The sequence below is a fragment of the Peromyscus eremicus genome, chromosome 2, assembly GCF_949786415.1.
Source record: "Peromyscus eremicus chromosome 2, PerEre_H2_v1, whole genome shotgun sequence".
NCBI classification, from domain to species: Eukaryota; Metazoa; Chordata; class Mammalia; order Rodentia; family Cricetidae; genus Peromyscus; species Peromyscus eremicus.
In genome coordinates this window covers 131,426,368-131,491,514 of record NC_081417.1, presented here as the reverse complement: position 1 = coordinate 131,491,514, position 65,147 = coordinate 131,426,368, and the positions used below count along the sequence as shown (strand labels likewise).

The 65,147-nt window shown below is 43.6% G+C and overlaps 5 protein-coding genes across 5 annotated transcripts; 2 read left to right on the top strand and 3 right to left on the bottom strand.

The window, feature by feature from the left end:
- Positions 1-740: 740 nt before the first annotated feature.
- On the top strand, positions 741-1,737 carry LOC131905121 (olfactory receptor 2A12-like). Its single transcript, XM_059256075.1, has one exon. It carries the CDS (start codon positions 790-792, stop codon positions 1,735-1,737), a length of 948 nt encoding a protein of 315 aa, XP_059112058.1. The 5' UTR covers positions 741-789.
- An 8,684-nt stretch (positions 1,738-10,421) lies between these two features.
- Positions 10,422-11,369, bottom strand: LOC131905120 (putative olfactory receptor 2B3). Its single transcript, XM_059256073.1, has one exon. The coding sequence runs from the start codon at positions 11,367-11,369 to the stop codon at positions 10,422-10,424; it is 948 nt and encodes a 315-aa protein (XP_059112056.1).
- Positions 11,370-21,846: 10,477 nt separating this feature from the next.
- LOC131905119 (olfactory receptor 2A5-like) lies at positions 21,847-22,794 on the bottom strand. Its single transcript, XM_059256072.1, has one exon. The coding sequence runs from the start codon at positions 22,792-22,794 to the stop codon at positions 21,847-21,849; it is 948 nt and encodes a 315-aa protein (XP_059112055.1).
- Positions 22,795-41,458: 18,664 nt separating this feature from the next.
- Positions 41,459-42,397, bottom strand: LOC131905118 (olfactory receptor 2A7-like). Its single transcript, XM_059256071.1, has one exon. It carries the CDS (start codon positions 42,395-42,397, stop codon positions 41,459-41,461), a length of 939 nt encoding a protein of 312 aa, XP_059112054.1.
- A 19,231-nt stretch (positions 42,398-61,628) lies between these two features.
- Positions 61,629-62,576, top strand: LOC131905117 (olfactory receptor 2A12-like). Its single transcript, XM_059256070.1, has one exon. The coding sequence runs from the start codon at positions 61,629-61,631 to the stop codon at positions 62,574-62,576; it is 948 nt and encodes a 315-aa protein (XP_059112053.1).
- The last annotated feature ends 2,571 nt before the right edge of the window (positions 62,577-65,147 follow it).

Here is a 65,147-nt window from a genome sequence, read left to right as displayed (position 1 = left end):
AACTTCTGTCATTACTCATGGGACTGTATGTGTGAGGGCCTGTGTCTGAATGACATGTGTCCTGTTTTCATCTACTTGTTTACTCTCTCTTGCATATGTCTATGGTGTGTGTGTGTGTGTGTGTGTGTGTGTGTGTGTGTGTGTGTGTGTGGTCTGAGACTAACAGGGGTTCCTTCCTTAAATGCTCTTACCTTATTCCTTGAGGCAGAGTCTCTCAGTTGAACCTAGTGCTCATCATTTCATCTAGTGTAGCTAGCCCTCTTATTCTGGGGATCCCCTATCTTTGCCTTCCCAGAAGTAGAATGAGACTTTGAAACTGCATACAACATGTCATGTATTACATGGTGTTTCTAGGAGTTCTGTGAGATGGTTTAGATATTCATCATAGTGTCCTGAGACATGAATGTCATCAACCTCATTTGATAGATGAAGAGACTGGGGTTCAGTAACTTGAGAAGTGTGCACAGAAACTGAACAGTGTGCTCGAACCCAGACCCCAGCCTTTCTTTTCTTAATTAAAAAATATTATTTTTTATTTTATGTGTATGGGTTTTTGCCTACATACATGTTTGTACACCATGTGTATCTCTTGCCTGTGGAGGTGACAGGAGAGTCAGATGCCCTGGAATTGGAGGCACAGACAGCTCTGAACTATCTGGTCCCTGGAACAGCAGTCAGTGCTCTTAACCTCTGAGCCATGTCACCAGCCTGTATCTTCCCTTCCTCCCTCTATAGCCGACATGTGTCAGATGACACATAGATGAATGTGATTCTCTTATAGGCCCCACCATGTGGATGATTCCAGGGCAGAACCAAACCTGGGTTTCTGAATTTATCCTGCTTGGCTTCTCCAGTGGCCCCACGACCAACAGCATCCTCTTCATTGTGTTCCTTCTCATCTACCTGAGCTCAGTCCTGGGCAATGGGCTCATCATCATGCTGATCTGCCTGGACACACAGCTGCACACTCCCATGTACTTCTTCCTCTGTATACTTGCCCTGTTGGATATGTGCTATGTCACCACCACCATGCCCCAGATGTTGGTGCATCTTCTTGCTCACTCTCAGACCATCTCCTTTGCTGGCTGCTGGCTGCAGATGTATGTGTTTAGTGCCCTGGGTATAACTGAGTGCACCTTATTTGTTGTCATGGCTTATGACAGATATGTGGCCATTTGCTACCCACTGCGTTATACTGTCATCCTCAACTGGGGACTGTGCATACAGTTGGCAGCTGGGACTTGTGTCTGTGGTTTCCTCTCTGCTTTGTTACATACTTTCTTTACCATGAGTCTGCCATATTGTGGGCCCAACAAAGTCAACCACTATTTCTGTGAAGGTCCTTCAGTGCGTAGCCTGGCTTGTATGGACACCCACCTCATTGAGATAGTGGACCTGGTCTTGAGTGTTTTTGTGGTTGTTACTCCCATTTCCCTCATTGTGGCCTCCTACATTCGTATTGCCAAGGCTATTCTCAAGATCAAGTCCACCCAAGCCTGCTGCAAGGCTTTCTCTACCTGTGCCTCCCACCTGACTGTGGTCACATTCTTCTATGGTCCAGCCTCTTACATCTACATGAGACCCAACTCCAGCTACTCCCCTGAGCGAGACAAGCAGATCTCACTCTTTTACAATGCCTTCACAGCTTTGCTCAACCCCATAGTCTACAGTCTTCGGAATAAAGACATCAAGAGGGCATTTCTCAAGGTGATGGGGCATGGTAGGGTGGACTTCTGAACCAGATTTTAGGAGAACCTGGAGTAGATTATTCACTATTTAAGAAAGGAACAATGTCTTTATGTAACTGGTCTGTGCATTTGAACCAACATAGCACTTGGTAGATAGACAAACCACTGTGAAACCAAGTTGTCTGTTTTGGTTAATGGGCTAAACTAAGATACAGCACCAAAAACCTCAATAATCTTTGTGGATTATAACTGCAAACATTCATGTTTTGCTCATGTTGTTTGTTAGCTGTAGGTTAGGGGTGACCTTCTGTTCTCTCACATTCACCCTGAAGCATTAGCTGTTAGGAGGACTACACCTTCTATACCAAAAGAAAGGAACATGCACAAAACTCATGATGACTCACTGCTTCTCAAAAGTGACATATTGTTTACATCCATTCCATTGATTTCCATAAGAAGTGTGGTCAACCCCAATGGTAAACCACTCAGTAATATTTTCTTCCCACCTAGAAGCAATTGGAATCACATGGAATGGTCTGGTACATGTAGTTTCTCTACCATGGGCAGCAAATAACAGAGATAATGGAACTTGTGATTGTACCACAGAAACCAGTATCATCCATGACAACAAGGAGAAACATTGACCATGCTTTGTGTAAGTGACATGGTAATGGAGACGGTTGGGTGTCAAGCAATAGAAACAAAGTAGTATATATAAACAGTACGTGTTGCCAACACTAAAATTAAGCCCACAGTGTGCCTAACCTGTGCCATTTAGAGATGTGACTTTATGCATGAATTCAGTATGGTTCGTCAGTAAATTTGGGGAACTATACATTGTATTATCAAAGACACAAGCCTTGACATTAGTGGACTTGGTTGGGTTCTCCTCTCAACCTTGCTGACTTGGTTAGTACATGAATGACTTTGGTCTTCAATCTCACTTTATTAGTCAATAAAATTAACACCTTGGCTTTGTTTCCAAAGCATATTTGGACTCTGGCATTCTCTGTCTCTGTCTCTCTGTCCTCTCTCCCGTGGGAACACAGTACAAAGGTAACTATCAATGAGCTAGGAAGAAGAAGAGAATGCTCAGTAGATACTGCTTGTGCTGCTGCCTGACCTCTGAGGTCATTGGTTTGAGAGACACCTAGAAAATTTGTAAGCACATTTCTCAGTGTGCCTTTGTGGTGTTTCCACAGATGTTGGGCATGTGGATACGTCAACCAAGGGGGAATATCTTCCCTATGTATAGGTGGCACTCTCTCATAGGCTGGGAGCCCAGATAGAACAAAAAGGTGAAAGTCCAGCAGTAGGCAAGCTTGATTTTTCTTGAGTGAATGTGATCTTTGCTATTGCCATGCCCTGCAGACTCCAGACTTCAGATGCTTTAGTCTTCAAAGTGGACTTACATGGGCACTTCTCCTTATCCTATTTTACTATAGATCTCTGAGCTGATAGATTTATAAAGTAAACCCAAGGTTAACATTGTTTCCACCAGCAACAAGAAATGAGCTGGAATCAGACATCAAATTAGTTGTTCAGAAATGAGGATGCAGTTTCTTAAGTGAACAGACAGGGTTCTTTGATGGAGAAAAATGGAGGACAGAAATGTGATTATGAAGAGTGAACAAGCAAGGTCTTGACATTAAAGAACTGATATTTAGCTGATGCTCGTGGATAGAAGGAGCCAGCTACGGAAAGAACAGGAGAAGTAAGGATAAGCTTCAATTTAGGAAATGACTTCCCCTTATTCAAAGAGCTGAGGGCTACTTGGAGTTGTGGTGTGCATCCCAGCACTATGGAGACAGAGACAGGCTGATCTCTAAGACTGAGGCCAACCTAGTCTGCATACAGAGTTCCAGGCCAGCCAGCCAGGGCTACACACTAAAACACACACCTACTCTCCCCCCCCTCTCTCACACACACACATACACACACACACACACACACACACACACACACACACACACACACACACTGTAGGAAGGTCCCTGTAGTCATGTACAATATGCAGGAGAGGCAGAGATGAATTATAGGATAGGTCAGAGGCCAGGTCCATAAGGATACTGAGATGCTGATTGGAGGAGTGCTGTTCTCTGAAGGATGATAACCTCCAATATAGGGGTGGCCTTAAGAAGGCATGACTGGGAAGAGGTGGGATCAAATGCTGGGACTCCCAGGGGACTCAGGTTGTAAATGTGAATAAAAAAATATCTCCCCTTAAAAAGCTACAATGTATGTGGAGTACCTAAGAAGGACTTAGGTTGAGGATCCTGGGAGGTGTGATCTTTATTGATTATGCTGCTGGAGAAAGAACTAGGGAAGAGGGGAAGTGGGGAGTCGAGCAGAGAAGAGTAGAGTGATTGGTGGAAAATATGGTTCTGGGAAACACATGGGTGGAGAGTTTCTGACTAGACTACTTAGAATATACTTGAGTTTACAACTTCAATGTTGTCATGGACACCTGCACTCTGCTCACCCAGCTACCTGCTTGACCCCCTCAAATCCTCTAGTGCAGCTAGCTGCTGGGTGGACTCATTCATGGTTCCTGAGGTCTGCAAGGTCATACAGAAAAGTTGTTCTTTCTGCAAATTCCACCCACTGTAAAGGCCTCTGCTCCTGGTGGCAGCCCGCTTCATGTCATTGCTAACCGTGTGCTCCCTTACCCACACTTTTGGAGTGGGTATAAGTTTGCCTACTAGATCCAGAGTGGCCTTGCCTGGCTAATTACCAAATTTCTTTGTCAACCAGAGCCTGAGCCACACAGCTATGAGGGACTTTTAATTAATTGGATCATTGCGATAGGAAGATCCACCTTAAACCAGACCTACCTTAAGTCTAGGCACATCTTCTCTTGGCAGCCTGTATAAAGGACACGGAAGAAAGAAGTTTTTGATCTTTGTCTGCTTGCCCTCGCTCTTCACTGGTATTACAGCCTACTTCTTTAGGATTCTGACGTACATTGAAGACCAGCTGAGACATCCAGCCTTGTGAACTGAAAAAACTACTGGATTTTTAGGCTTTCCACTGGGATACAGCCATTGGTGGACTAGATGGACCCCAGCTTATACTGCATGCTGCCCCAGCCCTCTAGGCTACTCCCATCCTGGCTGTATGGTAACTGTGTCTTCAAGAGGCCATTCTATCATTCTATCAGACCAGCTGCTTCAGGGTGGTGGGGAACATGGTAAGACCCGTAGATCCCATGAGTATGAGTCCACTGTTGCACTTCTCTGGCTGTTAAGTGTGTTTTTTGATTTGAATCAATGCTGTGTAGAATACCATGATGGTGGGACAAGGCATTCTGTAAGTCCACAGATGGTGGTTTTGGCAGAAGCATTATGTGTTGGAAAGGCAAATCCATAACCAGAATAGATATTTCAGTAAGGACAAAGCATTTTCCTATCCATGAAAGAAGTGTTCCAGTGTAGACAACCTGCCACCAGATAACTGCATGGTCATCCTAGAGAATGGTACCATATTGTAACAAACCCCCACTTGTTAGCACAACTGACTCCATGATGGAAGTACCATACAGTCTATAAAACTCAGCACTTAGCCCCACCAGCCAAAAATGAAAGCAAAGACCTAATCCATCAAATTCCATAGTTCTGGGAAAGTCTCTATGTGTACTAATCTTGTTTTTTGGCTTCTATACTTCCATTTCTGGATAATCATAATCCTTTTTGATAACTGAAGTATGTCAAATCAAAATATGTTTTTTGTACTTAAAAGCTCACCCTGAGAAAGGCTTGGCGCTACACTGGGATTCTGGCTACTAAAAACTTTCTGTTGGCTTACCCATTTCAGAGGTGTTCTCTGGTGGATGCCCCACAATAATATCTGGGGCTCAGGTTGACCTGTGCTGTTGGCACTCAGCAGCAACTGTAGCCAGGTCAGCTTTGGTGAGCAGAAGTGCACGTTGTTGTACCCTCCCCTTTGTCTTTCCTTCTACTTCCAGGTCCTCAGATATCAGTTATAGTAAATAATTAATTTATTCAAGGCTGGCCTTGAATCCTTGAGTCCTCCTGTCTCTATCTCCCAAGTTCTGAGATTATAAGCATGCACCACCAATGCCCAAATGTTAAAGTATCTAAATACTTACGTTTATCTATCTATCTATCTATCTATCTATCTATCTATCTATCTATCTATCTTTCTATCTATCTATCTCAATGGACTGGACAGTCTCTTCCTCCTGATTGTCACAGAAAGATAGTTTCTCTAACATTTGAAAACAAAACCTTCATTTCACTGAAGGGAAACTTGAAGCTTATTAAACTAGTTCTCAGAGAGGCTAGGGGTCTCTAGACAAAGCCCTGCAGCTGGTAAGCAAGGGAGATGGGATTTGAACTCTGTGTACACCATTTCTTGCCATTACCATCCAAAATGTTCACCACCAGAGCATCCATTGCCCCATGTATTCACTCTCAGGCTGACCTTAGTCTTGTTCTAAACTCTACTTCTCGAAGCTTCTATTTGAAATCCCTTTCCCTAAAATTAAGGTCAATTCCAAATGTCTTCACTTCACTTTGCTGGGGGAAAAAACCTGTACAAACCCTAACCTCACCAGCTAGGCTGACTGAAATCATTAATTTTGGAGACCACACAGCTGAGCATTACATTGTTAGCTTCCCACTAATGTTGCAGTAGGTGACATCTCCGCTGTGTGGGTTAAGATAACAGCGGCCTAGGCTAATTTGCAGGGTCATGGAAGCTATTGCTGTTGGCCTGCTGATATGCAATGGGTAGCTGAAATGAGATAAACATGTTGGGCATATTTGTCTTCACATTGTGTCTATCTCCTTTGTTGTGAGACCCTACTCAGCTCTGTGTGTGCACATGTTGAATATTTGGGAACTATTCTGTTCTGAACCAAACTAGAGGATTGCCTTTGTCTAGATGTATCTTGTTCCCCCACCCACCCACCCACCCACCCACCTCTCCACCCCCACTTAAAGGCTAAGAACTCTTACTAGCTGCCATGTACTCAAAGCCCAGACCAGGAAAGCAGTTTTAAAAGGTGAAACTCAAGCTCCTGGAAGGTGTCCAGCTAGTTCTTGACAAAGTCCATTCCTGCTTCCTTCACTCAGCATTCCTGTGTATCTGTAACTCAGAGTGAACAAGCTCATTTGTGAGCAAATAACCCACTTGTCTCTTTTTAGTACTATGGACCGGACTGAGCTCCTCATGCATGCTGGGCAAGTGCTTTGCCACGGAGCTGTGTCTCAGGACCCCATCTCCACTCTTCTGCCAGCAAATGAAGTTTTTGTTTTTGAACTCTTAGTGCTCATCTCTCAGGCATTGGTGTTTTTCTTTGCTTTGTTTTGAAACAGGGTCCAGGAAAAAAAATGCTCCCTGATCTCTCTCTTTTTTTTTTTTTTATTTTGCAATACAATTCAGTTCTACATATCAGCCACAGATTCCCTTGTTCTTCCCCCTCCCGCCCCCTTCACCTTCCCCCCAGTCCGCCCCCCATTCCAATCTCCTCCAGGGCAAAGCCTTCCCCACAGACTGAGATCAACCTGGTGGACTCAATCCAGGTAGGTCCAGTCCCCTCCTCCCAGGCCGAGCCAAGGGACCCTGCATAGGCCCCAGGTTTCAAACAGCCGACTCATGCAATGAGCACAGGACCCAGTGCCACTGCCTGGATGCCTCCCAAACAGATCAGGCCAATCAACTGTCTCACCCACTCAGAGGGCCTGATCCAGTTGGTGACCCCTCAGCCATTGGTTCATATTTCATGTGTTTCGGTTCGTTTGGCTATTTGTCTCTGTGCTTTATCCAACCTTGGTCTCAACAATTCTCGCTCATATAAACCCTCCTCATTCTCGCTAATTGGACTCCCAGAGATCCACCCGGCTCCCTGATCTCTTTACCAAAGCTCTTTTTGGTGGGTACTTTTGTAAGTAGGACATTTCCCTCCCTGAAATCTGAATTTCCTCTCTCCCACTCTCTTCCAGCAACCCCCTGGTTCCGCCCCATCCTTATTCTGAGTATCTCTGTCCTCTGGACTAATTAAACCCCTTCACTCTCCCGATGCATCATCCTTATCTGGGCAACACAATCAACTCCTCTAACATTTCTACTACTTTTCTCCATCCTTGCAATTTGTGTGTGTGTGTGTGTGTGTGTGGGTCTTTCTATATGGTTCCTGCCAACTCTCTCTCCCATTGTCCCCAGTATCTCTCTTCAAGCCCACTTCCTTCCTGCTTTCCAAAGCACATCCAGCAAGTGCTCTCCTGTCCCTGTCACTGTCCTTCCTGAATTCAAACCGTCTTCACCGAAGTCTGGTTGGACGGAATCAGTATTACTTTTACTGAAGTCTTCACTATTTTGTGTAATACTGTTGATTGATGGAGATTCGATGATTCTGACTTGATAGTGTCTCACTGAGGCATTTCTTGGAACAACCTGTTATGCTCTGATACTTTGGTATCTCAAAAGCCGCAGCTGAATTTGGGGCAGGAAAAGCCTGGGGTGCTTGTATGGACTATGAGATGCCAAAGATTAACAAATGCTGAGAACGCCTTCCTCCTCTCCACTGTTGGTGGGAAGACTTGAAGGGGAAAATGTAGATCTTGTAAAGATGGGTAAAGTCTGCTGGTGGTGGTGGCACACACCTTTAATCCCAACACTGGGGAAGCAGAGGCAGGTGGATCTCTGTGAGTTAGAGGTCAACCTGGTCTATAGAGTGAGTTCCAGGACAGCCAGGACTACACAGAAAAACCCTGTCTCAAAAAACAAAACAAAACAAAACAAAACAAAACAAAACAAAACAAAACAAAAGATAGGTAAAGCCTCCTGAAAACCTTCTTCAAATCCAGCCTGTCTCCCTGAGTGTGACAGATTCTGGGAAGTCAGCAGAGTTTCCCAAGACTCACAAACTTGTCTATGCCTCCTTTAAGGTGCCAGGGACTTTATGGGGCCATAAGCTGGGCTTTTGTACTGCTAGAAAATATATCCAGCCACCTTCCTGCCCCAGTCTCCTCAGTGCTGGGATTACAGGCACGCACAGCAACTTTTAAAATCAAATACTTAAATAACACCACTGCTGCTCAGTCCAGACTCGAGCAAAGGTTTGTTAAAAGCTCTATCACGTGGGATATTAATGACAAAACCTCTGAGCAGCGCTAGCTGGCTGCCATTGGTGTCTTCAGGCAACATCTTGAAGGACTGTCATGTTTTCTTCAGAGTTTTATTGATGAGTTTCTCACTAAATCCACAGCAGACTGGAACACAAACAAACGCTAAGCTTGTCATCGGCTATTCCTTTCCTAAGGGCAGAGTGGCTGCTCTCCCTGGGCTGAGATAGTCTCAGACGTTGCTTGACACCTGGGATGTTAGGAATAGATATGGAATAGAATAGAACAGTGATGTTTCTACAGAGATGCAACATGCCAAGCATCATGCAGAGAACTTCAACTATTTTAACCTCTCACAACAGCCCCCTAAGGTGGCTGTTTGCTATAATTATTACCACCATCCCAATTTTACAGACAAGGCATGAGTCTACAAGGTACAAGCTTGTAAGCCTGATTATTTAAGTCATATGATGTGTCAACTGTGAACTGAGAGGGTGTCTGCTGAAGGATCTGGTGTATCATATATCCTGAGGCTCAGGAGAGTGATGCATTGATGATGAACAATCCCTATATCCTATTCCTTTTTTAAAATTTTATTTATTTTTATTTTATGTGCATTGGTGTTTTGCCATGGTTGTTGGGTCCCCTGGAATTGGGATTACAGACCATTGTAAGCTGCTATGTGCTTGCTGAGACTTGAACCCAGGTCCTCTGGAAGAGCAGTGAGTGTTCTTGACCACTGAGCCATATCTCCAGCTCTGCTATATCCTATTCCTAATGTGATGTTTAATATTGTCAACTTGATGGGATCTGGAATCCCCTAGGAGGCAACTTCTGAGTGTGCTGTGAGGGCTTATCTGGATTAGGTTAGCCTCTGGCTATGCCTGTGAGGGCTTATCATCCACATTAGGTTAATCTCTAGGCAAGCCTGTGAGGGCTTATCTAGGTTAGGTTAGCTGAGGTGGGAAGACCCACCCTAACCGTAGGTAACACCATTCTGTAGACCAAGGTCTTGTGCTGAATAAAAAGAAGATACGAGGCTGAGCATGAGCATTCGTTTTCCTCTGCTTCCTGACTGTGCCTGCGATGTGAGCAGCTGCCTCAGGCTCCTGTCGACATCATCTCCCCACCATGGCAGAGCGTATTCTAGAACTGCAAGCCAATATAAACTTTTCCTTCCTTTAGCTGTTCCTGTTAGGGTGTTCTACCACCACGAATGGAGAAGTGAGGTCACTTTCTCTCTTCTGAAGACTGTTCTTGCTCCTGGTTGAGGTGACATGAAGTTATTGATTCGGGGTCAATACTTTGTATTGGCATCCTGAGTTGATTTATGCCCCATTATCAGGCACTGTCACTCAACAGCGATGCTAATGATTCTTCACTTGTGTCACAGCCTCTGCTGGCCCTGGAACAGAAATGAAGCAGATACTTGGCCCTCTGTCTCCAGGTGGATCCCTTGATGCTTGAGAATAGCCCATCTTCTAGAGCATGAGCAGGTCATACAGGAATCTACATTTGCACATCATCTCTCTTAACCATCAGTGAAAGATTCTTGCCCATCCCCTGTGTGATGAGGAGCAATAGGGTTTAAGGGCCACAGACTGTTTTTTGGGGTCCAGTTGTGGCTTTCTGTGTTTTGGTGGCCTCACTCAGTGGCTCCTCCCCAGCCTGTTACTTTGAAGAAAGCCCTCTTCACATCTTTGTTTCTAAGGCTGTAGATTATGGGGTTGAGAAAGGCAGAGATGACATTGTAGAACAGGGCCAGTTTCTTGTCCCTCTCTGGTGAGGCGTTGGCCCCAGGGTTCATGTACATAAACATGGCAGGGCCACAGAACATGGTGACCACAGTGATGTGGGAGGCACAGGTGGAAAAGGCCTTCAGCCGACCTTGGGCTGAGCGGATTCTCAGAATGGTAGCAAAGATGCAGACATACGAGGCCAGGATGAAGGAAAGAGGTACCAGGAGAAGGATGAAACCCAGGATAAAATCGACTTGGTCGTTGAGGGATGTGTCTGCACAGGCAAGCTTCAGAACAGCAGGGACCTCACAGAAGAAGTGATTGATCTCATTGGGGCCACAGTAGGGCAGCCTCATAGTGAAGACAGTGTAGACTAGGGAACAGCTGACACCCCACAGTCCACAGAAGACCACCATTGCCCCACACAGCCAAGGCCTCATGATAACCTTGTATCTGAGTGGATGGCAAATGGCTACATATCTATCATAGGCCATGACAGAGAACAACCAACCCTCAGTGATGCCTAACACCAGAAAGATGTACATCTGGGCCACACACCCAGAATAGGAGATAGTTTTCTTCTGGCAGACAAGATGCACCAGCATCTGGGGCACTGTGGTGGTGACATAGCTCATATCCAGCATGGACAGGACACTGAGGAAGAAGTACATGGGTGTGTGGAGGCGGGAGTCCAGGTGGATCAAGGTGACAATGAGTCCATTGCCCACGAGTGTAGAGAGGTAGAGGAAGAAGAAGACATTGAAGAGGATTACATTAACTTGGAAGTCCCTGGAGAAGCCCAGAAGGATGAACTCTGACACAGAGCTGTGGTTCTCCCAGGAGAAGCCTTGCATTCTTCTTCCACTGCAGAAAGAAACGGGCCAAGCAGGACAGCTTAGAACGCACATGTAGGTGCTTCGCCCATTCTAAGACCTTAATCTTCCATGGGATTGACGCCAGCTCAGAGACTGAAGTCTAAGTTTGGAATACTTAGCTTCTCAGGCCAGAGCCCCCAGCACATTGTTTCCTTGCCTTGCCTTGCCTTCCATCGTCTCCCCAAATGCCACCTGCTTCCCCCTCTCTTGGGACCCACCCTTACACACTACACTGCTTCTCATCTCCCTGGTGCAGGCTACAGAGTAGAGATGAGGATGAAACACTCTCCCTCCTGTCTGAAGGCCTGTCTCCTGTCCAGAGCCCTGTCTTGGTGATTCAAACATCTGAGAGAGTTGGAGATGTAGGGAGGATACACAACTTCATAAACAAGGGAAGATTTTAGTAAATTTTACCTGTAACTGTGTTTATCGATCCTCTAGAAGCTTTTGACACTTTCTTTTAGACGAGTTACTCAACAGTTCTGCCTCTTCCTCTCCTTACTCACCCCCAAAGCAAGAGTCTTCCTGCTGGACTCTATAAAGTTGACTTTGACTTAAGACAGAACAGTAGCTACCTCCCATGCTTTGAGGAGGAAGCCAGAGCTCACTGGGTTCTGATGGGGGGACTAGGCTGCAAATGAGTGAGATAAGATGTCAGGATCAAGACCTGAGGTTGGGGGAGTTTTAGCAAAGGTGGAAAAAGAGGTCAGAGCATGTGTACCCCAAAAGATGAGATAACAAAATGAGAGAGAAGTGATGTAGTGAGAACTATGAGGGAAAAAACAAGCTTCATGAGTGGCAGGTCCAGCAGGATAGGAATGAAGGAACAGAGGTACGGATGAGGTGGATGCAGATGCATGAGACTGTGATTGTCAGAAAGCTCAAGTCTACATTCCTACAGACCAGACTCAGGGACTCTTTCTTCATGGCAGCTTGTATACAAAGTGAGGAACATCTGACCCAGGGGTTGAAAATCAGATGCATTGCCTCAACTAGATAAAACCCCTGGCTGATGTCAACAACAAAGATGTTACAGAACAAGTGTAAAATCTTCCTGCCTCATTTGACTAAAACATTCAACTATAGCCAGCCATGGTGGCACACACTTCTGATCCCAACACTCAGAAGCCTGAGACAAGAAGATATTGAGTTCTAGGCTAACCTGGGTTACACAGAGAATTCAAGGGCTTCCTGAGCTACATAGTGAGCCCCTGTGAAAAGAAAAGAATAATCCAAGTATAGAAAGCCCAGGTGAGACAGCAGGTTACTAGGAAATACCAGGTCAGTATAGAAAGAATCCTAAAGGTCAGCATGAGGCTACATCATTGAGAAAGGATCCTGGTAGATCAGAGCTGGTGACATGGTCTGTGTCTGTCATAGCCAGACCGTATGCTGAACAACATTCTCATTCCTGGACCATACCTTAAGGGGGCTGTGGACAAATCAAAACAGGCCAGAAAGAAGGATCTGGAGGTAATATTGTGTGGGAAGAGTTGAAACAAAGAGGGACATTTCTCCTATAGAACTGAAAAGTTAAGAGCATTCCAGAACCAGGGAACAGAGTTCTCACTCTCTAAGTCTACAACTCTACAAGTCATGTGGAGACACAGATGAACTTTTTTATGTGGGTTTAGATAAGTCTTACCCTTAGAGGTTCCAAGAGATGAAGTTGGGAGTCATCATGAAGGAAGGTTTTAGTGTAATAAGATGTTACTGGGGGCAGCTCTAAAATGCACTCAGCTGTCCTTGGATTCTGGACGCCACTAAAGAATCAACAAAATCTAAATAGCCACCTGCAAGAATGCACTGCTGCCAGTCCTGCTCATGATGGGGTAGGAGAGTCTCCAGCATGCTCCAGAGGGAAGGAAAGAGGACTTTGCCACATTTGTCTCTTTCCTTGTCCTCCAGCTTCCCCTAAACCCGGTGCCTGAGCTACAGCAGAAACTCCTAATAGGCATCTCATGGTCAGTCCCTGCTTTAAGAAAACTGACCAGACTATGATGCAGAGTGGAGAAAGTGAGAAGGATGGTACAGAAGGGAGATCAGTAGAAGAACCAGGGATAGGTAAAGGAGTCAGCCTAATTATGATCGCCTAGGCCAGAGATGACCCAGAGGGAATGGTTAGGATGCCAGGCTCTACTCTGATGCTTCTCTGTCCTTCTCCAACAAGACTGCATGCATCTTCCTAGTTCCAGGGTCTGTCTCCAGCTTCCTGATTCTCATAAAGCCTCAAATAAGCTTTTTTAAAAGCCATTACTGCAATTTCTCATCTCCATCTTTACCGTCACTACCAGTCCCCTTGTCCTGTATCTCAATCTAAGGACCCAAATCCTGGAATGCTGAGGGGAGACCACTGCTTCGTCTCCACAGACACAGCCTCCTCCTCCTCCTTCTGCTTTTCTCGGTTGCAACTGAATAACATAATGACAAATAAAGAGATGCAAAGAAACAGAGAGAGCCACACAGAGACATCAGTGACCAGAACAGCACAGAGATCAGTGAGAACAGAAGCCAGGGCTGAAATTCTTGGTGTGAGCGGAAGGGAGTTGGAAGCAGGCAGTTGTGGTGCAAACAGATGGGGTTGGGGTTGGGGATGGGAGATGGGGTGGGGGCGATGGGGACAGATGGAGCACATCGGGTAGGACTGTGTGGACTGTGTATCTCAGGCAACTACCTCTGCCTCTCCCTTCCTTACCTGACCCAAGCTCTGTGTGAAGGTTGAGCCAGGAGTGGGCTAGGTTTTCCTTTAACATTCTGCTTCCAGTCCTCAGGGAAGGGGAAGACGAAGCTGTAGCTTCTTAATGAGCCTTCAGGGCCTTCGGGTCCTCTGGGTCTCACTGAAGCCCTCCCAGACCCAGAGCACACATTTCACCATTTCCCTTCGCACAGAAGGCCCCGATAGCCAACGTCCTTGATCCTCCCAACCCCAAGTGCCCTGTTCCTGAGTCCTTTCCTTTTCCTTCTTCGCTGTCCAGTGGAGATGGATATGGAAAGATGAAGTGGAGTAAATGCAAGAGCAGGGCCTATGGAGGGGGCTTAGCTGGTAAATAACTTGTTGCCCACACATGAGGAGCTGAGTTTAATGCCTAGAACCTGTCCATGTAAAAGTCAGACATGGTGATGTGTACTTGTATTCACACAGATGAGGAATCAGAGACCGTGGGATCTTTAGGGTTTGCTCTCCAGCTAGCCTAGCTTAATTGGTGACCTCCAGGCCAACAAAAGACTCTGTCTCCAAATAAGGTGGACAGCACCTGGGCAGCAAACTAAGGTTAACATCCAGACCTATGTCACATGCATCTGCATATACCTGCGAACATGCACACATACACAGGGAAGACTTGTAAGGATGAAGTCTGGACATACATGTTGGGGAAGCTTTCCATGAACCATAAAAAAATGAATGTGTTTCCCAGGGCCTGTGGGGGTCGAGCACTAGAGCTCTTGCCCTCGGCCTCCGAAGTATCTCATTCTCTATCATGCTCTGCTGGGTACTGGGCTATGTTGTGTCCTGAAATTTTGTAGCCCTGAAATACTTTGTCTTTCTGGAGAGAAAGGAATATGACTTAAGCAACAGAGGGATCCTTCAAGAAGCCTGGGCCAAGATGAGGCAATGGATAAATACTCTAATGAGAGCAAAAGTCCAGGAAGACCAGCAATCAAATCCTGGTTATACCACTTAATAATATGGTAATAGTTGACGAGATGCCAACCCTCTGTACCTCAGTTTCCACAACACCAAAATGAAACAATAATAGTATAGGGCAATTATAGGGTTAACTATGAGCACATACAAAGTAGATGTGATAGAATATGCATATATATAATTTAGACTGGATGTGATGTTCCCATTGATTTATTCCAACCAATGCTCATAAATCTGTCCCCACTGGATTTCAAGATAGAATATGAAGATGCCATGGGTTCCAAAGGACCTTGGATTGAGAAAGTCAAGGGTCTTGGGTGTGAGGACCTTGGGTGCCAGGATAAGGTGATGAAAGATGTGCTCAGGGCTTAGAAAGGCTATGATGGGACCTGGAATATCCCACGGCACAGAAGGCATATAAAACATAAGACTAGGGGCTGGGGAGATGGCTTAGTTGTTGAAGTGTCTGTTGAGCAAGCTTGAGGACCTGAGTTTGGATTCCAGGAATGGAGGTAAAATCTGGGTATCACATCTGTAACCTTAATGCTTGGCGGTTGGGGGCAAAGACAAACAGATCCTTGGCCACTCAGCCTAGCCAATTGGTGAGTTTCAAGTTCAGTGAGAGATCCTATTAAAAAAATAAGACAGAGAACCATATCGTTGAGTTATCGGGGGTGAAGCTTTCCTGTCAATGCTGAGACACAATCACATAGCAATTTTCTAGTCCTCTGGTTCTTACAATCTTTCCACCCCCTCTCCCATGATATTCTGCTGAGCCTTAGGTGTGGAGTTTGTGTTGTAGATGTATTAATTTGGGCTGGACCACCCACAATCAGTTGCTCTATGCATTTTGACCAGCTGTGATTTTCTGTAATGGTCTCTGTCTGCTGCAAAGAGAAGCTTCTGTGATGAGTGTGGAAACCACAGTTATCTGTGGATAAATCACAAGTGCTGTGATTTAGGTCTGACTAATGACCTTCACATGCCCCTTATATGACCTTGGAGCAGTTTCCTTGACAATATTTATTACATTATTAGATAAAATTATTTTACATGTTCTTGAGAGCTTTTGGTGAATGTTTACGAGAGATGTCAATTTATAGTTGTCTTTTCTCCTGATGTCTTGGCTTTGGTGAGGGATGTGTTGGAAAGTTCTACTTTCTCTTTTGTCTCTGTTGAGGTTTGGAAGGATTGGTGTTGAGCTTCATAAGCTGGGCAGAGTTGTCAGTGAACCACCTGGTCCTTGAGCTCTTCTTTGAGAAGTGGATAAATTACTAATTAAATCAGCTAGTGTGCTGTATTTTAATTTTCTATTTTTTTTTGAAGCAGTTCTACTACTTTCTGTCTTCCTAAATGTGACACACCTTAAGGCTACTTGACTTGCTGGAGTACACTATTAGTAGTATTTCCCTATAATCTTTGTGTGAGCCCCTTAGTAACGTTCCTTCTTTCACTGCAGGTTTTAATAATTGATCTCCTCTCTCTTCTTTTCCTTTGGCCAGTCTCACTTTTGTCAATTACATTGATCTTTTGAAGAAACCATTCTTTATTCCATTCATTTTCTCTGATTTTTTTCTACCCCATTCTACTTCTGCTTGAATCTTTGTCTTCTCGCTAGTTTGCTTCCTGCTTGTTTTCTTTTGCGTTTGATCGATGGTATAAGATCTCACACTGTATCCTGGACCAGACTCAGATTCTCAGCAATTCTGCATCAGGATCCTAAGTGCTGAAATCTCAGGCATGAACCATCACACCTTGGTGGTTTTCTTTTATATACTCACTTTCTTAAGGTTAGTGAGTTGGAATCCTCCTCCTCCTCAATATAGAATTTTATAACTTAAAATTTCCCTGTAAGCAACATTTTTGCTGAAATGGGTATTATTTGTGCCTGCAACATTTTGCTAAATTTGTTAGTTAGTTCTAGGAGATCTTTTTCTTTAATAAAAAAATGTGTATTTTAGGTAAATGGGTGTTTTGTCTACATGTACATCTGAACACCAAAAGAGGACATTGTGTTCCGTGGGACTATAGCAATAGACAGTGGTAATATGCCACAGGGTGCTGGGAATTGAAGAACAGTCAGTGCTCCTAACCACTGAGCTATTTCTCCAGCCCCAATGAAAACTTTGGCTTTCTTTTTTCTTTTTCATTTCTTTGTTTTTCTAGATGGGGTCTCTGTACATAACTCTGACTATCCTGGAACTCACTATGTAACCAGACTGGGACTAAAGGCATGCTCCACAATGCTGGATGAAGTTTTTTTTGGGGGTTGTTGTTGTTTGTTTGTTTGTTTGTTTGTTTTGGATTAAAAATGTGGTGTGTGTGTGTGTATGTGTGTGTGTGTATGTGTGTGTGTGTGTGTGTGTGTGTGTGTGTGTATGTGTGTGTGTTTGGGTAAATGTCTGCATATATATGTGAACTGTTTGTGTGACTGATGCCCATGGAGGGCAGAAGGTGTCAGATGCCCTAGAGCTGAAGTTATAGGTTTCTGTGAGCCACATGGATGGGTGCTAGGAACCAAACTCGCATCCTCTGCAAGAGCAGCAAGCACTCATCTCTCCAGCCCCCTGCTTTAGACACAAGGTCTTATGTACCTCAGCATCTTTGTGTGTGAAGTTACATGGGGGGTTTTGTAGACGTCTTTTATTGGAGCAAGGAAGTCCCTTTTTAGTCTCAATTTTGAGTGGGTTATGATTTTTTTAAGAAATAATTTTGCTTTGTTTTTGTTACTTTGTTTTATTTTGTTTTACCATGAACTGGAGAAAAGACATCCAAGCCATTTGCATTTGAGATAACTTTATGAAAATGTATTTGATACATCTTAGCAGCTCTTTCTGTTCAAGGGATTCAAGGCCAAGATTCAGGCCGTACTCTGTAAGATTTCTTCCTTTCTTCCTTTTTTAAAAATTTTATTGGAAATAGATTCTTCTCTCATACAATACATCCCAACCACAGTTTCCCCTCTCTCCACTCCTCCCAGCCCCCCAAATCCCAGCTTTCCTCTCCCCAGATCCACTCCCCATCTATTTCCTCTTCAGAAAAGAGCAGGCCTCCAGGAGACAACAGCCAAACAGGACCAAACAAGATATAATAAGACAAGGCAAAAGCCCTCATATCGAGGCTGGACAAGCCAACCCAATAGGAGGAAGAGTCCCAAGAGCAGGCAAAAAGAGGCAGAGGTACACCAGCTCCCACTGTTAGGAGATCCCACAAAAACGCCATGCTAACAATCAACATTTACACAGAGTGTCTGCTGCAGATCCACACAGGTCCCATGCTCGGTGCTTCAGTCTCTGTGAGCCCACGTGAACCCTGCTCAGTTGATTCTATGGGACATATTCTCCTGTCCTCCATCTCCTCTGACTCCTACAATCTTTCCTCCTCCTATTCTGCAGGGTTCTCTGAGTTCTGAGGGGAGGGACCCAATAGAGAACTCCAAATTAGACTCTCTCTCCCCATATCTGGCTGTGGATCTCTGCATCTGCTCCCATCTGCTGCCAGAGAAAGCTTCTCTGATGATGAGTGGTCAAGGCACTGATATATGAGTATAGAAAAACATCATTAGGAATCATTTCATTGACTTTTTTTTTTTTTTTTTGCCGGTCATGTTTGGTTCTACGCTAAACAAGTCTCCATTGTACAGGTTGATGTCCTTGTTGCCTCTAAGGCCAGAGTTGAATGCTTAGTCCATGATACTAAGAGTTCTTAAACTTTTAAGATCTGAAAATAAATAGGAAATTTCCTGAAGAAACCCACAAGGCATTTTTATAAACAGGTGAAAAGTCATCAGGAAAGTGTAGGGTGTAGGTATCTATTGGATCCGCCTATGCAGACGCCTGAGAGGTCGGTGGTAGCCCAAGCGCAGGGGTCATGTTGGGAGGTGGGGGAATTGGGTGGGCCTGCTGTGGGTTTTCAGTGCTCTGAGAACTCCAAGGAGAAGGTCCCTTTGGACTCCACAGATGCCCCTCACATGCCCCCTCTAATGACCTCAGAGCATTTTTCTTAATAAGTCCCCAAGAAACACAATGAGCACGCATTGCTTACAACTCTATTTCTATCTGTAGAAAACCCAGGGCTCTCCCCCTTGGAGGCTGAGTCCTTTAGGCCATAAACCTGCCCTGGAGACTCCCTCTGCTGTCCCACGTCACCCTAGAGCCGTGTTCTTTAGTGCTTGGGGGCTATTAGCAGGAGTGGAAGCCACAGTTGCTTTCTATTTCTTTCTGAGAAAACAGCTAACAAGCAAAGCACACTGTTAGCACTTATTGGTAACATAACATCTTTTGTAACATTTCAGCCATTCTTGGTCTACAGACAATTTTTTTTTTAGTTTTTCCTTTTTTTATTGTTTAAAAAAACTATACAATCTATTTTGATCCTATTCTTTCACCTCATCCAACTTCTACTCATTCAACTTCATGTTATTTCTCGCTCAAAAAAGTCAAAACAAACAAATAAAATCAAATAAGACAGAACAAAAAATGAAAACAATAAAAAGCACACAAAAAAACAAAACTTATTTCAAAGCAGTTAAAAGCAGCAGGGATGTTTTTAATTTGATCTTGTGTTTATGTGAAGAATGCTTAATTTAAAAGATTTGCTTGTATTACTTTTTGCTAAGCACTTTAATAATTTGCCTTAAACTAGAATGATAGAAAAAATCCAATACAGAAAAGATTTATTTATTTTATTTCATCTGTATGAATGTTTTGCTCTCATGCGTGTTTGTTCTCTACATGCCTACTAGGTGCCCTCAGAGGCCAGAAGATGGCATTAGATCCCCTGAAACTGGAGTTACAGATAGTTGCGAGCCACCATGTGGGTGCTGGGAATTGAACTTGGGTCCTCTGCAAGAGCAGCAAGTGTTCTAAACCACTGAGCCATTTCTCCAGCTATTGATAGAAATTTTAATTGATTTGAAACATCAGAAGTGGTTTGGTTCCTAATTAATGTGGCAGCTGATGTTATGAGTATGCCCCATTAAAATCAATGTCTCTCTGTCTCTCTCTGTGTCTCTGTCTCTGTCTCTGTCTCTCTCTCTCTCTCTCTCAAGCATGACTCTGTATGTGCATTCAATTGCTACCATGACTGTCCCCATAACACCTGACTGGACAATGAATCTGTTCTTCACATCCAAGGTTGAGAAACCCAAGCTTCTGTTGATAGTTGAATGCTCTGGAGTGGTTACACACATCATTACTTAAATGCAAAGCCCTCTTCCCATCTGAGGTGTAAAACAATTTTCTAGTCAGCCGATAGAACATGTCACCATCCTCATTTGAGTCAGAAGAGGATTGGATTCTAGAGAGTATGGTTGGTTTTTCTTTAGATCTCAATAAATTAAGCCAAGGTCAAAGTCCAGGGTCCTTCCCACTGTCTCTGGCAGCAGAGAAAATTGAAGGGAAAATCAGTTGTTGAATCCAAGTATTTCCTTTGTAAGTAAAAGTCTGTGTGCCTGGAAGCCACAACTGGAGCAGACACAATGAAATGGGAGAGAGGCCCATAAAAGGGAAGGTCTGAGAGTAGAGCTGATCAAATCAAAACAACAAGGAGGATGGACCTAGGAGGAACGCCTCCCACCAAGAAACATGGATTGAGATGTTGCTATTGAACTGCATAATCTGTTAGCTTGGGCTGCAGAACTCTGGTGAGGAAGGGCTGATTTCTCAGTGTAGCACTAGACTCCAGGGATCTGGCCCTGGTGTTATGACCTGAGAATAAGACTCTTTTTCTTTTTTTGAGACAAGGTCTCATCATATAACTCTGGCTGTCCTAGAGCACTCTGTGTAGACCAGGCTGGCCTCAAATGCACAGAGATCCACCTACCTCTGCCTCCAGAGTGCTGGGATTAAAGGTGTGCACCACCATGCCCAGCTAGAGTGATATTCTTAAGATCCACCTACCTCTGCCTCCAGAGTGCTGGGGTTAAAGGTGTGCACCACCATGCCCAGCTAGAGTGATATCCTCAAGTCTTTTTATCTTGCCCCAGTCGTAGCCATTCATTGTCTCGGCTAAGCCTCAGATTTTCTCTTGGATGTTTCAGAGTTACATCGTGTAATACATAAGAACCTGGGCCTTGGAACTAGTCCCCGGGTTCAAACTTCAGCCATGTCACTTTCTAGCTTGATTATTTATTAGTCAATTATTATTGATTAATATTTCCAGAAAATTATTTAGTGTTTTTGTGTTTTAGTGTCTTTATTTGTATGAAGGAGATATAACACACTTCTAGAGTTAACATGTGAATTAAAATAATAAATACTTATCAGTCAGGCAGGGTGAACACATCTGTATTTCCAGATATCCAGGAATCTAATTACTTAATCACATGAATTCAAAACCAGCCTAGGCAATGTAGTGAGACCCCACCTCAAGAAAAAGAGGATGAAGAGGAGGAGGAGAAGGAGGAAGAGGAGAAGGGGGAGAAGGAAAAGGAGAAGGAGAAAATGAAAACCACCACAAAAAGAAAGAAAAAGAATAAAGCAAATGTAATGTTAGTTAGTATCATTTGGACATAATGCATATTACCAAACACACTTGACAACTGGAAATTAAATCCCAAAGAAATGAGGTGACTATTCCAAACCCATGTGACTTTTCCAAAGCTATAGAAGGTCAATGATATGGCTAAATCTTGGGCACAATTCTTTGAGTCTTTTTCTAACGTATCCATTAGCAAATTGATGTGAAAAGTTTTTCCTTGTGTTTCCCTCATCCTGAGAATCCTCTCTCATTTACTCCAAGAACTTCAGTGAAACTGTGGGTGGCAAACACAAGGGACCAGAGGCGCTGCAGACAGCCTTGCTCCATGGCCTACTGAGTGTCCTCACCCCTTCCAATCAACTTGAGAAAAGCCCTCTTCACATCCTTGTTCCGGAGGCTGTAAATAATGGGGTTAAGAAAGGCAGAAATGACATTATAGAACAAGGCCAACTTCTTGTCATCTTCTGGGGAGGCTTCAGAACCAGGTCTCATGTACATGATCATGCATGGAATACAGAACATGGTGACCACAGTGATGTGTGAAGCACAGGTGGAGAAGGCCTTCATCCGCCCTTGAGTGGAACGGATCTTTAGAATGGCTATGAAGATACGAACATACGAGGCTAGGATGAGGGATAATGGTATCAAAAGCAAGATGAAACCCAGGATGAAGTCCACTTGGTCATTGAGGGATGTGTCTGCACAGGCCAACTTCAAGACAGCGGGGATTTCACAAAAGAAGTGGTTGATCTCATTGGGGCCACAGTAGGGAAGATTCATTGCAAAGACTGTGTAGACAAGGGCACAGATAAGACCACAAAGGGCAGAGCTGGCCACCAGCATTATGCATAGGGTTTGGCTCATCTTAACTCCATAATGGAGTGGATAACATATAGCAACATATCTGTCATAGGCCATAGCTGCAAAAATCCAGGTCTCAGTGATGCCTAGTGTCAAGAAAACGTACATCTGGATTACACACCCAGTGTAAGAGATGGTCTTATTCTTGCTTACTAGAATTGCCAACATCTGGGGCACTGTTGTGGTAGCATAGCTGAGGTCCAGCAGGGAGAGGATACTGAGGAAGAAGTACATGGGTGTGTGTAGACGAGCGTCTATCCTAATCAGGGTAACAATGAGCCCATTGCCCAGGACTGTAAATAAGTAGAGGAAGAGGAAGAGGAAGAAAAGGATCCAATTAGTTCTGGGGTTTCTGGAGAAGCCCAAGAGGATAAACTCAGTTACAGAGCTGTGATTTCTCCAGGCTCGATTGTGCATGGCCTTCCTTCTGAGGAGAGAAGAGGACATATAACTGAGTCCTTTGCAATCTCCATGACAGAATGCTATGTGAAATCCACAGATGGGGAGTTGAAGGTAAAACACCCTCCTCCTCATGTCCGGAGAGTAGTCTATCCAAATTGGCCTTGCCTAGCTCTAGTTACTTAGTAGAAATTCCATTAAGGACTTTTAGGGTTGTCCAATTAAATATCCCTGATAAAAACCAAGGTTCCTGTGAGAAGCTGTATAGAACAGAAGTCTTACTTAGAGGAAAACACACACACACACACACACACACACACACATACACACACACACACACACACACACACACACGCACGCACGCACACACATGTACACACACCATAAAGCAGTCAAACTAAGGAGGCTAGACATGCCTGTTGGTCCCTAATGCCATTATTTCAAGACTTCAAGAGGCAATGTTTTTAAACAAGTTTTTTTTAAAAAAAAAAAAAAAGCCTGGGAAAGTAAGAAAAAGGAAAAATCACGACCACAGCACCCAGCTTGCCCCTCTCCCTTCTTCCTCTCTGATTTTGTACAGAACCCACATGTCATACATTTTCAAGAAAAACACTGTGGCCTTCCTTGAGTACCCTTGAGTGTGGCCCTCTGTCAAGAGTGGCATTGTATTTATTTCTGATCTGTATTCCTTGTCAATTTGCTTTTGAATAAAGTTTCCCTGATACTTTACAAACAAAACAAAACAAACAATCCCCACTCTTGTTTCTTTAGAAGCTCTGCCCCCTCATCCTACCTTCCCAACCCTTCCTGCAGGGGTACAACTGTGCACAATAAATTAACACACAATGATAACCACTGGGACTCTAATTTTGAAAACCAGAGAATTCTGTCTTCTAACATTTCCCAAAAAGACAAAAGACCCGGACTTGGGAATAGAATTGCTGTGAGTCTGGATACTGTTCTTAATCAGCAGTGAGGAACCCTTCACAGCTCTGTCTCTCACAGGAGAGATGAGGGGTGGGTGCAGGTGGATCTTCACTTTAACATGGACTCAATCCTCAATCTGAGTTTGGCAGCCTAGCGACAGAAGATATTTCTGACCAGTCTGTCTATCTGTGTCCCTTTGCTGGTTCTTAAATGCCTGCTACAGAATGCCACCACTTGGGGATTCCAAATTATTTTCTAGATCCTGAAAAGGGAAGTGGCCATTTATCAAGAATTACTGTAAAAATAAAGGTTTCACTTGATGTTATCTGATTTCCACCACAACCCACTGAGGTCAGAACCACTTTTTTCCTTTACAAAGAATTAGAGAGTTGAAACTTGGGATGTGGTAGAACCAGGAACCAAAGCCCAAGTCCTATGTTTTCACCATGTGAAGTTCAAGTTTGTCTCCCACACCATCCATTTTCACAAAGAGTTTAGCAAAGGTCCCAAATACAATGCATATCCACTTTAGATGTCATTGTGTGGGAAACCTGACCTGCCTAGTCAATGATAGAGGACAGAAAGCATATATTTCACATTGGAAAATGAAGGGGTTTTTTTTTCATATAAAATGCTCAAACTTTGGATCAGGATTACAGTATCTGAGATTCTGCACAGAAAGTAAAGAGCAGATTATTTTCAACCTAGGTTAAAATCACATTCCATAAAACCATGGGCAGAATTCAGCCTAAAATGGAGATGGAGATGATTGCAGTGTTTGTGTTAGAGGCCAGATGTTATAGAACAGGGGACAGTGGAGTCTGGATTTGAATCCACACTCAACTGCTAACAACACAGACTTTTGATGCCCATCAATCTGAAATGTAGATCCATCTAGATCCATTGATCCAGCCGATTTTTTACTATCTATCTCCCCTGGGAGAAGCAAGTTGTATCTGACATTTTCTAACCCAGACTCCCAGTGCCCTCTGCAGAACAGTTCTTACCATCTTTCTCCACTCGGTGAGTGGTGATTTCATCCCTGGAGGGGACTAAAGTGAAAAAAGAGCCCCAAGATCTTTCAAACATTCTCTTTTTCACACACTTCATGTGCAATACATCAGAAAATATTGTTAGTTGCCTTTTCAAATATGAGAAAGAAAAGATCACTTCTCACCATATCCACCATATCCACCATATCTACCATACCCACCATATCCACCATATCCACCATATCTACCATATCCACCATATCCACCATACCCACCATATCTACCATTACCTAAGTTATCTTTTCCTTCCAGGAATTTTTCAGCATCCTCTGAATACTCCCATGTTTCCTCCTCTTTCCCCACAGTCCTCTCCATCCAGTTATTTAGAATGAGCATTTTAAAAAGGTCATCATGTAAATCCTCTATTAAAATACTCCAGTGAAGCTGGTTGGGGTGACACACATCTGCAGTCCCAGCACTCGGGCGGCAGAGTCAGGTATGAGTTCAGAACCAACCTGGGCTGTAGAATGAGATGCTGACTTAAAGTAACAACCACCACCACTATGGTGGATTCTTTTAAAAAGTATTACGCTCCGTTCCTCTGTCTCTCTGTCTCCCTGTCTCTGTCTCTGTCTCTCTGTCTCTGTCTCTGTCTCTGTCTCTCTCTCTCTCTCTCTCTCTGTCTCTCTGTGTGTGTGTGTGTGTGTGTGTGTGTGTGTGTGTGTGTGTGTATGTGCACATTTATGTGTGGTCACATATGCACCACAGTATACCTGTGAAGGTCAGAGGAAAACTTACAGGAGTTAGCTTTTTTCCCCCCACAAAGTAGGCTGAGGGATCAAACTTGAGTAGGCAGCTTAGAAGCAAGCTCCTTTACCCACTGAGCCATTTTGCTGGCCTTGTAGTGACTTCTTGGGTCCCTAGGAAAGGCCAAAGTCCTTTGAAGGCTTCAAGATCACAAAACACTTCCCAGTCCCCACTTTCTACCTCTCACTACTCCGCCTGCTCCAGCCATACGCCCCTTTGCTGTTCCTCACTCAAAGACTACTGCTGTTTCTGCACTTTTTTAGAATTCTGTGTCCTCTGCTAGTGGTTATCTTTCTGTGGGTCACACTCTCGCTTCCTACAAGTGTTTGCTCAAGTGTGGTCTTCTCAGAGAATGTCTAATTCCTTCCTGACCACCCTGTTCAAAACGGGAGCATCTCATCCTCTATTCCTACCTCCTATTTGCCTCTCTTCATAGTGCTTTCTAATGTAATACATAATTTAAATGTTTTTTTCAATTTCCCTTGCAAGAATACAGAAGCTTTCTTCTCTTGATGTGTCGTGTATCACATTGTGTATTAGCAGATTCTAGGACAATGCCTGGAATTTGTATGTTGAATAGGCTGGCCACCAGCCTTGTGAGGGACGGCAGTGCTGTCCTTGGTTCTGAAGTTCAATTCCTATAGGGCTAGACAGAAGGCTGACCTTCAGGGGCTTTCTCTTGCATTTCTACAGCTTTAGGGATGCGGGAGTGGGGTGGGGGTGGGGGTGGGGGTCCAAGTGGAGTCTGGCTCTGATCACTTAATCCATTCTCCATAATCACCCCACTAAATCACCAAGTCTACCTACCATTACATAATCTTAAAACTAAGGAAACAGGTCCATCAGGTAAGCGGCACCCACTGGTTTCCCAGAACATTCTCCAATTCATGCACCTTCAATTTAACACAGGGAAGGTTTTCTGGCTGACACTTAAGACAGACCTTCTCATTTGCTGACCTCTCAACTGGGCCTACTTCACAAAGCTGTGGTGCAGTATATATCAAGAAGGCAGGAGAGGCTCTGAGGTAAAAGAAAATCATATTTGAGTTAAAGTCTACCATTTGTCAACAGCACAAACTGGAGAAAGCCATTAGGCCCTGTCTCAGGACTCACAAAACTAAGATAATAGTACATACTTTGAAGGGCTCATGAATACTGACTGAGTTTTTGGGTCTATGTGACACTGTAGCGTTAAGCATCAGTTATTATTACTGCTATTATTTGGTTACTCATCATGTTGAATGAGTAACTCTTTCCTGTTTCTTTCTCTTGGTAAAATTCTAATCATGGAAGTCTTTCATGATTCCCACCCTGTTCTTCCTCTGTCGTCTGGTTGGACATTTGAAGGCACTTCCGTTACTGCTCATAGCCATGCTGACACACACTGACCTGTAGAGTTCCTTAAATATGAAAATTCTCACCTCTCTCATCTGTCTCTAATTCTTAGCATGTAGCATGGACAGCAGTAATAAGTCTTAGACAGATGACTATGAAATTATGTCCATGCTAAAATAGTGAGTTATCTACAATGATGGACATCTTGTCCAGTGGTTGCCCCATCACCTGGAGGATCTTTACCAGGTTGTCAACTATCAATACAACCAGAGTTCTCTCCTTGGCTATTGGAGAAATTTATCATGAACATGATGATAGTTTTTAATCTTTCTCAGATGAGCTTCTCCTTCAGTAATAGTGAGATGGAATTAAGGTGATGAATAAGGATAGAAGCAACTTTCCCCGAGCATGACCTGGCTATCTTACATCAAAGACAGGATGTCATTAACAGCATGGACAGTAGAACAAGCTTGGGTGCTAGCGCTGATTGATAATTAGCAGATTAGCCTGGGGCAAAGTATCTAAATTCCTGTGTTTCCATCCTCATCTAGAAGTCAGAACTCATCTCAAAGGGTGTTGATAATGATTAACTAAAGCATTACATGGAAACTGGCTTAATGTGGTGACTGCAACAGAGCACCTAAAATAGTATTTATCACTATTACGTTAGTTTATCATTACAAGTTCTTTTTATTCTGAAGGTTTAGAAAAGGGGAATGAGGCAGAGAGTAACTTGCCTGATGGTGCACAGCTACTGAGAGACAAAATCCACCTCTGCCATCTCCAAAGACCTTTCTTTAATGGACTCTGCTATTCCAGTGCCATCCTGATGCATCACAAGTGTTGGAGCAATGGCTTGTAGTGAACTGGTGGGAATTGCCTTCTCAGGGGCTTATCTTATCCCTCAAGCTCCTTACCTATCTTCCCTTCCTGATTCCAGGTGCAGTGTACACCCCTGCTTCATACCCATGTCTTGCAACTACCTTAGACAATTCCAGAATCCAAGTATTGGGCTGAAAGAGGGCCCTACTTCAGCCACTTTCCAAAGCTACTGAGTCTCAGAGCTCCCTTGAAGATACCTGACTGTCGTATTAATGAGGCTCATGGGTATCAGGGATCAAAGAGTCCCTATGGCTGTATTATCTTAAGGGCCTTCCAGTCCTGAGGGATCCCATTACTCAGAAGAAGATTCCAAATAGGTACAATCATCATGCAGAGAAAGGATAAATGCATCCCAAAGGAAACTCAAGGGAGGTGAGACCAGAACTCCTGGAGGGATGTAGGAACTGGTCCTTGTACTCAAATCTCCATTTTGGCACCTGGAGATAAGGACAGCAAGGGAGCTAACACCAGGACCCAATTTTCAGTTACTCTTTTGGCATATTTAGGCCCTCCACAGAAAAAGAATGTTGGAACCAAATATTGATTCCCCAAATCATACCTTAGAGGTGGGGAAACTGAGGATCAGATTCCAGAAATAATTACAGAAGCACAATGCAAGCAGAATGAGACACAGGAATCATGAATCCTGACACTATGATATAACTTTGCTCACTTCTCCCATTATTGATATGCCTTACTGTGGGCTGAGACAGTTTCAAGCTTGCCTCTGTCTCTTCCCATTTACATATGTTGGGGGTGGGTTAGTTTTTTTTATTTTCTGGCACTTTGAGATGTATTATTAGGCTGTTTATTTGAAATCTGTTTGATTGAAATAGGTGCTTATTGCCATAAACTTTCTTAACACTGCTCTTGTTGCAACACAAAAGTTTCTGTATGCTGTGTTTCCATTTTCATTTATAACAAGGAATTTTTTAGAAAATCCCTTCTGACTTCCACAATGCCCACTGTTCATTCAAAAGTATGTTGTATAATCTCCATGAATTATATAATTTCTAGAGTATCTCTTACAACCATGGACTTCTGATTTCATTCTACTGTGATTATAAAATAGAGAGAAGAGTACTTCTTTTTTTTTTAGTTTATTAAGTAAGACTTGCTTTGTGGTCTAAGATTTTATCTATTCTGGAAAAAGTTCAATGCACATTTTACAGCCTTTGGAAAGACAATTTTGTCCATGTTCTTTAAGTCCATTTGATCTACAGTGTAGTTTAACTCTGTTACCTTGTTATTTTTTTCATTCTGGTGATGTATCCACTTATAAGAATAGAAAACTGAAATCTTCTACTCTTAGGGTACCATAACCTACCTCTATTTTTGGCTGTGATTTTATTTGTTTTATAAAATTAAGTGTTCAAAACTTAGGTTTATTATTCTAGATGAAATCATCTCTTGGTCATTATATAAACTGTTATAAGATGAATATTAAATGCCTCCCATAGATTCATGTGCTGAATGCTTGCTTCCTAGATGGTGGTACTGTTTTAAGAGGTTATGAGAACTTTAGAAGGTGAGGCCTAGAAGGAGGCAGTAAACCACAGGGGAAATGTCTTAAAGGCTACATCTATTCTTGATTCCTACTTCTTTCCCTGCTTCCTGTCTTCTGCAAAATGAAGACCCTTTCCTGTTATACACTCCCACTGCCGCAATGTTCTGCCCATGCTCATGGGACCAAACAAACCTGATCACATCCTCCAAAAATAGGGGACAAAATAAATCTTTATTTTTTTCAGTTGTTGTCTCAGGCATTTGATCATAGCTTTGCAAAAGGCAGTATAAAGCTAACTTTTTGAGGTCAAGCTGGGCATGGTGACACATGCCTTTTATCCTAGGCAAAGGTAGGCGGGCCTCTGTGAGTTCAAGGCCAGCCTGGTTTACATAGTGAGTTCCAGGACAGCCAGGGCTACAGCAAGACTCTGTCTAAAAAAAAAAGTGAGGTCTCATTTCTGTGACCAAACCTGAATTGTAGTTTACATGTCCTTGAAACTAGTTTATGATGGAACTTGGAAGCTTATTCTCTAAAGGAATACTACAATGGTGAAGAAAACCTTGTGAGTGTTTCTGGAAGTATTTCAGAGGACCAGAATTTCAACAGGAATGGGGACAGTGAAGGTCAAGCATCACAAAGATTCAGATGGGAAGAACTGTGTTGAAAATTGGATTAGGGGCCATGAATACCACATTCTGGCAATGAAATTGCCTATGTTTTATCTCTTTCCTGAGCTTTTGTATAAAGCTGAAATTAAAAGTAACCGGCAGTCGGGTAAAGATAATATTGAAGGCAGCTTAGCGGCCATCTGTGGCATGGCTGTTAGCTAGATTTACAATGAGAATTTGGAGCAAAAAGCAGAACAGACAAACTTGAAAACTTACCATAGGATTAAAAAGTGTGGGCTAAGAAAGGTACGGTTTCTGCCATTAAAAATTATCCAAATACTCCCTGCTGGCTACCATAAGTCTAGGTAGGTCACTCACCTGGGGATCTTCAACACTCTCTTGATGCCCACCCACCCTATCCCTGATCCCCTCCCCACCTCATCACCTTATCCCATCCCCCAACTGGGGCAGAGACTCCCTGTTTTAACAGAGACTATGCCTGCCACCAGAAATCCATCCCTCAACTAGGGTGGAGACCCCTTCATCAACCAAGGCCACACCATCTAGAAGACCAGGAAGGAAACAGAAACCAAGGCAACCCCAGAAATCAACACCTGGATCTATCATCACGACAAACCCAGATGCCTACATGCCAGCATAAAAATACAACGAACATCAGCCAGGGCAGTATGTCCCCACCAGAGCCCAGCTTTCCTACTACAGCAAACTCTGAATATTCCAACACAGCTGAAGCATGAGAAAAAGACCTTAATACCAACTTTATGAAGATGATAGAGGTCCTTGAACAGAAAGTGAATAAATCCCTTTTAAAATTAAGGAAAAGGTGAACAAAAAAAGAGGAAATGAATAAATCTCTTAAAGAAAGCTAATGAAAAACAAATAGTTAAAGAAAACAAAGGATGACTAGACTGCTACTCACAACTCCAGGGAGGCTACCTAGAAAACAGGACCCTAAGAAAGACACAGGGATCACCCAATGACAGAGAAATGGATGAGATCTACATGAGCAAACTGGACGTGGGGTGGGGGTAATGAAGGCCAAGGGTCGAGGGAAAGAGAGCTTAGGGGAGTGGGAGATCCCAGCTGGATCAAGAACAGAGAGGGAGAACAAGGAAAAAGAGACCATGATAAATGAAGACCCCATGCGAATAGGATGAAGCAAAGTGCTAGAGAGGTCTCCAGAAATCCACAAAGATACCTCCACAATAGACTACTGGCAATGGTCGAGAGAAAGCTCAAACTGACCTACTCTGGTGATAGGATGGCTGAACACTCTAACTGTTGTGCTAGAACTCTCATCCAATGACTGATGGAAGCAGATGCAGAGATCCATGGAAAGGCCTCAGGTGAAGCTCCAGGAATCCAATCGGCGAGAAAGAGGAGGGATTGTATAAGTGAGAATTGTTGAGATCAAGATTGGAAAAAGCACAGGGACAAATAGCCAAACTAGTGGAAACCCATGAACTATGAACCAATAGCTGAGGAGCCCCCAACTGGATCAGGCCCTCTGGATAAGTGAGACAGTTGATCAGCTTGAACTGTTTGGGAGGCCCCCAGGCAGTGGGGCCAGGACCTGTCCTTGGTGCATGAGCTGGCTGTTTGGAACCTGGGGCCTATGCAGAGACACTTTGCTCAGCCTGGGAGGAGGGGACTGGACCTGCCTCAACTGAATCTACCAGGTTGAGCAGAATCCCCAGGGGAGTCCTTGCCCTGAAGGAAATGGGAATGGGGCATGGGCTGGGGGGAGGGCAGGGGGCGGGAGGAGGGAGGACAGGGGAATCTGTGGCTGATATGTAAAATTAAATCAAATTATAACATTTTTAAAAAAATAAAAAAAAGAAAAGAGTCTTCTTGATGGCCTTATGGCAGGCTGTTTGGGACACGAGGTACACAAAAAGATGGACAGAAAGGACGAGGAAGGAAGAAGCTCCAGGACTGGAATTGGCATGTCTTTTTTCATTAACGTGAGGGAATAAAGAAGGAGAGAGGAAGTGACTGTTCTGAGACTGTGCCCAAGAGAAAGAATGAAATCTGGGAGAGGATGATGAACTCTGTTTACAGTAAGGAAGTTCCAGGTGCCTGGAGGACATCTATGTACACAAATTGACCTGACTATGTCCTATAGGTTCCCTGTTGTAAGGCTAAGAACATTGGCCAGCAGACTTTTGAACCACATCATTTCCTTTGACAGAATGTCGATGGAATGGTCTCTGCTTCCTCATCCACAACATTCTTCCTGGAACTTAGGTGAAAACCTCTGAGTCCTCGGTCCACAATTCCCCTGTCTACACTGTTTCACACGGCTTGCTGCAGACCCCTACATTACCAGGTCCTTGTGTATGTGAGAGATGACCATCAATTCCCACCTCTTGTGGCATCGACTTCTGCAAGAGATTTCTATTGTTTATTGTTTATCTTTTGTTCTTTTGTGATGTTTACTTTGTTCTAGTCTCCTCCACCCTTTTTTAAACCCTTATTTCTGAATCGTGTGTCTGTTTGCTGTTTGTTATTGTTGGAGAACAGAGCAAGGGCCCTACCACTGAGCTAGAGCCTCTTAGTTTTAAATATTTGGTAACAATTATTTGTAATACTCTCTAGAGTAAGACAATGTATCATTTAGTACTAATGTTGCCATGGTTGTACTATATCATTATCTCAAGGAAACAGTGTTGTTATAGCCATTATTAAAATTTATTTTCAGTGGTCAGGAAAAAAAAGGAAATGAATGAAAGTGTTCAAGACCTGAAAATGGAAATAGAAGCAATAAAGAAAATACAAACTGAGGGAATTCCAGAAGTGGGAAAATCTAGGTAAGCGAACAGGAACTACACATGTAAGGATCAGACCAACAGAAGGCAGGAGATGGAAGAGAGGATCTTGTAGCTTGAGTTTTCCTGCCTGGCCCACAGTCAGGGCAAATCTCTGTCACCCGCCAGTCCCACAGCCACTCAGACCCAACCAAGTAAACACAGAGACTTATATTGCTTACAAACTGTATGGCCGTGGCAGGCTTCTTGCTAATTGTTCTTACAGCTTAAATTAATCCATTTCTATTAATCTATACCTTGCCACATGGCTCGTGGCTTACCGGCATCTTCACATGCTGTTTGTCATCATGGCGGCTGGCAGTGTCTCTCTGACTCAGCCTTCCACTTCCCAGCTTTATTCTCCTCCTTGTCCCGCCTACACTTCCTGCCTAGCCAATGGCCAATCAGTGTTTTATTTATTGACTAATCAGCAACACATTTGCCATACAGAACATCCCACAGCAGGATCTCAAGCATTGAAGATACAATGGGAAAAAAAATAGATACAGCAGTTAAAGAAAATGGTAAATCTGCCGGGCGGTGGTGGCACACGCCTTTAATCCCAGCACTCTGGAGGAAGAGCCAGGTGGATCTCTGTCAGTTTGAGGCCAGCCTGGGCTACCAAATGAGTTCCAGGAAAGGCGCAAAGCTACACAGAGAAACCCTGTCTCGAAAAACCAAAAAAAAAAAAAAAAAGAAAAGAAAAGAAAAAAAAAAAGAAAATGGTAAATCTAAAAAATTCCTAAAACAAAACATCTAGGAAATCTGGGACACTATGAAAGAACCAAACCTAAGAATAATAGGAATAGAAGAAGTAGAAGAATCCTAACTCAAAGGCCCAGAAAACATTTTCAACAAAATCAGAAGAAAAATTTCCTAACCTAAAGAAGGAGATGCCTATCTAGGTACAAGAAGCTTAGAGAACACCAAATAGATTGGTCCAGAAAAGGAAATCTTCTCACCACATAATAATCAAAACACTAAACCTACAGAACAAAGAAAGAATATTAAAAACTGCAAAGGAAAAAGAGAAAGTAACCCATAAAGGAAGACCTAATAGAATTACACCCAATTTCTCAATGGAGACTCTACCAGCCATAAGGGCCTGGACACATGTCTTGCAGATTCTCAAAAACCACAGATGCCAGCCCAGACTACTATACCCAGCAAAACTTTCAATCATTATAGAAGGAGAAAAAGATATTCCATGATAAAGTCAGTTCAAGCAATATCTGTCCACAAATCCAGTCCTACAGAAGGTACTAGAAGAAAAACTCCAACCCAAAGAGGTTAACTATACCCATAAAAACACAGAAAATAAGTACTTTCAACCCAGTATTAACAATCATTGGTCATGGATATCTCTCAATATCAATGGATTCAATTACCCAATAAAAAGACACAGACTAACAGAATGGATGTGAAAACATGATCCATCCTGCTGAATACAAGAAACACACCTCAACATCAAAGACAGAGTAAAGGGCTGGAAAAGGATTTTCCAAATAAATAGAGCTAATAACAAGCTGCGGTTGCCATTCTAATATCTAACAAAGTAGACTTTGAACAAAAATTAATCAAAGGAGATGGGGAAGGACACTTCATACTCATCAAAGGAAAAATCCACCAACATGACTTCTCAGTTCTTCACATATGCCTCAAACACAAGGGCATTCACATTTGTAATAGAAACATTACTAAAGCTTAAATCACACATTGATACTAAGAAACTTCAATACCCCACTCTCACCAATGGACAGGTCATCTACAAAAAAACTAAGCAGAGAAATACTGGAGCTAACAGACATGATAACCAAATGGACCTAACAGATTTCTACAGAACATTTAACCCAAACACAAAAGAATATATCTTCTTCTCAGCACCTCACAGAACTTTCTCCAAAATTGACCACATCTTCAGTCACAAATCAAGTCTCAACAGATACAAAACAATTGAAACACACACACACACACACACACACACACACACACACACACACACACATCCCGCTGCGCGCATCTTATCAGACCACCATGGATTAAAGCTTGACTTCAACAACAGAAACAACAGAAAGCCTATAGATTCATGAAAACTAACATCTCTCTACTGAATGACTACTGGGGTCAAGACAGAAATAAAGAAAAAAATTAAAGACTTCTGCTGTGGGATGGTCTGTATGTCAAATTGCTCTGATTGGTCAATAAATAAAACACTGATTGGCCAGTGGCCAGGCAGGAAGTATAGGCGGGACTAACAGAGAGGAGAATTGAGAGAACAGGAAGGCGGAGGGAGACACTGCCAGCTGCCGCCATGACAATCAGCATGTGAAGATGCCGGTAAGCCACAAGCCATGTGGCAAGGTATAGATTTATAGAAATGGATTAATTTAAGATGTAAGAACTAGATAGCTAGAAGCCTGAGCCATTAGGCCAAACAGTTTAAACAATATAAATCTCTGTGTTTACTTGGTTGGGTCTGAGCAGCTGTGGGACTGGCGGGTGACAGAGATTTGTCCTGATTGTGGGCTAGGCAGGAAATTTCTAGCTACAGACTTCCTAGAATTCAATGAAAATGAATATACAACATATCCAGACTTGTAGGACACAATGAAAGCTGTGCTAAGAGGAAAGTTCATAACACTAAGTGCTTACATAAAAAAAATGGAGAGATCTTGTACTAGCAACTTAACAGCAAACCTGAAAGCTTGAGAACAAAAAGAAGTAAGCACACCCAAGGGAAGTAAATGTCAGGAAATAATCAAACCAAAGGTTAAAATCAATAGAATAGAAACACAGAGAATAATACAAAGGATCAATAAAACAAAAAGTTGGTTTTTTTTAAAGAAAATCAAGAAGATAGACAAAATCTTATCCAAACTAATTGAAAGACAGAGAGATAATATCCAAATGAACAAAATCAGAAAAAAGAAATAGATATAGTAGACACTGAGGAAATCTGAAGAATTATTAGGTCATACTTTAAAAACCTGTTCTCCACAAAATTGGAAAATCTAAAAAAAGTGGATAATTTTCTGGATAGATACCACTTACCAAAGTTAAATAAAGATCAGATAAATAATTTAAATAGACTTATAATCCCTAGGGAAATAGAAGCAATCATTAAAAGTCTCCCAACCAACCAACCAACAAACAAACAAATAAATAAATAAATAAATAAATAAATAAATAAATAAATAAAAAGCCCAGGGCCAGGTTTCAATGCAGAATTATACCAGACTTTCAAGGAAGAGCTAAGGCCAATCCTCCTCAAATTATTCCACAAGATAGAAACAGAACATTGCCAAATTCATTTAGGAGGTCACAACTTGATACCTAAACCACACAATAATTCAGTAAAGAAATATAATTACAGACCAATTTTCCTCATGAACATAGGTGCAAAAATGCTCAATAAAATATTTGAGAACTGAATCTAAGAAAATCCATGAAAAATATCGTCCACCATGATCATATAGGCTTCATTCCAGAGATGTAGGGATGGTTCAACATATGAAAATCTGTCAATGAAATCCACCATATAAACAAACTGAAAGAAAAAAAAACATATGATCATCTCATAGATGCTGAAAAGGCCTTTGACAAAATCCAAAACCCCTTCATGATAAAACTCTTGGAGGGTCAGAGATACAAGGGACATACCTAAACATAACAAAGGAAATTTACTACAAGCCTATAGCCAACATCAAATTAAATAGAGAGAAACTCAAAGCAATTTCACTAAAATCAGGAATTTTTTGACCCCAATAGTCATTCAGTAGAGAGTTGTTAGGATGTCCACTCTCTCCATATCTATTCAATGCAGTACTCAAAGTTCTAGCTAGAGCAATAAGACAACCAAAGGAGATCATGGGGACACAAATAAGGAAGAAGTCAAAGCATATTTATTTGCAGATGACATGATAGTATACATCAGGAACCCAAAAAATTCTACCAGGGAACTCCTGCAGCTGATAAACACCTTCAGCAAAGTGGCTAGATATAAAATTAACTTTAAAAAAAGCAGTAGTCCCCCATACATAAATTACAAATGGATTGAGAAAGGAATCAGGGAAACAACACCCTTCATAATAACCACAAATAATATAAATATCTTGCTCTAACTCTAACCAAGCAAGCAAAGGACTTGTATGATAAGAACTTTGTCTTTGAAGGAAGAAATTGAAGAAGATATCAGAAGATGGAAAGATCTCATATGCTCATGGATCAGTAGGATCAGCATAGCAAAAATGGCTATCCTACCAAAAGCAATCTACAGATTCAACATGATCCCCATAAAAATTTCAACACATTTCTTTACAGACATTAAAAGATCAATACTCAACTTCATATGGAAAAAACAAAAAACCTAGGATAGCTAAAACAATCCTGTACAATAAAACAACTTCCAGAGGTATTACCATCCCTGGTTTCAAGCTGTACTACAAAACGATAGTAATTAAAAAAAACTGTGACAGACACATTGATCAATGGAATTGAACTAAAGAACCAGACAAATTCACACACCTGTGGACACCTGATTTTTTTTAAAAAGAAGGCGTAAAGACACAATAGGGGAGAAAGCATCTTCAACAGATGATGCTGGTCTAACTTGATGTCTGCATGTAGAAGAATACAAACAGATCCATATTTATCATCCTGCACAAAATTCAAGTCCAAGTGGATCAAAAACCTCTCAAAATTAAACCAGATACAATGAACCAGATAGAAGGGAGACTAGGGAATAGCCTTGAATGCATTGGCACAGGAAACAACTTCCTAAACAGAACACTGATAGTACAGGTACTAAGATGGACAATTAATAAATGGGACCTCGTGGACCCAAAAGCTTCTGTAATGCTAAGATCAATAATACAAATGACAGCTCATACTGGTGAGGTTGTGGAGCAAGGGGAACACCCCTCCATTGCTGGTGGGAGTGCAAACTTGTACAGCCCCTATGGAAATCAATACGGTGGTTCCTCAGATAATTGGGAATTGACCTACCTCAACACCCAGCTATACCACTCTTAGGCATATACCCAAAGGATGCTCCATCCTATCACAAGGACACTTGCTCAACTCTGTTCATGTGGCTTTATTCATAATAGTCAGAAACTAGAAACAACCTAGATGTCCCTCAACCCAAAGAATGGATAAAGAAAATACGGTACATTTACACAATGGAGTTTTACTCAGCTGTCGATTCTCCTTCTAAGTGTTTGTGTTTGGAATTACTTTCTTAACAGCAGAATTTTGTGTATGTTCATGTGTCTGTTTAAGAGTACATGCACATGTTTATATGTGCCCAAAGAGTCCAGAAGAGGGCGTCAGACCCCGTGAAGCTGGATTTACAGGTGTTTGTGAGCTACCTAATGAGGGTGCTGGGTTATAATCCAGGTCCTCACAATTGAACCACAAGTGCTTTTTGTCGCTGGACCATCTTTCCAGTCCTTTTGTGTGTTTTATATGCCATTGTTTTTCTTGGTTCAAAAGTGTGTGTCGTTAGAGTCACCATCCTCTGGAGTGACACCCCACAGCACACTCAGCCCTCAGTTGGTACTACGGTCCTGAGGAAAGGCTGAACATCATGGCAGGGAGCACACAGTAGAACAAAGATTCCCACTTCATCATAGCAGGGAAACAGAGAGAATGAAGAAGGGCCCACTCCCTTCACTGTCCCCCACCTCCTGAGTGCCTAACACCTCCCCATAGCCCATAAAATTATGAACCATCAAACGATTAATCCACCAATTAAGTCAGAATCCAATCACTTCCCGAAGGTCCATCACCCGGCAACCAAGCCTATAGAGCATGGCCTTTGAGGGAACGTTTTAGATCCAAACTGAGACTTCCCGTCTTTCTATGTACTTGTCACTATTTACAACAAATATTTTCAGTCAATGTTTATTTCTCTTTATTATAAAACGAACATGTGATGATTGCAAATTTTTTTTTATTTTTCGAGACAGGGTTTCTCTGTGTAGCTTTGCACCTTTCCTGGATCTCGCTCTGTAGACCAAGCTGGCCTTGAACTCACAGAGATCCACCTGCCTCTGCCTCCTGAGTGCTGGGAATAAAGGTATGCACCACCACCGCCGGGCGATTGCAAAAATTTTTGATAGTTAAATATGACTGACTGAAAATCATTTTAATCTTACTACTCTACTCACTGATATCTAGTATGTGTATGTATATGTGTGTGTGTGTCTTTCAGTGATGTGTGTGTTAAAAAAAAGTATGTGTTCTAGTACGTGTTCCATTGCTCTATCAACTCCCTGAGGAAAGCGAAATGAGGAGGGAGAGTTGATCTTGCTCACAGTTTCCAAGGTTTTAGTCAGTGGTCACTTGGTCCTCAGGTGAGGCTGAACATCATGACAGACAGTGTGTGGTGGAGCAAAACTTCTCACCTCATGGCAGCCAGGAAACAGAGAGAAGGAGACAGGAAAGTGGCAGAAGGAGACATGAAAGTGGCAGGACAATATGCACCCTTCAAAGACACACCCCAGCACCCATGTCCTCCAAGCATGCTCCACCTTCCACAGTATCCACCACCTTCTAATAGTCTTATGAATTTTTGAATTCAGACCCTTCACGATCCAGTTCCTTCCCCCAAAATTCACCAAGGGGCAACCAATTCTAACACATAGGCTTCCAGGAGACATTCCTTATCCAAATCGCAACAACATATTTGGTAATACATAGGTTAATCTTATGTGAACTTTTACATTCTTAATTTTCTACCTAATATCATACATTTTCCAGTAATACTTTTTAAAAACATTTATTTATTTTTTATGTGTATGACTGTTTAGCCTGTTTATATGGAAGGGCACTGCTTGTGTACCTGGTGTCCTTGAACACCAGAAGTGACCTCAAATCTCCTAGAACTGGACTGTTGTGAGCCACCGTGTGGGTCCTGGGAAGTGAACCTAGGTCTTCTGCAAAAGCAGCAAATGCTCTTAACTGCTGAGCCATCTCTTCAGACCCACTCTCCAGTGGTGTTTGATACTTCCTCAGACATAGTACACAATACTGCTTGCATAATGTTTCATGAGGTTGGGAAGTCATACTGATGGTTATTCCTAATAACTATATAATGAATATCTTATATATAAAACTTAGTCTGCACTTATGATTTTTTCCCACAGAACTGAGTCCTAGAGGTGAACTATCAAAACCTAAGTTTATAAACATTGTAAAGGTTCATAATAAATATTTTACATGTTTTCCATTGATCTATATTTTATTAAATATATATATCTTAAGTGCTGCTGATTCCCAAATTGTGTTACCTCTACTCCATCAACTTTTCACAGTGTAGCATTCATTCTTGGACCCACAACACTTTCACTGAAGGTGAAAAGTGTGAAGCTGGACCCTAAGTTTGCAGCATAACACAGATTGCTATGATCCCTGCTTCACGGAACTTGATTTCCAGCTGAGAGCTAAGATGTTGGGCTATTTGCCTTTTTGTTGTTGTTGCTGCTGCTGCTGTTGCTGTTTGCTTTTTGAGACAGGGTTTCTCTGTGTAACAGTGGCTGTCCTGGGACTTGCTCTGTAAACAGGTTAGCCTCAAACTCAGAGATCTGCCTGCCTCTGCATCCCAAGTTCTGGTATTAAAGGCATGCACCATCATGCCAGTCTTTCTCATGGGAGCGAAGTACAGGATGGTTGTAAGGCTCATGCTCAGCTCTTTGGGGCTCTTGGAAAGTCTGTTTGGGAATCTTAGTTTAAACCTCAACCTGATGGAGAGTAGGAGTTAATAAGAGTTGGGTTAAGAGTAAAGAAAGAGAATGCATATGTGGAGATCTTGACATGGACAAGACACTCAAGGTTTTCTGTGTGAGTTAGCTTTATGCTTCTGTGACCAAATACCCAAGAAAAGCAACTTAAAGGAGGAACAACTGATGGTTGTTCTGCTCATGGTTTCAGAGAATCCAGTTCACTGTGGCAGGGAGGGCATGATGAGGCATCTCTATCCAACTCATTAAAGGCAGGGATCAGAAAAAAGAGAATACAGAAAAAGGCTGGGGCATGATGTAGGCCCCAAGGACATGTCTCCATGACCTAATTTCACCTCCTACACCCTACCTCTGCATTTTCTAACCTCCCAACCACACCATCATATTATGAATCCATCAAGGAGTCAATCCATTGACCCAGTCAGAGGCCCAAAGCCTATCCATTGTACATGAACCTGTGGGGGAATGGGAATTTCATAGTCAATTCATAACAAAGTCAATGGCAGAGTCAAATTTATGTGACATGAAGGAGGAGAGAGGTGGCATGAGATGAGTCTGAGGAAGTTTGTGGGACCAGATTGCACTTGGCCTCAAATCATCTCTATTGTTTCCAGATTGCAGAGAATGAGTTTCAGCTCATTTTTCCTCTTGGGCCACAAATTCTTCAAGTCCATGTCCCTGACCTGTATCCAGCTCACATTATATATGTGTATGGTTTCCACAAGGCAGTGAGCCTTTCTCAAGACACAGTCACAGGGCATCCTCCCAAGCCCATTCCCTTTATTTTAGTTAAAGGTTTCAATGGCTCAGACATCCCCTTCTTTATGAAGCACATAGGCTCTGTAGAACAAATGGGAAGAAGAGGACTGATAAACCTGAGAGACATTTCACAGTGCCCTGTTCCACCAGCAAAGAAGAGGATGGTTCCCTAAGGACCTGTACAGAGCTGAAATGAGAAGTAGAAGGGGGAGTGTGCATGGGCCTGCTATCACGTGATAGCAGTTCTTGAACAATGATGATACAGCGTGAGTAGCTTCCATGTCCTTCTAGGGACTCATTCTGGGGGTCTCCCCCAGCCTGTTACCTTAAGGAAAGCCCTCTTCACATCCTTGTTCCGGAGGCTATAGATGACAGGGTTGAGAAAAGCAGAGATGACATTGTAGAACAGAGCAAGCTTCTTGTCCTCTTCTGGCGAAGCCTTAGAACCAGGCTTCATGTACATGACCATGGCTGGCACACAGAACATGGTGACCACCGTTATATGGGATGCACAGGTGGAGAAGGCTTTCAGTCGCCCCTGTGCTGATCGGATCTTCAAGATGGAAGTAAAGATGTTAACATAGATGACAAGGATAAGGGATAGGGGGATCAGTATGACGCTAAATCCAAGAATGAAATCTACTTGGTCGTTGACTGAAGTGTCTGCACAAGCCAGCTTTAAGACCGCAGGGACTTCACAGAAGAAGTGGTTGATCTTGTTGGGCCCACAGTAGGGGAGGCGCATGGCAAATATGGTGTAGATAAGAGCAGAGGTGACACCACAGAGTCCACAGAAAATGGCCATTATCCCACATACACATGGGCTCATGATGACCCTGTACCTGAGTGGGTGACAGATGGCTACGTACCTGTCTATGGACATGATGGCAAAGAGCCAAGACTCTGTGACACCTAGCACCAAGAAAACGTACATTTGAGCCACACAATTGGAGTAAGAGATCGTCTTCTTCTGACTGACCAGATGTGCCAACATCTGGGGCACAGTTGTAGTGGTATAGCCTAAGTCCAACATGGAAAGGATGCCGATGAAGAAATACATGGGGGTATGGAGGTGTGAGTCCAAGCAGATGAGGATGAAGATCAGGCCATTGCCCAGAATGATCATCAGGTAAATCATCAAAAAGGCTGAGAAAAGCAGAGGTGTGGTCCTAGGGCTCAGGGAGAAGCCCAGAAGAATGAATTCTGTCACAAAGGTCTGGTTGGGGCCTTGCATTACACTCTATTCTTAATGAAAAAGAAGGCATGAATTCACACAGGGGATTAGCTAAGGCAAGCACCAGAGTTGGGGATAGTGTTCAGATAGACAGTGGTCAGTGTTTAAATTTTATGAAACTCCATTATATCCCTCTTAACAGGACTGTCCACTTACCTGTTGCTGTCCTCTGGAACCACTCCCAGGAAGTTTACGAAGAACAGAGATTCATGGACAGTTCTGGCTCTGCATCTAAACCAACAGGAGCACTCCTTCTCAGCCTCAGTTTCCTCTGCTGTGAAATGAAAATATTGGAAAAGCTGTACCTAATCCTCCTTATTATTCTTCCTCCTATTAAGGCATTTAAGCTTCCTTCAGACCATCAGGTGGTTAGATATCAATACTGGTGTAAAAACCCCATGCAGGAGGAGATGGCTTAACAGTTACGAGCACCCAATGCTCTTTCGGAGGACCTAGGTTGGATTCCCAGCACTCATATGGTATCTCATAACCATCTGTAATTCCAGTTCCAGGGGATCTAGTGCCCTCTCCTGGTCTCTGTGGGCACAAGACACACACATGGTATACATACACATAATACAGGCAAAACACTGATACCTAAAAAGTAGAAATGAAAAATTTTTTAAAACTCTGAATGGTTGTCGGTGCACAAACTGGGACACAGATTCAAGCTACACAAGTCCCCTATGAAGTCACTCTGTCACCCAGGATGCCCACAGGCAGCTGCCACTCTCCCAGATGTCTACCCCGTTTCTTCTCTTTACAAAAGCCACCTTACTGACTCCGCTGTTTCTGATCCTAACACACACCCCTGAGCCTCAGGGAAAGAACACCTGAGAGGTGTCATCTGCATTGCTGATGCCTGAGAACAGTGCAGATTGATGTCGTCATTGTCACCTCTGGCTCCAAGCAATGGCCTGCTTGCTCTTGGGCCACCTTAGCTGAGTCTTCACGAGAATCTTGCATCTACATCCAGTCTCCTAGATGATTTCTTAACTTTGACACAGATCTCACATACCTCAGCCTTCCTACAGGCCAGGCACCTTTCCAGGACTTCTACAGACTTCATCCAATACTGTTAGGTAGCTGGAAATAAGTCATTAATTAAATCCTCACTTTACATTCACAAAGGGTAATGGTGCTTGCTTTAGCCACATGGGCCTTATAGGGAAAAACCTTGTGGCGGAGTGGGAGGGGTGTGTCACAGACCACTGGCTTGCTTGAATCCTGGTGCTATGTGATGTTGGCTATTAGTTAATCTCCCCAGGACTCAATTTTCCCAGCTGTAAAATAGGGATAACGTTATCTTGTTTGCAACCAACATTCTTCCCATGGGGCAGTAGGCCAAGGACGTCAGAATATTCTGTCTTGGGGCCTAGAGCGGGACAATATGCTGCCAATTCCCTTTTCCACTTTTTTACAAAAGCCAGTAAGATTTGCCTCAAGGAGCTGGTGTTTGGGAGTGCTATACCTGGTTGACCTGTGAGAACAGGCTGTGAATGGGAACAGCTGTCCTATACACCAACAACACAAGAAAGGGTCTGTTGTACATCCAAGACTTAGGGCCAGAGACTCAGGCTTCTGGGGCTGCGGGTCCTACTTATCCACAGCTTTCTTGAGGGTGAGCAACTTAGGAACAACTCCCCGACTCTCAGGACTTAGGAAGTAGATATCCCCCACGTGAAGGGTGACAAGGAACAGCATCAGTGTCTATCACACGAAGCCAAGGCTGCAGAATTCAGTTCTGGAGCTATGCCTTGCAAAATGCCTTGGCATCCTACTCTTAAACTTTATGCTGACTCTGTGAGATATATAGAGTAGGTATTGTTACCTCCGTCTTATGGGTGAAGAAACTGAGACTCAGGGCCAGGGGGCGTATGGGAGAAAAGGAATTTCCTGTGCTCTGGCAGTAACAGGACTTCCTATCTACAGCAAAGCCATGGCTCACTAGAACTCAGCCAGAACGAGTCCTCAGCTTACTGAAATGCTTTCTGTCCTTGATATTTAGGGGAAAAGGGCAAATCATGAAGGCAAAGAAACTTCTGTTGATTTTAGTTTAATTATCTGCGTATATGCACACACATGTATATGTACATATACATACACAGACACATATGTATACATACTGACACATGTGCACATCTGTGAAGAAATCCAATAAGACCATTCAGAAACTCAGAGAAACCCCTCAGCTGCAGCTTCACCCCCTGCATCCCGTTGGTTCCCAGGGGTTCATTGCCACTACCCCCAGAATGCCTCAGTCACCCCTCTGTCCCATTGCCATGCCAATGTCCACCTCAGACATTCAGCGTATTTCTTCCCCATTCTTTCTCCTCCTCCACCTCCTTCTTCTCTCATCTCAGTCATTCATTACTCAGGTCACTCTCTGCACTAACCTTCAGAGCACACTTGCTGGAATAAAATGCTGCCTGGGCCACTTCCGGTTTCCTCGCCTGCAGGGAAAAGACTTGCGGGAATATCCTGGCTTCACTGCTTCCCTTGTTTTTGGTCCTGTTTTCCCAGGCAGGCTAGTGGGCTCTTTCCTTTAGAGAAATGATGGGAAGCTATGAGGGCTTTCACAGAAACCTCCTTGCAAGTCCAGGGAGCCATGAGGGAGGAATTGTGGAGATCAACTTGTAGTTGGAGACACCCTTGAGCATGGTGGGGTCTGGACAAGGAGTCAGGTCTCCCACTGCCAGGAGGGCCACTCTTGGGACCTATCTTAGCTCAGAGTAAGCTCCGTCAGCTTGGAAATCCTGCAGGTCAGAGTCCCCCCATGAGAAGCTTCGCCTCCTGAGTGTGACTTGATTTTCCTCTGTGTCTCCTGACTGAATACAGAGTCTGGAATGTCAAAGACCAGTAATAGCTTATGCTGTCTCCCGCTGTGGGACTGGGACCTGTCCTTAGTGCATGAGCTGGCTGTTTGGAACTTGGGGCCTATGCAGGGACACTTTGCTCAGCCTGGGAGAAGGGGACTGGACCTGCCTGAACTGAATCTACCAGGTTGAGCTGAATTCCCAGGGGAGTCCTTGCTTTGGAGGAGATGGGAATGGGGGGTGGGCTGGGGGAAGGGTGGGGGAGGGGGCCGCGGGAGGAGGGAGGACGGGGAATCCGTGGCTGATATGTAATATTAAATTAAATTATAAATAAAATAAAATAAAATAAAGCTCATGCTGTGATCTGTGTACTGGAAGACGCTGGGAAGCCAGAACAAAGACCAAGCAATGTTCACACTCGCTTTCATTGTATACTTTCCTCTCCTACTCCCCAGCAGTTAAGCAAAAACAAAAAACCAACCAACAAACAAAGCCCCCCAAACCTCTACCTGTGCTGGGGTCATGAACCTCTGAGAAGAAACCTGGGCACAAGTCCATGGAAAGAGGGTTGGAGAAGTGGATGCTAACGTCATGGCCCTTTCTGCTGTTTCTTTCAACTCCTATCCAAGCCAGTGAATAATAATTCTAACAATGGCAGCTGTCCACGTGTCAAGTACCACAACATCTGCTTTCTATTCACAACCCTCAAAGAGTTAAAATAATAGCTGAAAAATCTAACGATTAACACGGGAGCCTCCAATCAGCACCATCACCTACTGCACAAAGCAGACAAAGATGTCCTGGCATGCCTGCAAGCATGTGAGGCTGACCCTATGGCTGTGTCCACTCAATAGATGGGAAAAAGAGATGGCGCGTCTTCCCACAGCCACAGGTGTAGCCTAGCAGAGCCTTTGCTCACAGCAACAAAGCAGCATCCGTGGAAAGACCTTATGGCTTACCTGCTTAGAAACAGGCCCCCTCTCCCCACTTCTCTTTCTCGCTCACTGGCTAAGTCATCCTTGCCTCCTCCAGAGCGGGAGCTGAATGGAAGTGGGTAGCAGGGGCAGAAGTTGTATCCCCAAAGTGGGACTAGTCAGGTTGGAGCAGAAACAGGTAAGGGTGAGCAGATACTGAGAGGGTGATGCCAGACTTGTTCACAGGCTACTGGGACTGTCAGGGCACAGAGGTGGGTAGCCACATGTTGATCGCCCTGTGCGTTATGGTCTCCTTCCTGCTAGTCAGCTCATGAGGAAGAGGCTGCTTGGTAGAGTTGGTCCTTCCCTGAATGTTCTCTCCTGTCACCTCTAGGTAGGAGTCCACAGTATCATCTGGGAGGAGAAAAGTGATCTGGGCTCGGGGGTGTGACGGTAAACAAGGGGTATCCGTTAAGGGACTCGGGTATACAGTATCAGTAGAGAGATGGGATGGAATCCTGGTGTTAACTGGAGGATCTGAGATAACAATACATAAAAAGGAACTAATGCAGAGATCAAAGACCCTGACCTGAAGGCAGGAAGAATTGGCCAGGGTCAAAGATTCAAACTGGACAGAACAGAGACACAGGCCAAGTGCAGCAAGCACCATTTTCCATAGAGAGACAGTAAACAATAAATGAAGCATCACAGACAGGGAAAAGGGATCGGGCTCCATGGACTAAAAAGAGCTGGAAACTAGAAGACAGAAGCCATAGATGACCCCGTGTGACCCAAGTGGCTGGCTGCGGCAGCTGCCACCAACGCATGCCCCTTCCTTAGGAACACTCCTTGCCTGGCTACTCAAAAAGCCGTAGCCTGTCTGAATGCCACAAGCATGAACTACCTTCAGAGTAAAATGCAGCCACAGCCCCCAGCTCTGGCCTTGCTATGAAAGGAGCCCCAGCCCTCCGCAGAACGCTGTACAGGAAGGAGTCTGGTCTGAGGTGTCCAGGGCAGGGCAGGAGTCCAGGGCAAGCAGATTCTCGGTGTTCCTCTCCAGCTGCAGTCCCTTCTCCAAGCCCCCAATGATACCCACACAGATCTTCTCTGGACAGTCTCAGACTCACTAGACTTCAGAGCTGAAGGTGACTTGGACACCCAGCCCTTTGAGAGCATCTATATTCTCTGACATCTCACTACCAAAGGATGCTCCCAGACCCCCAGAGACAGGAGTCTCACTCTTTCTTGAAGTAGCTTAGGTGACTATGATTGTCCCTCAATAAATTTCTTGTACAGAACTGAGAGCGTGCACTGGCTCCTCTGACATCAATAATGAGTTCTCTTTATCCCTCTCCCCTATATTCTTCCTTTCCATTCTCCAACCCCACCCTTCTCTCTCCTCCAGGATCCCCCTCTGCAACATGGTAACTCTTACCTGCCCTTACCTTTCTTTAGGATGCGGTGTGGTACCATCTGAATCTCCTCCTCTTGAGAAGCTTTCCTTGTCTTGATCCTGCCCAGAATTCCCAAGCTGTGTCTTGGCCTCCACCCAACAGTTCTAATGCCAGAGAGCAACCCCAACAGACTTTTTCTGGCAGCCATAGGATCACTCCTCCCTTCTGCATGGCTAAGGGCTCCCAGGAACAGTCTCTGGGGAAATGACTGTTGTAATGGATGAGCCCAGGGTTGGTCGTCACACAGACTTGGTCGCTGTGACCCAAGTAAGCCATCTAGCTTCCCAGAGGCCCAGTTTCCTCCATAAATTAGAGTTATGTTTCCCATCCCATGGTCACATTTGTGGTCCAATATCTGACATATCCTGAGTCTCTGCAGTATGGCCACTCCCACGTTACAGGCATGGAAACAGAATCATGGAGCCTAAAGTGGCCCATGGGGAGCCAGGAATTTTGTCAGCAGTTTTATGTGACCACAAAGTCTCATGGTCCCATAAGACTTAATGGGGAATTCCACCAATGAACTTCGATTTTTTTAACAGTACTCAACCTAGGATCAGGATCTGGCACAAGTCAGATCAGGGACAGGAAGCCACGGGGACTCTTAGGTCACACAGGACAGAATCACGTGTAGAAGTATGTAGGACTGGAGGCAGTTGACTAGTGGACTCTAGAGTCAAAAGTAGCAATTGGTGCGGGGAGGGGCAGGGACTTCTGGGCTTCTGATAATACACACCTTCCTAGGAACCAAAAACGAAAAGAGGCCTATAGCCAGTTTTCTGTAGAGGTGGGGCATTGACGATCAGAGAGCTAAGAGGACTCATCCAAGGTCAAGTGTCTGAGGTCATTGAAATGCCATCCAGATATGACTCTCAGGTGCCTCCCAAGTGCTCTGTGAGGTGGAAAGATAAGCCAAGCCCACCAGAGTCTCTAGCCTGGTCAGGTGGTCTGCTCTCAACCTTTCTGATGTCCAGTTCACCTGCAGGATAGCTTCCCCAAGCCAGATGCCAACCTTCTGAGGAATCTCGAGGTGTTTTCAAGGTCTCAACCCCAGTCACAAATGTTAGAGAACAATTAGGAAGCAGAGATTCTCAGTCCTGAGATCATTCCACCATGATTCCTTCATGGCCAGGTTGATCCCTGCTAGATTCTCTCCTGCTCTTGAATTCCAGGTGTGACCCACACTCATCAAGGAAATTAACAAACACAGAAAGGCAAGACAAAAGCATTGCTCCTTGGTTCCATACAGCAAGGAAAGGTTCCATTTTGACTACGGATGCGCTCTGATTTTTTTCTCTGACTGAATGACAGCAGGTCTTCTTACTTGGCTGATAGTGCACTTCACATTTAATGTTGTTGTAACTGACTCTAGTTGGAGAACTATCCACTTAGCTTTTCTTTGCCAAAAGCAACATATATTTGCTGCCATTTGGGGGAGGGGCAGTAAACACATCACTAACAGTCCAAACCAAAGTGACAACCCTGTTTCCTCCTCTTCAAGAGTCTCTGACTGGATGGCAGATAAGGTACTTGGTCTGGTCCCATGAGACTTAATGGGGAATTCCACCAATGAACTTCGATTTTTTAACATTTGTTTATTATTTATATGATTGTTAGTTATGTGTGTGTTGTGTTGTGTTTATATGTGTAAGGATGTGGGTATGCCACATCACACATGTAGAAGTCATAAGACAACTTGTTGGGATTGGTTCTCTCCTTCCATCATGTGAGCTCCTGGGATCAAACTTGGGTCATTAGGATTGGTAGAAAGCATTTTCACCTGCTGAACCATCCATCTCACTGGACCTCTACTAATGAGTTTTGAGAAAATAATTGGTTTCCTAACAAGAGGGACAGGTAACTTTGGTCCAACTCCATCCTTCAAGACCTCCCCATTTTTTTTCATCATGAATACAGATGTAGTAATTAGAGTCCAGCAAGCCATCTTGAGTCTGTAAGGACATGGCTCGAAAGTCAACAGTATCTTTCTTACTAACATTGTTCCACATGAGCTAATACAAGTAGCTGGTCACTCATTTGTGTGCACATCTGCACCATTGCTAATTGAGGTTTTCTGTTTACTTTTGTGGGCAAATTCTAATGTAGGTATTGGGCCTTTTATTTTATTTACTTTTTTTGGGGGGTGGATGTGGATATGATGTATGAATGTGTGTCCAGATGTGTGTCGCTGTGTGTGTCTGTCTGCGAGCAGACTTTTCTGTGTGTGCACATGTAGAGGCCATTAAGTTAATACTGGCTGTCTTCCTCTCTAACTCTCCTACTTTTTTTTGAGAAAGGGTCCCATGCTGAATCTGGAGCTCACCAATTGGCTAGACTGACTGGCCAGCAAGCCCCCGGATCCCCGTCTCTGCTTCCCAGTACTGTTATCACAGGCTTATATGGGTGAGCATGGCTTTTCACATGAGTGCTAGGAACTGAACTCAGGTCCACATGATTGTGCAGCAAGTACATTACTGACTAAGCCGTCTTCCCAGCCCAATTCTGCCTTTTTAAAGACATGATCTGTGGTAATTAACTTACCATCTACTTATATATTCTTTATAACCATTATTTTCAAATACCTGTCCTTCCCCTATTAGATATGTCATTTTGATTCCATTTTTTCCTACTATAATAATACTAAATTGGACATCACTGTAGTACTTCAAGATTTTCTGTACAAAAACCTTACTGAGTTGAGTTAGAGTTATAAAAAATAAATATACCAATTGTAGAATTTGTTTATTAGATGAAGTGACAGGTAGCTGTGTTGGTCAAATCTTAGATGGTCTTATAATAAAAACCCAGAGCCAGATATTGGGGTGAAAGCTGAAAGATCAGAGAAGCAGAACAAGCCCTAGCCAGCCTCACCTCACCAACTCCATGAATCCTCTGACTGAAATCCTGAGTCCTCACCCAAAAGGATCTCAGCTGAACTGCTTTAGTTCCTGTCTCCTCATACCTTATATACCTTTCTCCGCCCAGCCATGTCACTTCCTGGAATTAAAGGCTTGTGTGTTTCCCAGTACTGTGATTAAAGGTGTGTGCCATCACTGCCTGGCTCTGTTCCCAGTGTGGCCTTGAACTCAGAGATCCAGATGGATCTCTGCCTCATGAGTGCTAGGATTAAAGGTGTGTGTCACCACTGCCTGATCTCTATGTCTAATCTAGTGGCTGGCTCTGTCCTCTGATCTCAGGCAAGTTTATTAGGGTACACAATATATCACCACACAGCTGAATCACCTTCCACCTACTCATAATAATCAAAGCCCTAAAGAAAACATGTGAGATCATGTTCTTGTCAGATCACAAGCAGAAATTGATGTAATCCTATTTAAATTAAAAACATTAAAAAATAATAGAAAATTTTACCTAACAACAACAAAAACATCTATGGCCAATGGAAAATCAGTGAGTTGAGCACTTCTTCCAGGTTGCTGCATGTACATTTGTGTCATGGGGATTGAGAAAAGAGGAAGCTTGGGGTCTCCTGGGTTGGGGGACAGTACACTGGGAGGCCAAGGCACCTGTAATTCAGAGAGGAGGAGATTTCACCAAGAAAGCTGCAGAGATCTGCAGAGGGTCTCACTCCTCATGCTCACAAAGTGTCAGTCAGGTATGCAGGTAAAGAGACTACCCAAAGACAGAGCAAACAAGGGATCACAGGGTTAGACTGTGATCACAGGAGAGACTGGGGGAACCTTCTCCGAGGCCACACTGACCAGCTATAGCTCCTGGTGCCCCAGCCAGACTCACTGCAGCTCTGGTCCTCCCCTAACAGAAGCCAAACACAAAACTCCAGAGAGTCAAAGGAAAAATACTCCAGAGGATCAAGTGATTAATTAATTGCATTTCAGAAGTAAAAAAAAAAGATTAAAAATGTATTTATTTATTAAAAATCCAGAAATAGATGTGGAATAGGAGGATGACAGACAGCAGCTGCCAGCACCCGTGGCCTTATGGGAAGAAGCTTTTAAAAGTGGTTTCATGGAATTGGGAAAAAAGATGGCAGAGTGGAGTGGTGCCTTCAGCTGAGGGAAGCAGAACTGGTGATACCATGGTGGGAGTGCCACCCACTAACTAGGCTGGTGCCACCACTGGGCCCACATGCCTGGACCTGAGGCATGGAGCCATAGCTGCTGCTGCTGCTGCTCTCCTTGCAGTGGGGTAGAGAGCACAGGGCCACAGTGCTGTGGTGGGCTGCAAGCACAATGGCCATGCCCAGGATACCAGCAGGGCAGCCAATGCCAAGGGCAGAGTGGTGTACAGCAACCTGGAGCCCCGACATGTCCTGCCCCAGGCATGCTGCCCAACCCCATGATCACCCAGACTCTGAGCAACAATAAGATATTGGAGAGAAAGAATGGTTCACTTTCTGGATTAAGTCTCTTCAAAAGATTTCCATGGTCCATGTTGCTGCTGAAAGCCATAATGAGGCCACGTTGAGGTCTGTGATCCATGCTGCCACCAAAAGCCACGTGGAAATCCATGATCCGAGCTGCCACCAGCTACAATGGGCAAGGAAGCTTCTTTTGCAGTAGTATTGATGACCACAGATTCCTAACTGATAATGAGAGACATTGGAGGTGTGGTGGTGTGAATAGGAATGGCCCCCATAAACTCATGTGTTTAAATGTTTGACCCATAGAAAGTGGCACTATTAGGAGGTGTGGCCTTGCTGAAGGAAGTGTATCACTGTGGGGGCGGGCTTTGAGGTCTCATGTGCTCAAGCTACACCCAGTGTGGCACATAGTCTCCTTCTGCTGCCTGTGAATCAAAATGTAGAATTCTCAGCTCCTTCTCCAGCACCATGTCTGCCTGCACACCTTCATGTCCCACCATGATGATAATGGATTAAACCTCTGACCTGTAAGCTGCCACCTCAATTAAATGTTTTCCTTTATAAGAGTTGCCATGGTCCTGGTGACTCTTCACAGAAATGGAAACCCTAACTAAGACACTTACACAACTGAATTAATGTAACAAAATTCAAATGTCTGACATCCAGTACAAAATTACCCAGAACAGAGAAAGTTGATACAATCTAGAATGAGAATAATCACTCACCTGGAATGACTGAAAAAGTACACAGATGATGGGGTGAGTGTATAGAGACAGCACAGAGAAATTGTGTCCACATCCTGCATGTTTAAGAAGCAGCAGGAAAGACTGAGCACATTAAAGGTAAGTGTAAGTGGCATCTGTGTCAGTTGGGGTTTCTATAGCTATGATAAAACATCATAATCAAGGCAACTTAGCAAAGAAAGTGTTTAATTGGCTTATGGTTTCAGAGGGCTGGAGTCCATGATGATAGAGCAAAGAGAAGATTGCAGGGACAGCTGAGAGCTCACATCTTGATCCACAAGCAGGAAGCAGAGAGAGAACATTGGTAATGGCTTGAGCCTTTTGAAACCTCAAAGCCCAACCCCAGTGACACACCTCCTCCAATAAGGACACACCTCCTAATCCTTCCCAAACAGTTCCACCAACTGGGGACCAAGCATTCAAACATATAAGCCTATGGAGGCCATTCTCATTCAAACTACCACAGCATCCAAGACCTACATGTTTGTAGGTGAAAACTACAGTGTGTTAGATGGAAAATTCACTGAGATGAAGGATAGATGACATCACAGGAGAAAAAAATTATGCTATGTTTGGTGGATATCCCTGAGAGGCCTGCTCTTTTCTGAAGGGAAATGGAGGAGGAGTGGATCTGGGGGAGAAGGAATGAGGGGGTAACTTGGAGGAGTGGTAGGAGGGGAAACTGTAGTCGGGATGCATTGAAAACAGTAGATAAGTAGGTAGGTAGATAGATAAATAGATAGATAGATAGATAGATAGATAGATAGATAGATAGATAGATAGATAGGCTTGGTGGCCTGGTAACTAAAAAATGAAAAACCTTAACAATGAGTAGAGCACCAGTAAACAATTGCAGGGACAGCTGAGAGCTCACATCTTGATCCACAAGCAGGAAGCAGAGAGAGAATATTGGTAATGGCTTGAGCCTTTTGAAACAAACCAGTAAACACCAGTGGAACAATGTTAAGTGGCTTAACATGGGTCTAATATGTCTTCAAAGAGAAAAAGTACTTGAGAAAATGATACTCAAAAATATGATTGAAATTATAGCCTCATGGATCCCAATAAAGCTCAATGGAAAATTCACATGATTGTTTTGGATATCCTGGGGTTTTTTTTGTGTTTCCATATAAAGTTTAAGATTATGTAATTACATTGGAATTTTGATGGGGCTATTATTAAACTTGTAATCTGCTTTTGGTAAGATGGCCATTTTCATAGTTCTAATCCTACCTCTCCATAAACATGGGAGGTATTTTCATCTTCTGGTGTCTTCTTCAATTTCTTTCTTCAGTGTCTTAGAGTTTTCATTGTATAAGTCTTTCATTTCTTTGATTATATTTATGTGTAACGTGCTCCAGTGGATGGCCACACACCTAAGAGAACATAGACAGCAGTAATGGGACTCAGTGGGCTTTTAAAAAATGACACAAAGTTTGGTGTGTAGGAAATGGGAGGGGGTAGGTCTGGGAGGAGATGGAGGAGGGATTATTAAGATCAAAATACAATGTATGAAATTCTCAAAGAATTAATAAAACATAAGAAAGAAAAAATACACATGGAGAAAAGCATGAGAAGATCTACCACAGGCAAACTGCTTAAAGCCTGTGATCTTAAAATAACTGAGAAGGGGAGAGAGAGAGAGAGAGAAGGAGAGAGATTGATTACTTTCAGAAGACAAAATGTAAGTGACAAGTGGTTTTTCCTCCATAACAGAAGACCATTAAGCAGTGTTTCTAAGGTTCTGAACAGTATGGGGAGGGGGGAAGAAACAATGTCAAACAGAATCTTTTAAAATGGAAGTGCATGGATATGAGGTTGTGTGTGTACATATGTGTGTGTGAACACATGTGGAGGACAGACAACTTCAAGCATCACCCTTAGGAACACTATCTGCTTCCTTTGAGACGGGGCCTCTCACTGGCCAGGAGCCCACCATTTAGGCTAGGCTGGACGGCTAGCAAGGGATATTCTGTTCTCCACCTCTCCAGTACTGGGATTATAAGCATGGGTCATCACATCCACTATTTTTACATGGGATCTATGGATTGAACTCCTAATTGTAAGGCAAGAGCTTTATTAAATAAGTAGACTTCTCCCCTCAAAGCTTTCACACTAGAGTCTTATATTTCTATGGAATATAGTTCAAAAACTGAAGCAAATAGTAAATTTTGAAGACATTCAAAAGCTGAAAGACATTGGCATAAACATGGTGTGTTGGTTTGAATAAGAATAAGCCCATGGGATCATACATTTAAATGCCTGGTCCCCAGTTGGTGGAACTGTTTGGGAAGGATTAGGAGGTGTGGCCTTGAGGGAGCAGGTGTGTCCTTGTTGGAGATGGTATGTCAGTGGGTTTATTAGTCAGGGTTCTGTACAGGAATACACACACACACACACACACACACACACACACACACACACGGAAAGGGAATTTATTAAAGTAGTTTACAGTCTATGATCCTGCCAGACCAACAATGACTGTCTACCAATAGAAGGTCCAAGAATCCTATAGCTGTTCAATCCAGGAGAATGGGTGTCTCAGGCAGTCTTTAGTACATGCCAGACTCCTGAAAATGTAGGGTTTAACAGTAAAGGAATGGACTTGCTAGGCAGAGGAAGAGCAAGCAGGCAAACAGAAAGAATTTTCTTCTTCCATATCCTTTACATAGGCTGCCAGCAGAAGGTGTGGCCCAGATTAAAGGTGGATCTTCCCATCTCAAAAGATCCAGATTAAAAGCAGGTCTTCCCACTTCAAGTGATTTAATTAAGAAAACATCCTTTGGGGGCTGGAGAGATGGCTCAGAGGTTAAGAGCACTGGCTGTTCTTCCAGAGGTCCTGAGTTCAATTCCCAGCAACCACATGGTGGCTCACAACCATCTACAATGAGATCTGGTGCCCTCTTCTGGCCTGCAGACAGAACACTCACTGTACACATAATAAATAAATCTTAAAAAAAAAAAAAAGGCTGTTAAAAAAAAAAAAGAAAACATCCTTCACTGGTATACCCAGACACTTGGTTTTTAGGTAACTCCAGATGTAGTCAAATTGACAACCAAGAATAGCCACCACACTGGAGATGGACTTGGAAGTTTCAAAAGTCCATACCAAGCCCAGTGTCTTATTCTGTTTGCTACCTGCGTTCTTCATGCTCCCCGCCATGATGATAATGAATTAAGCCTCTCCAGTGTATGCCTGTCTGCTTCCCACCATGATGGTCATGGACTCATCCACTGAAACTGTAAGAAAGCCTCCAATTAGATGTTTTCTTCTATAAATTTTTGGTCATGGTGTCTCCTCACAGTAATAGAACTAAGATACATACTTTGCTCCAATTATCTGGAAGCCAAAACCACATAACTGAAAAAACTATAAAGCACTATGAATCAGGAAAATTAGCGTTTGTAACAAGTGAAAATGAAAATATATAAAAAATTGAGTGCTCTGATGAAAAGCAGTCTTTAGTTAAAAAAATTCATAGCACTAAAATACTTAAATTAGAAAAGAAAAAAGGTCTCCTGTTAATTACTCCTGCTCTTGCCTGAAGAACTAGATAAAGATAAATAAGTTAAATACAAAGAAGAGGAAAAAACACTAAAGCTGAGAAAATCACTGAGATGGAGCAGAAACAAACAATGATAATAAAAGCTGATGCGATTTTTCATTGTTTTGAAATTTTATTTTATGTCTATGGGTCTTTTGCCTGCATGCATGTATGTCTGTACACCATTTGCATTCCTAGTGCCCACAGAGGCCAGAAGAGGGTATCAGATCTCCTGGAACTGGAGTTATAGACAGCTATGAGCTGCTATGTGGGTGCTGGAAGTCAAACCTGGGTCCTCTGGAAGAGCAGCCGGTACTCTGAACCACTGAGCCATCTCTCCAGCACCTGGTGTTTTTACTTTGAGGAGACCGATAATATTGACAACCCCCTAGCTGGACAGATACGGAATAAAGGTAGAAGATGCTAACTCCCAGTCTCAGGAATATGAAGGATGACACCACTGTAGAGTCTACAGATACAAAAAGGAGAATGTTAAGAGCAACCCTAATCTCATAAACTAAGGCTTAGGTAAAGTGGACAGACTCGCTGAAAGACACTCAGTACTGAAGTTTATTTGGAAACATTAGATCACCTGAGTAGTCACAAATACTTTCTGTTTCATTCTTTCTTTGTTTTGAGACAGTCTCTCTATGCATCCCTGGCTGGCCTGGAACTCACCGTGTAGACCCTGTTGACCTCCAACTCACAGAGATCCACCTGCCTCTACCTCTTGAGTCCTGGAACTAATGGCCTGTGCCACCACAACCAGCATAAATTTTTAAAATTTGAATGCATAGTTAAAACACTTCCACAGCCTGAACTCTAGACCTGTATGGTTAGCTCATGAACTCCACAAATCAAATAAGAAAGAAATAAACACTGCAAAGTATGCATAAGCTCTCCTAGAAAACTTAAGAACACATAGTTCTCAATTCAGTCTGTCAGCCTAGCACTGGTCTAATACAAAACCAAGAAACTACATTATAGATAAAGAGAGTTACAAGTTCATATGCCTTGTAAACACACTGAAAAACTCTTAGCAGAATTTTCACAAATGGAATCATAGTGTATAAGCAGAAGTTAGCCCACCACGACTAAGCAGTAGACAAAAAGAAACTATGTTGGGAGACAAACAAGTGTGCCAGAATAGATGGAAGTGGGCTTCAGAGAGGTGTGATTCGAGGCTCCAGCCTCTGGGTGACCTCAGACGGGTGGGGAGCAGGAGGAGGAAGAGGGAAGAGAAAACGGAAAAAGAGGATGAAGAGGAGGGGGAAGGAGAAGAGAGGAAGGGAGGTCAGAATGGGGAGGGAAAGTAAGAGAGAAGGGAGGAAGAGGAGGAAAGGGAGGGGAGAGGAGAGTTTCCTCCATTTCCTAAACACACTATGTTCAGGGTGTTAATCTCATCTCGGTTCATAGTTTATGATTTTCACTGAGTCTTAGGAATCCTTACCAGATAATTAGCCAAGACCAGCCAGTTAGATGGTACTGCAGCTCACTGTTGGCCCATGCCTCTCATCCACAAGTCAGGCTCCTTTGTGGCAATCATTTTTCTGCAACAGTTAATGAGGCCAGCCAACTGCTATTCTCTCTTGAAATTACAGTAGGACTCAAGGGGGCATTCGGGAGTCTTCAAACTGGGTCAGAGAAGGGATGTGTCTATCTGTCCAGCCTTTTGACCACTTGGTTCCCATGGCCATCCTTGCAGACATTCTAAAGTCTCGAAGGGAAGAAATTTCAGTCCCTAATGGAAACTTCCAAAGGATGCCCAGCTCCCCAGTTCCAGGAGCCAAGCCTGAAATGTCTTAGGGGCATTAGACTTCCTGGCTGCATCTTTCATCCAACCCAGAGGCCCTGTGCTGTGTTTGCTGGCATGGGCAAGTAATCCCCAGGGCTTCTCAGGGGCTGGAACTTCACTCTCCAATCTCATCTGACAAAAGAGCACCCCTGGGTCTGCCCACTGGAGCCCTGCCCTGCACACTTAGGAGAACAGTGGACCTCTCCTGTAGAGTGTCAGTGCAAGCAGAGCAGGATGGACTGCTTCCTCTTGTGACCCACAGAACCCAGAGAGAAGAGGCAGCTGCTGTCACAGGGGTGAAGGAAGCTGCTCAGACAGAGCAGGCTGGTCACTGAAGGTGACTGAAGGCAAGGGCGGGGGGTGGGGGGGTGGGAAGGAGGGAGTGCTGGGTGAAGATCCTTTCCTCTCTACCAGAAACTCAGAGCCTGGGAAGGAGCAGGGGACACTGGCAGGTGGGGGATGGAGAGCGAATGTGAGCAGGGTGCTTTCCTGGCGAGAGGGCTTGAGGTTATTGCCCGTTCATCACCTTTGCAAGAGGCAGGAAAGCACAGTGGTTAATCCACTTATGCTGTTCAAGACCCAGGGGTTAGTCCCAGCCCTGGCACTTTGTAGAAGGCAGAGCAGAACTCAGTTAACTAAGAGAATCCTAATGCTGAGATAGGTCTGTCTGATTCACTGCCATTGCCCGGGAGAGGACTAACTCCTACATATCTTTCCCTAAGTGAACTCAGTCTTGAACTCACGATCTCTCCAAGCCCTTAACAGATGCCTCATTTTTGCTAGATGCTGTGGAACAATCTAAAAGAGACATAGTACATAGTGTCACCCCACAGCCTGGTTGGAAAGACAGTACACACATGAAATAAAGAAGGCCGGACCAGTCAGGTAAGGTTCAGGAGACCCCAAGGAGGCTGTGCAGAGCACAAGATCTGGGGAAACACGAAGAACCAGGGAAAATGTCAGCAGAGCCTCCGTGGGAAAGGGTGAAAAGAAAAAGAACTAAGACAGCCAGCTGTTGGAAGTCCCAAATCTCTAGCTGTCCAGACAGGATCCCAGTGCTGGTCATCTTGTTAACATCTTGACTCAGGGGTCTCCCTCAACTGCTGGAGTCATACCAACTTGAGAACCACTCAGAGCCACTGAGCAAGGTCCTGAGTTCCATCAGAGAGACACAAGAAGGGGTATGCTAAGTGATAGTGCACGTGCTGGGGTGTGAGAGAGGCCAGTAGGAGGTCTCTGAGATGGTTCAGGTCTGGAGTGTGGCTCAGCTGGAAGGGGGATTCAGGCATCTTCACATTCCCTGCCCTACTGTGAATGTCAAGGTGGTCATTTTCTCTGATTAAACCAATTCTTGTTTCCTGAAAGTCTCCCCTCTCACAGCTCAAGGCTTTGAGCTAGGCTAGGCCACCTCTTACCTTCACACACTTTCCCTACCTGGGACATTTTTCTCCTTTATCCAACTCCTCACACTCCTTGAAGCTCAGAACACGTGTCTCACGTATCTTCTTTTGCATGTTTAGTCATCTACGCCTCTCTGCTCCACCTCCACCATCATCCCGTGTCCACCACTCCTCACCATTGTGTATGCAGATCTGCCCTTCCAAGACTTAGATATGCAGGCATGCCTCTGTAGCTCCTCTCCCTGCTCCTCCATCTACCCAACATCGTGTTATCTAAGTTGTCATGATTTATTGATGATCTTCTGTAAATCTGATATATGTCATGGAGTTTCCACTATGGAAGAGATAATACCATTTAATAGATGAAAAGCAAAGGATCTGAGTAGCTTGGTGAGTCAGAAGGTGATAAAGAGGCTGTGAGGTCTGCAGAAGTCTTGCTGGTACAGTGGTTAGCATGGCTGCCTTCCCGGAGGCTACCAGATTCAAGTGTGTTGACCCTAAGTCCACATGCTAGGTACCCACCAGTGCTCTGGGCTCATTTCTCAAACTCCTAGAACAAATCCCTGCCCACACAGCCCTGCCCATCTCAGCCCTTCCCTGGTGCTCAGGGCACTGGTATGTTTCCGGGTCTCTAGCTTGATATCAAAGACAACCAAGCTGAAGGAAGCATCATATTTAATACCTTCAGTTTCAATAGTGGTTCTGTGAAGCTCAGAGGGGTGTGTGGAGTCACCCAAGATCACACAGCACAGGGGGGCAAAGCCAGGAGTAGCCACCACACTTCTGATTTCTGAGCGTGTTTCTCTTATACTAACTCCTTTTATTTGTCTCACTTTATATTCTACAAAATGTCTCAACACCATATTCCGCATGCAACTCGCTATAAATCTGTGCTGCAAATGCTTCATCTCCGATTACCAGTTGTGGAGACTGAGACCAACAGAGGGACTGGCCCAAGGTCACATTGCTGGGTAAGTGACTACCACTGGGCCACTCAGGAGAATCTGATTAAATGCTTGGTCATGGGAAAGCAACAGAAAATCTCACATATCCAAGTTAGGAAACAAAGTCTGGATGGGCCTCAGGGAAGCTGGGAGAAGCAAGATAGAACCCAGGATCACTGCCTCAGATGCACAGGCTGTGAGGTCCCTGTCCTGTGCTAGTCAAATATGTCTTGTCTTTTCCATTTTAAGCCATAATATTTATTAGGCAAATACAATGTTGTCATACCAAGATCGTAATATAATGGCTTCAGTTAAAAGCATTTATTTTATTTTATTTTTTGAGACAGGCTCTCATGTAGCCCAGGCTAGCTTTCAATTCACTATGTAGCTGAGGATGACCTTGAACTTCTGGTCCTTCTGTCTCCATCTCCTGATTCTGGGATTACAGATATGTGCCACCATGCCAGGTTTATGGGTGCTATTGCGCCTAGTGCATGTTAGAGAAGCACTCTCCCAACTGAACTACATACCCAGCCCCAAGTATATGCTATAAATATTATTCTAATATGCTATAAAACATTTACATCATCAAACACAATTGTAGTAATTTTGTCTTGAGTTAATTTGCCTAATATTTTTAATCTATAAATAGGATCGTCTATAACCTAGTCAATAAATATATGAGTTTCTAAATTAATATATTTTACCTGGATTTGGCTATAACTTAAAGCCAGTAGCAAACTTTCATTTGTTACCCTGTCTGTTTTCATCAGCTTTTTAAGATCTCCATTTGTCTCCTCCACAGCTTCAGTTCTGCTGTGACCTCAGTGGCTACCGCAGAGCTTTAGCTTGGTAGTACCCCAGGCACCCATAGCCTGCTGACCCAGACAGTCAGACATAATTTTAACGTTCTGCTAGCAGAAGGATCTGCCTACCCACTGGGACAAGTGTACATCCCTGGTAGACTGAATTGGCAGTGGTGGTCATGGTTCAACTGAGCTCCCTACTGCAAAAATAGCCACTTAACTCCTTGTCTTCTGTGGATGAAGGCGGCTCCCAGGGGCGATCCAGTGAGCAGTCAGATCTCTCAAGTCCTTGCCTGGTGTCACAGCAGCCCTAGATTTGATACTCCTTCCATCCAACTCAGCACAGGTTTGACTGCATCATTGGAAGCAACTTGTGTGTGCTGTTGTGTGTGTGGCTCTGCTTCGGTCTTCCTTCCCTCAGGCCACAGATAGAAGAGCAAAGTGCTCGTCTCTCTATAACAGCCAGATCACCATGCAGATCCTTAGGAAGGAAAACTACAGCTCAGTGTCCGAATTTATCCTCCTTGGCTTCTCCAGTGAGTCACAGATCAGAGTGGCCCTGTTCATCTTCTTTCTTCTGCTCTATGTGATCACCCTCCTGGGCAATGGCCTCATTGTCACTCTGATCTACCTAGACTCTCGCCTCCATACTCCCATGTACTTCTTTCTCAGTATCCTCTCTTTGGTAGACATGAGTTATGTCACTACCACTGTGCCCCAGATGCTGGTTAATATGGTGTGTCCAAGGAAGACCATCTCCTGGGGTGCTTGTGTAGCCCAGATGTTCATCTTCCTGGTCCTGGGTATTGCTGAGTGTGTTCTCTATGCCATTATGGCCTACGACAGGTATGTGGCCATCTGCTTTCCCCTTCACTACTCTCTACTCATGAGCCGCTTCGTTTGTATCAAGATGATCACAATCTGTTGGTCCATTAGCATCACTGGTGCTCTGGTCTACACTGTCTTCACCATGCGTCTGCCCTACTGTGGCCCCTACAAGATCAACCACTTCTTCTGTGAGGTCCCTGCTGTCCTGAAGTTGGCCTGTGCAGACACATCCTTCAATGACCAGTTGGACTTCATCCTGGGCTTCATCTTACTTCTGGTCCCTCTCTCTCTCATCCTGGCTTCCTATGCCTGCATTTTTGCCTCCATCGTAAGAATCCGCTCATCCCAGGGGAGGCTCAAGTCCTTCTCTACGTGTGCATCCCACATCACTGTGGTCACCATGTTCTATGGGCCAGCCATGATGATGTACATGAGGCCTGGCTCCTGGTATGACCCAGAGAGGGACAAGAAGCTGGCTCTGTTCTACAATGTTGTCTCTGCCTTCCTCAACCCCATCATCTACAGCCTCCGGAACAAGGATGTAAAGGGGGCTTTTCTGAAAGTGCTAGGAGACAGAGGGACAGCCCAGTGACCCAGGACAGGAAGACTAGATAGAGCTCCTTTGGCATGCTAAAGAAATTGTTACTGAAACAAACGAGTTTCCAACCACCCAGGAGAGGTTGTGGCCACTCCTAAACAGAAAGTCCCACCATTGTTTGTTAAGTTTTCAGCTTCCTCCAAAGACTCAGTTAAGTACTGGAGGCAAAGGGGTTGTTTTTAAAAGGCTGTCCTTGGAGTTCATGGACATTGCTTTATTTTTTTCCTGGGCTCTCTCCTTACTTCTAGAAGTCCATGTCAGTTCAGCATGAGCACAGCCAAGTGTTTAACAGAACACAGGCTTTTCTAAAGTATGAAGGAACTTGGATTTGAAAATGACATGAGGGCCGGGCGGTGGTGGCGCACGCCTTTAATCCCAGCACTCGGGAGGCAGAGCCAGGCGGATCTCAGTGAGTTCGAGGCTAGCCTGGTCTCCAAAGCGAGTTCCAGGAAAGGCGCAAAGCTACACAGAGAAACCCTGTCTCGAAAAACCAAAAAAAAAAAAAAAAAAAAAAAAAAGAAAATGACATGAGGTAGATTATGAAGGCACACAGCCCTGGGCTGCTGTTTGATGAACTCTTTGCCCCTAATATTTGGCACTGCTTTTGGTACTAGATGTCACAAAGTCAAAGCTAGTGTGGTTTTAGATCTATCTGTAAAACTGTGGCGACAAAATGATCTAATCTGAGCTCAGTTTGTGAAAATTACTTTTACTTGGGTGGGTTTAGCTTTGAGATTTATTTTTATTATTTTTAAATTTTTTTTTTTTTGTGTGTGTAGGTATGCCATATGAGTGCAGGGGTCTGTAGAGGCCAGAGATGTCAGATTCCTTTGGACTTGCATGTGGTTGTAAGCCACCTGATATGGGTGCTGGGAACCAAACTCAGGTCCTTACAAGAGCAATATGTGCTCTTAGCCCTTGAAACATTTCTCTAGCTCTTTGGTCTATTTAAAATTTATATTTTAATTTGCATTTCCCTGATGATTAGGAATGTTGAGCAATTCCTTAAATGTCTTTCAGCCATTTGAGTTTCCTCTGTTGAGAATTCTCTGTTCAGTTCTATAGCCCATTTCTTAATTGGACTGTTGGGCATTTTGATGTCTAATTCCATTAGTTCCTTATATATTCTGGATATCAGTCCTCTGTCAGATGTGGGGTTGGTGAAGATCTTTTCCCATTCTGTAGGCTGTCGCTTTGCCTTGTTGACTGTATCCTTTGCTCTACAAAAGCTTCTCAGTTTCAAGAGGTCCCATTGATTGATTGTTTCTCTCAGTGTCTATGCTACTGGTGTTATATTTAGGAAGTGATCTCCTATGCCAATGCGTTCAAGACTACTTCCTACTTTCTCTTCTAGCAGGTTCAGAGTAGCTGGATTTATGTTGAGGTCCTTGATCCACTTGGACCTAAGTTTTGTGCACAGTGATAGATATGGATCTATTTGCAGCCTTCTACATGTTGATATCCAGTTATGCCAGCACCATTTGTTGAAGATGCTTTCTTTTTTCCATTGTGCACTTTTGGCTTCTTTGTCAAAAATTATTTGTTCATAGGTGTGCGGATTAATGTCGAGTCTTCAATTTGATTCCATTGGTCCACATGTCTGGACATAATCATTTAACATTTTTCAATAACATGCATAAAATTATTAAACAAGTTCTTTCACAAATTTTAAGGTGAAATATTCACTCTGCATTCTTCTGTAACTTACAACAGTCACTTGCCGATCAGTTTTTGGGCATTTATACACGATTTATTTTATTGCTGAAGAGTGTTCTTTTATAACTTTTATATTATTTATTTCATGAGAGAGAGACTGTTTTTTTCTCACATATTTTATCTTATTTTCCTTTTTCAGTTTCTATTTGGGGAAAATATTTTCAAGCTCCCATTCTATTTCTTTAAATATGCAGCATTCACAAATCATGTTTGATATTTCATTTTTATTTGCATGTGTGTTATGCATGCTTGTATGCATGTTCATGTGTCTGTGGGCATATGTGTGTCTTCAGGTGCACATTTGTGCTTGTGCATACGGTGGTTACAGTTTTGCACACAAGGAGCTGGGGAAACAGCTCAGCAGTTAAGAGCACTTGCTGATGTTCCAGGGGACCTGAGTTTGGTTCCTAGCACCATGTCAGGAGCTCACAAAAGCCTGTAACTCCAGCTCCAGGGGATCAGACACCTTCTTCTGACCTCTATAGGCACTGCGTTCACATGAGGCAAACACTCACACATACATATACACATACACATAAATATTTTTTAAAGAATACTCAAGTTTTCCAGAATTAGTAAATATTTCCAAGACAAAGTACCCATGTATCTCAGCTGGCCCCTCTCATGTCATTAGAGTTTAACCTCAGGACTCTTAGTCTCTTTTACAGCTCTTAAGCGTATTCAAGGTTTTAAAAATAGTTTATCTAGGATCAATGAGATTGTTCAACAGGGAAAAGCACTTCACACACAAGCCTGACAGCTGGGGTCCAACCTCCAAACCCATGTACAAGGTAGAAAGAGGGGACCAACTCTATAAGTGTTGTCCTCAGATCTCTACACATGTGCTGT

Bases quoted from the DNA above. Each gene is read 5' to 3' on its own strand.
- LOC131905117 (XM_059256070.1), top strand. From the start codon at position 61,629: ATGCAGATCCTTAGGAAGGAAAACTACAGCTCAGTGTCCGAATTTATC.
- LOC131905120 (XM_059256073.1), bottom strand. From the start codon at position 11,369: ATGCAAGGCTTCTCCTGGGAGAACCACAGCTCTGTGTCAGAGTTCATC.
- LOC131905118 (XM_059256071.1), bottom strand. From the start codon at position 42,397: ATGCAAGGCCCCAACCAGACCTTTGTGACAGAATTCATTCTTCTGGGC.
- LOC131905119 (XM_059256072.1), bottom strand. From the start codon at position 22,794: ATGCACAATCGAGCCTGGAGAAATCACAGCTCTGTAACTGAGTTTATC.
- LOC131905121 (XM_059256075.1), top strand. From the start codon at position 790: ATGTGGATGATTCCAGGGCAGAACCAAACCTGGGTTTCTGAATTTATC.